At 38.2% G+C, this 72,089-nt stretch overlaps 5 protein-coding genes across 6 annotated transcripts; all 5 read right to left on the bottom strand.

Moving 5' to 3' along the window:
- Nucleotides 1-24,373: 24,373 nt before the first annotated feature.
- LOC116251401 (uncharacterized) lies at nucleotides 24,374-26,707 on the bottom strand. 2 transcript variants are annotated; one of them, XM_031625652.2, is made up of 3 exons: nucleotides 26,389-26,707; nucleotides 25,816-26,257; nucleotides 24,374-24,987 (listed from the first exon to the last, which is right to left on the bottom strand). In XM_031625652.2, exons 1-3 carry the CDS (start codon nucleotides 26,558-26,560, stop codon nucleotides 24,978-24,980), a joined length of 624 nt encoding a protein of 207 aa, XP_031481512.1. In that variant the 5' UTR covers nucleotides 26,561-26,707; the 3' UTR covers nucleotides 24,374-24,977. The 2 variants fall into 2 exon arrangements, with proteins under 2 accessions (XP_031481512.1, XP_031481511.1); XM_031625651.2 differs by lacking the exon at nucleotides 24,374-24,987 and having other exon boundaries at nucleotides 25,403-26,257; nucleotides 26,389-26,706.
- Nucleotides 26,708-44,677: 17,970 nt separating this feature from the next.
- On the bottom strand, nucleotides 44,678-47,015 carry LOC116249904 (endo-1,4-beta-xylanase 1-like). The gene is made up of 5 exons (XM_031623215.2): nucleotides 46,551-47,015; nucleotides 46,300-46,468; nucleotides 45,572-45,921; nucleotides 45,271-45,448; nucleotides 44,678-44,876 (listed from the first exon to the last, which is right to left on the bottom strand). The coding sequence occupies exons 1-5, from the start codon at nucleotides 46,946-46,948 to the stop codon at nucleotides 44,814-44,816; spliced, it is 1,158 nt and encodes a 385-aa protein (XP_031479075.1). The 5' UTR covers nucleotides 46,949-47,015; the 3' UTR covers nucleotides 44,678-44,813.
- Nucleotides 47,016-50,137: 3,122 nt separating this feature from the next.
- Nucleotides 50,138-54,826, bottom strand: LOC116249507 (thiol protease SEN102-like). Its single transcript, XM_031622622.2, has 4 exons — nucleotides 54,262-54,826; nucleotides 52,038-52,270; nucleotides 51,762-51,902; nucleotides 50,138-50,697 (listed from the first exon to the last, which is right to left on the bottom strand). Exons 1-4 carry the CDS (start codon nucleotides 54,710-54,712, stop codon nucleotides 50,452-50,454), a joined length of 1,071 nt encoding a protein of 356 aa, XP_031478482.1. The 5' UTR covers nucleotides 54,713-54,826; the 3' UTR covers nucleotides 50,138-50,451.
- Nucleotides 54,827-59,992: 5,166 nt separating this feature from the next.
- On the bottom strand, nucleotides 59,993-60,526 carry LOC116249901 (thiol protease SEN102-like). The gene has a single exon (XM_031623210.2). It carries the CDS (start codon nucleotides 60,446-60,448, stop codon nucleotides 59,993-59,995), a length of 456 nt encoding a protein of 151 aa, XP_031479070.1. The 5' UTR covers nucleotides 60,449-60,526.
- Nucleotides 60,527-70,574: 10,048 nt separating this feature from the next.
- LOC116249899 (cysteine proteinase RD21A-like) lies at nucleotides 70,575-71,876 on the bottom strand. The gene is given in 5 exon segments (XM_031623209.1): nucleotides 70,575-70,730; nucleotides 70,818-70,958; nucleotides 71,047-71,104; nucleotides 71,106-71,262; nucleotides 71,393-71,876. Coding segments are annotated over 5 exon segments (996 nt in total).
- Between the last annotated feature and the right edge of the window lie 213 nt (nucleotides 71,877-72,089).

Below are 72,089 nucleotides of genomic sequence, written 5' to 3'. Positions count from 1 at the left end.
TTGGTGGAAGGTTTTCTGCTTTTATTCGTCTGGATGTTCCTTTTACTATAATTTGTGTCTTGCTTAGAAATCCAAGCACTTCAAATTGTGATCAAAATTGCATGAAGGACGACCTGGTCTCGAGTGATTTAAATGAAGAACAATCTTCTTCTTCCCATCATTGGGATCGCATGGTTTCAAAATTTGGGCTTTTGTACTAAAAATCGAGTGGGTCTGTGATGATCTTGGACGACATTGAGTCAGCTAGCTGAAAGATGTTTGTTTTTGCTCACAAAAGGAAGAATCTAGTCTTCAAAGTTAGTGGGAGTAGCACCCACACCCACTTTGGTGTGGCCTTTGGCTACTCAGCATGAATGCTGGCGGAATGCTTAACACATGCAAATCGAATGGGAAGTGGTGTTTTGAGTGGACGGGTGAGTAACACATCAAAACCTGTCCATGGGAAGGGAACAACGGCTGCTAATATCTCGTAGGCTGAGGAGAAAAACGATTAATACGCTCGAGGAGGGGCTCGCAGCTGATTAGCTAGTTGGTGATGCAAGCGCTTCATAAACAAAAAAAATTGGGACATGAACTTACTCTAGTTTTCTAGCATATTCATAGAACATTGTGTTAGAACATTTTGTTGGCACCCTGTTTTGAACACTTCCTCCATTATTCATTAACTAAACGAGATAAATGTCTAGCTTAAAAACAGTTATCCTCAAATCCAACCATGCTTTTCTTTCATGAAATCAAAACCAGTCTGACTAGCTACAATTAGGGGGATCCTGGTACTTGACTTCATTAAGTTATTAGGCTGGTTCCATCCGATAACTTATTTTTTAATATATACTTTTTTAAATATAAATATAATTATATTGGAACCAAGCCAGTCTTCAAGTCCAAGTTGTGGGCAGTCAGGCAGTGGTCAAGAGCGAAGGCCGGTTTCGAGTTAGACAAATTATCGGGCCGGACTGGATGCCCAGCCATGGCTACAACCCCTTCAATCCTACCAGGAGTTTCCCGCTGGACTGCATGCTGGTTCTCTGTCTTCTGACTTCAACAACTCTCGCACCACCTAAGATACAAGACAATAAGTGACGATGCACGAACTCAAGAAATGCATGTTGATCGAGCCATCTAAAATATACATTTTAATTTTACACATGTATCTGGTTACGTTTCCGAAATCGAAACGCACAGTGCGACTGGTGAGAAGATCATGCAGCAATATGAGGAACGATAGTGTTCTAATGTTTTATCAGTCCACAAACTAAGATACAATTGATTTTACAGTTCCTGTTCCCGTGAAATCTGATTTGCACTTTGAGTTTACATTTGTTTCATAGGATCTGATCAGACACTGAACATCAAGGAGAAACATCAGAGATACTCTTATAATTGCCAAATTGCAAAAGACAGGTTGCAAAATTATATATATATATATATATATATATATATATATATATATATTAACAAATAATTTTTATTTGATGAAAATATTTTTGAGGAACAATCGAAAAGCCAAGTACCGAGTCTAAATCATACATCAAACGTACAACCTCTCCATTATTGTCCAAAACTCAAACACGAGGGACGTTCCTGTGTGCATGTCCTCAAGACGAAGGATTCAAACAAATTAGCTGAAGTCAATTCTGTACTTGACAGGGTGGAAACTATATAATTTATTTTGGACGCAATCGAAGCAAAATACGTTGTACATCTAGGAGGGGGTGGTCTTAGAGGGGACAGTTTCGAATCGAATGGTTAGAGCGTCAACTTTCTTGTGTTTTAAAAATAAAGAATATCAGAGTATCACGTTAAGACATCAAAAGCTAACTGGGTAATGTACTGAAACACGATCTAGATAAGGAGATCCAATTCAAATAAAAAAGAAAAAAAAATACAAATTTGCACCCAACCAATAGGCGATTTACAAAGCACTGCCCACCTATCAATGTTAATATATCTGATTTGAATTGGATATCTGAATAAACCGAACTGAAAAAAAATAGGATATGAAAAAAATTTAAGGTTAAAAAATTCGATCGAATTCAGATTTAAAAAATGACATTCTTCAGATTTATATTTGGATATACATAGATATTCCATTGGATTCAGAACGAATTCATTTTTAAAAAAATATTTTGTATCCAATGCTATTACATCTTAAAAATTAACACAGAATAATTAAAATAACGAATTAGTTCATGAATAAAAACAAATACAGTAACTTCTGAAGAACAGAACTTAAAACTACTGGAATAGTCAAAAGTGATAGAAAATACACGACCTAAGCAAAATGTCTATAATCCTAAATGGTGCTGAAATGGACTTTAGGAACTTACGCAAATGAGTCCAAATTCTTTGATTTTTGACGTGCAGATAACAGACGAAAGACACCAAAAACTCGACCTATTGTGCGAAATGCCCTTGGACTTGAACAGTGATGCCATGTAAAAAAAAAAAAAAAACCAGATTTTGGAAAATGTTTAAAATCATGAACAAAGTATGATTCTTTTGGCTGAAATCAGGTTTGTAGACAGTCAACACATGGATGAAGCAACCACAAAAATTTGGGGTTAAAATTCAATAAAACTTCACATAAATGGTGTCTGCAAATGATTAGAAATGCTGATCCATTTCAACGTTAACTTACGTCAAATATAACTTTAATGGCACCAACACCATTATCAATAAATCAATAAATACAAAATGAACACTGCATTTGTAGCCCTATGTGTCAAACTGAACAAATAACAAATAAAATTATCTAATCAAATTCACATTCAAATCAGGTTTATTTTTACACAAGTATCTTAAAGAAATATTTTATATCCAGTATCCACACATTTTGGAAGTCAAAGCTTAGATTTGACTTAAGTGGGATTTCGATATTCGAATCGGGAATCAAATTTCGATATGCCAGTTTATATTTAAAAAGGCTAGTGTGGTTAAGCGTACATCGGATTCAGATCCGCTTTGATCTAGGATTAAATTAATGTTTACGGAATAATCGTTCAAATGACAGTCTATGAAGATCTAAAAAGGCATTTGCCGGGTAAAGGAATGTACAGGACGAGTTTTCCGCGGAAAATGGCTTTGGAGGAGGCCAGTCCTGGAAAGGCATGCACTTTCCGACCTGCCCCCGGGATCTTCTCGGAAAGTGCGTTCACGGTGAGATCAAATTTTCCGATCCCGACAAAAGCAGACGCCAAACCAGGGAGCGCGACTAGATTTGACGGACGAGAACAGAAACGCCGGGGCCCCGCCTTTCCTCTCTCTCGTCAGAGCAGCAATCAGAATCACAACATCCCATCCTTTCAGAAGCAGAACCTAATATCTTATTCCCGCAGGCATAAATGGGAATGTCGGTAATGCCTTTCAAGTCTCATCCTGCCTCAGTAGAAACAGTACCCCCATTTAATGCAACGAGCAGAACGTGATCATATCATGTGATCCTGTTCCTCAACCAGTCCTTTCATTCCTTTCTCTCTTTTTCTCTCTCTCTTTTATATATATATATATATATATATATATATATATATATATATATATATATATATATATATGCCTTAAATGTGATTTCTTTTGAAAATTTAAGCATTTTTTTGTTGACTAATTGAAGCTGCTAACCACTTTACCATACTACCAAGTACCACTCCTACGTCAAGGTATCATCTCTGGATGATGAAATAGTTCAGCAAATTTAAGCAACCCTAATCCAGTGTAAAAACAGATGATTATGAGTTTTTATCTCCACGAAGCTGCCACATTCTTTTTATACATTCTAGTTGGAATCTCTACACTCGAGTTCGATTCTTGGATCAGTTTCGGGAGGCTAACCACGCCTCCCATCATCCATCCCTCACATGAAGGGTAACAACAGAGGAACCTACATTCTTATGAGAGTACTGTCCTTCTTAAAGAAGGATCCCTCTAAAGTTGGGACAGAAATCCTTCTGCATGGCACACCGGTCTTTGCATTAATGGTAAAGAAGGGGAAGAAGGTCGAGGGGAACAATCTAGCTTAAAAAAGTTCGTGTAAAAGAGAAACCAATCTCCCCTAGCCAGTACGCCACCCCACGCTGGGCCACATGTAAAGTTAACCCCCACACGGCAGCACCCAGCATTGCAGAGTAGCCAATAGCAACCCAAGTCAAGCTGCCACCGGCTCGGCACGCCCCCGGCCAAGTCAAGGGCTCTGCCCGTAGTACATTCATTCCTCTGAAATTCAAAAAAGAAGGAAAAGAACTTTGGATAGATGCATGTCAACAATTGAGATGTGTAATGGTACATCACATATGTACCATCTAAACCAAGGAAGATCTTGCGCCTAAGACAGAAGAATCGAGGGCTGTCGGTGTCCGGCCTCGACAGGATACACCATATAAATATATATTTGTATAATATAAATAGTCCTGCCTGCGTGCATTCTCTTCTCTGTCGGGCTTCTTTTTCCAAAATAATTCTTTATTCACGAGAGATCTGAGTTGTGTGGTTCTCGGGGAAGACGTCTCAGGCCGCCGTCTCTCATGGAGTGCTGAATTTCGTGGCGTGAAACGAGGACGGCAGATGTTGGCGATGGCCCATCGAGGGTTTCATGATAGAAGGAAACGTGTCGATGCGAGGAATGAATGGAGGCATGCACATGTAGATGTTACCATGAACAATGATGTTTTAAGGCGTCTAATCCATGGGGGAACTGGGTTTTAGGAAAGCTGGAATCACGCTGCCAGCACGTAGACATCGAGTCCTCGTTTTCCCTGCTGATCTTTTCATTTGTTTGCTTTGAACGCTGGCTCGACCAATCCATCAACGAGCATCGGCAGATGGAGAAACCATCGCAATCCAGTACAGGACTGTTAGCTTAAGGACTGTAGAAAGAGATCCTCGCATTATGGTCTGGCTGTAAGCTCAAGATGTGTCTATATCTGCTCGTCCACAGCAACGTCAGTATCGTATCAAGCAGAGATTATTTTTTAACATATGCATGCATGCCATCCTATCAAAGCGTTTAGGGACTTTATATATATATATATATATATATATATATAAAAGTGAAGAACGCACATACATGCGTGTGGATGGATGGAGGGGGGGGGGGAGAGGCATGGGAGACAAGAGCGACAGAAAGGTCTGCGGCAGAAAAGGCCTCAAACCGCGGGTATTACTCTTTAAAGAGGTGACCCTCAGCGCGTAGGAAGGCTCAAGGCGTCAAAAGAAAAGGTAAAGAAGGAAACAACTTCTGCGTGTTTTAGCAGATCAAGATAAAAGAGAGGCGTCGTTTATTTATGGAGCTCTTTTTGAGCTTCCCCGTGCTTTCCGACGATGGAGACCCCCTCGCAGCGACTGAGAGAGGGAGGGGGAGGACTTTTTATGATTTTTTATTGTTCTGGAATTCTGAGGGGAGCTTTGATGAGTAGTAGTCCAATCTTTGAAAGCAATCACACCCCTTTGTCATATTTGTCTCTCTGCTATCTAACAGTGTCATCAGAGCTTGCCTGCCCAATTTGTCCCCTAAATTACCTCTGCTCTAAAGGCCCTTGGCGTTTACTGCAGCAGCAAAGCAAAAAGCCTGGTCGTATTAACCACACCCAAAAACAAACAACCCAAAAACAAACAACCTCTCTCTAGCTAAGCTACTGCCCCTACTACACCTTTCCTGTACCACCAATCCTCTCTTCCACTCTTTCTTCTTGCTAAAATCTCTTCTTGCTAAAATCTGCTCAAAGTTGAAGTAGGTAACTCCTTCTCTACCGCCCATCTACCCATCTTCTATCTAATTCCTTCAAACAGAGTCGAATTTACTAAACTAATTAAATTTATTCAATATATAAAACCCCAATAGCAAACGGATTTTTCCATAGAAAACAGTATAAAAAATGAGGGATAAGGAGACACCTGATACGGCCGCCGGCTCTTGAAGCAACGTTGCACCACTTTATTATACGTTGCTGTCATGTGGATCGTCCGATGCGATACGATCGAGCTGTCTCTGTTGGCCACGTGTATCGTGTTGCAGGCATTTCCTTCTTCTCTTTTCATCTGATTTCTCTGCTTTTCGTGTCTTTATTGACTTTCCCTACTGTGAGGTGACACGCGTGGGCTGCATGGAGTCTGAGTTGTGCATGCGTGCATCAAGTGCTATTGCCTTGTTACATGTGTGTAAACGTAAAGGGGGAGTTGACTTAATGGAACTTACTTTACAGAGACAGAGAGAGATTTGTCATCATGTAGACATTCATTACTTGGAATAACGGGAAGGTTGGAGGGCCGATCTCTCTAATCATGCTCCCGCGTGCAAAAGATCATGAAAATAGTCGTCTCTCTCGCTCCTTTCCCATTTACTGCTGCTAAATGACATCTTCAGCATTTAAGATGATCTGCATGCCGGTCGGATATATATATATATATAGATAGATAGAGAGAGAGAGAGAAAGAGAGAGAGAACCAACAACTCTAAACCCGAAAACTTCAGGATAGACAGCTTGATTCAGAAGCTAGGGCTATTGGAAATCAAATCTGAGATACATTGCTTAATGCAATTAAGCGAGAGCAACCATGCTGAGCACCAGTCGTCGAGAAAGAGGGAGAAGATCATAAGCTTAACTGTTTTGTGGTTCTACCAGGTTATTGACAAACAAATTTGGATGGTGCAAAACGTCAGTTTCATGTTACGATTTAGTGTCGCATGTCTAGAGGCTTAATCTGCAAAAATAAGAGAAGTGATGAGAAACAGATTTCACTCGACGTATGTGTGTGTTTCTTATTAGTGATCATAATTGTTGTTCATTTGTGTGGGCTCTGCGAGATTCGCTTGCCTCTGTGTGTTCGAAACAATTTTCTGTCGCGATCATAGACAACTGAACAGTTTTGTGCGTAGTCTAGATTACTTAACCGTAGATAATATTTCTGGTCCAAAGTCGTTGGTGTGTGCCTTGTTTACTTTCATTCACTAACGGGTGCAACTTGTTTATTGGTACAATGAAGTTACATGTCAACCACTTTCAGTGCAATACTTTCAACTGTTAGTTTCCGAAGTAATGAATGAAATACCTAGAGACTAAATTGCCTCCGGTTAATGGATCTTTTGTTGAGATATGGTAGCGCTACACTGGACAAACACGCATTCTATAAGATCGAAATGACAAAAAGTAGTAGAAGCAATCTATCTCCATGTTGTTGTTTCAAGGTCAGCGGTGACATGCTTCTCGTTTTATTTTCCTTACTGAACTCCGATTAAAAAAATCTTTGAGAGGTTGATGCAGCAGTTTAAATGGACGCTGGTAGGCAGCGGGAAATCCTTCTGGCTGTTAAACTGTTAAAAGCAAGGCATTAATATGTGCCTTAAAGTTAGACATTAATATGTGAGTTGAAGCATATTAAAAAGTAATTAAAATGGCCAAAAGGATTAACCTCTCCCCTTTCAATTAAAAAAAGTATTTAAAAGGGCCAAAAGAGAAGACTCATCGAGAAAGGACGTCTACCACCTAACTCCTTATCCAGAACACAGATTTCACTGGAATGGCTACCATTTAGTCATATATTACCACACTTTGACAAGTAATATCTTTTCTCGTTTCTTAATCAAATCACAAGCACATTTCAACAGTAAAAAGGAAAGTAAATCTGTTCACGATAGGGCTACAAGTAGACCTATATACATGTTCGTTCCATTTGGTCGGCAGTCAAGAATAACCCCGTGGAGAAAGCCAGACTCGGGAAACTCGAGCTACGATTAGGCTTACCACCTAGTTATCGATTTATCATGAAAGAACATTTTCAGCAACGTGCTCTCAACCTCAGCCAAACATCTAGATACCAAATTCAGAGCTCGGCGGTTTCTTCCATTTTGGGCTTAGGAGTTGGTCGCTCTATGTTTGCTTCACGTTCAACGTGGCTATCGCTGTATTAGCAACAGTAATTCTTATGTGACACACAAACTTCAACTTTAGCGGCAGCAGGGAAGAATCAAATACAAATGGGTCAAAAGAAAGAAGAGAGAAAAAAGTAATCACCAGTATAGGTGGTTGACGAGGAGGTAGCGTTATAACTAAGAGTAGGTAAGGCCTCATTTCGTGCAAAAGCAATCATGGTTGGCTCGAAGAAGAAGGTTGGCACCATTGGAATGTAAAGAAGGGGTGGCCATGAACGGCAAGATGAAAAGAAGGGGTGGCCATGAACGGCAAGATGAAAACCTGGTGTTTGGTTGGCAGACTTTTAATTTCGAGAGATTATATTTTCTTTGGTTGCCGTTCGGAAGATCTCCTTCAAAGATATCAGAGGGAAAAATTTGTCATAAATGGTGGGAGGGGAGTCTTATCAAGTGTCAGCTTTCAAGGGAAAGGAGAAAAAGATGGCCATATTTGCTCGGGGGGAGCCGGGAGATCACTTGATATGTTGGGGTCATAAATAGACGGCGGGGATTCGATGGGGACTGTCGAGGAGAGAGCGAGGATGATGATGGTGAAACTGGCAAATTGCTGAAATAAAATGAATGATAACAAGGGAAAAAGTGAAGGGCAGAGGGATAAGCAGGGAAGGGCCTTGGTAGATGCGTTCATACTGCTTAGCCGAAATGGATGACTGGTTCAAAACTTCAAACAACAAGTCGCAAATAACAGCTACTTTTTCTTTAAAAAAATATCGAGTAGGTGTGATTATCAATGTATTGGACGGCTCTTTAAGAGGCTGCATGATTTTTTCATTCAAACCTATATATATATATATATATATATATTTACAAAACAATTTCGACAAAATGTTGATGTCATATCAGATGTTCATTTTGCATACTATAAAAACACTTAAACTCCAAAAAGTGACGAATTTAATATATTTTCTCCATCAATATATTCTTAAGATCATATTTGTAAAGAGGTTATATTGCAAAAAAAGCGCTATAATCATCGGATTTAAGCAATCTGGTCAGTGTCCCAGAGCTAATGGTCTACCAATTTTTTTCTTTATAATATATATATATATATATATATATATAATAATAATTTATTGTCTCTTTGTTTATATATATTGCTGGAAACCTGATTCTGTTGATGTATTTTTCTTTAATAGCTCATGAAGCTATTTTTCAAAATATTTTGTTTCTTATGTTCTTATACATATATTTCCATGTTTTATTAGAAAAAAAATATTCATTAATTTAATTACCATAAGTTTTCCTTTGGTTGGCAAGAACATGATAATCACTATTTAACTAGCTAATGTTATAAAAATATAAAGTTGAAACTAATGATGGAGCGAATTGGCTGATTCAGTTATTTAGCTACATCGTCTCCCAATTGGCAAAAAAGCTATTATATTAAATTTAAAAAATTAACTGAAATAATTTCACTAAAGTAACTCAAAAAAATTTAAATTTGTGCTTGGCGCATAGCACAGCTATATTTCTTCAGTGAATCCAATTATTTTATGGCGATTCTAATCAGATTGGCTTAAGGCCTTTCTTTATCAATAGTGGTTCAAAAACAATGGGAAGCACATATGTTAACGACGGCCGAAACTGCTAGTGAAGACATTAAATTAAAACCGTGGCTAAGGGTTTTTACCAATGGTTCTAGGCCGTTGCTAATACTTCTGTTACACGTAGCAGCGTACGCATAATACGATGGGATGAGTCAGAGGCTAGCGACGTTAAGCAGATTATCCATAATAAGGATTGTCTGTATCACAGAAATGGATATACCATGCTTATCAAACTTGCTACAAACATAATCTAGACAGATGTCAAACTTCTTCAAGAGACAATCCAGTTGCAGTTGTATTTTGCCTTTTATGTTTTTATTCTATAGATTAATATCTGACCTTGACAACGATCCAAATTTTGATAACTTTGGATGGTGGATCTGAATATTGCCAAATGCAACATGAATGTTGGACAAGACTAGTAGCAACCATGCATATGGCAGAAAATTTCGAGGCTACAGCAGCCTTTTCTTAGTAGCATCTTGGCTCTGTTGTGATTAAGCTCCAATTGACAATTGATGTTATTGTTATAGCAAAGAAAATCCAAGGAAAGTTCTATAATGTCTATAAGAATAAGGCAGAAATGCAGGCAAGAATGGCAAGTAGTGCAAAGATGATATGATCATGTTGCAGTTTCAAATACACAGAAAATATTATCCAACGGAGAAAAAGAGGAGAAACGGGGATCTAAAGCAGTGACATGATCAAAAGCAATTACATGATCCATACAGTATCTCCTACTGTAAAGAAAGAGAAAAAGAGGCTCCTAAACCAGTGCAAGTGAAAAATATATTGCAAATTAGCAGATGACTTATCGAGATATTGATACTGCTCTGGTAGTTCTAAGCAACATAAAAATCTCTGAACTCACTACTAATAAAACACACTTAATAGGAGTAGCTTAAGATCACCTTCGTATATGTGGGGCTGAGTGTAGGTAACTAATTCATGATAAGAAAACAACACATATCACACTGATTTACATATTAATGATGTATGAAGTTAAAGTAACGAATTTGCGAGGGCTAAAAAAAGGCTCTACATGCTAATCTACATGAAAATGTACACGCTAATCTACGTGTGTCTAACAATAGTAAGCAACGAAATGGCAATAGCCTTATGCTAGATGACTTTACCACACCACATAGGAGTCCTATGCGAAGCACGCTGATCAAAACAAGGCTGCGGCCATTATAAGTACTTGTTATTGTTGTAGTGATGGCTAAGGTTCCAACAATTCACCGTAGTAGATGGATCCACTTCCCTGCTCAACCAACTTCACCAGGTTTATTGCTTCAACCAAATTTCTTCCATTGTGAATTGCAAAAGCAAATGCTGACACCACAAAAGGATCCCAAGGTTCATCAAGCATTACAATTGATGAAAGACCAACGTAGCCAGCTTGTATGTACGTCACAGGTTCATAAACAAGCATACAAACTGCAGGGGCAGTCTATCAAAATGAAAATGCTTACCAATTGAACATGCAGAAAGTAGACAAATTTGTATAAAAGAAATCTCTATTGATTGGGATCTTAAACACCTCAAAGCAAATGATCATCATCAAGATCCTAATTTTGTAGCAGTTTCCATTTGTTATTGCAAATAAACAATTCAAATAGAAAAAGGTCTGAACCACAATTATACTGCAATAAACAGTTCAAAAGGACTCTCAAACTCTTTGCTGTTATGTACTCATCACACCAGACATTCAAATGTCTTCATGATCACTCACGGTCACCATGCCAAGGAATTAAAGTTGCTAGCTTGGTAAGGAGGAAGATGGTGGTTCTCATTTGGTAAAGAAAGTCAGCTCGAGTATTGCTCATGGGGCATCCAAATCTGGCAGTCTATCCAAATCTGGAGATACCAAATGTGGACATAAGGATGTGTCGAACCAGTGGCCGCCTGACATTTTGGCGAGAGGGGCAATAAGACAAAACTTTCATGGAGGGGCACTAATATATACTAGCTAGTCAAATATTTGAAGGCAGGGCTGGCGTGCCCACACCAGACCACATGCGGCTCCGCCACTGTGTCAAAGCTAGATAAAACTAATCAAAAGCAGCAAGGAAATTAACACACAAAATATGTATGCATTGTTGAAGTTTGTAAACAAAATCTAGAATGAAAATCTTGAATCGATCTCCCTGTACACATTCTTAATGAAGTACCCACACTAGTGATTATCATGCTTGAAATAGATCGACACCAGTGAGATTCCATGGACTCATGGAATCACTAACACATGGCTGATGCATCAACAAATCCAGGTTCATCGATAGCTTCAATGGAGACTGACTTAGCCATACCTGGCTGTCGACGCCAAACAATTTTCATTGCTTCCACTTGATCAAACAATTTTCATCGCTTCCACTTGATCAAGCTAGGGTTCTAAGTCGGAGGCACTTGGCTTAAAGGTCTATTAAATGGTACAACCTTCCATTTCCACACCCGACCTCTAGCATCTTTAACCTCGTCTAGAAAATATTCCCTCTAGCAACTTGGTTATCATATATGTATTATGTACCATAGTAGCTAAGTCGACCTAGCCGTTCTTTCTTTTAGGCAGAGATACACTTCTTGGATGTTGATCTCTCACTTTTTTCAACTTCAAGATACAGAGTCCAGTGCTCAACTAGGTAGGTGAGGCTCTTAAAGAAGAAACGAGACAGGTTGTGCAAAGCTTCTATCATCTCTACAAGTATGAGACACAGAGAATGTAATTTTAACGTTGGGGAGGTTAGAACTGATGCCTAAGGAAATAATTTACAAAGGACAACAAAATCAAAATTGATTCACACAATCAGGAAGAATATACAATGAGCTGTTACAATAAATTGATAGTGTTTCTTTATTGGTCTTTTAACTAACATATATAGTTTTTCCTGCTTGACATCCAGTCCAGCCTTAACATGCTCCCATGAGCTGAGCATGCTAGGCAGCATTTGCTTAGCTTGTCTCTCGTTTTATCAATCTTTATTGATCCAAAAAGCTTCATCATTATATCTGCAAGTTGTTCCGAAGACTAAATAAACCTGATTGAGGTACCTCCCATTCGTCATGATCTCTAACAAAATGGAAATCAACTTTAATATGTTCTGTCCACGCGTGAAAAACTGGATTAGCAGCAAGATATAGTGCCCCAATGTTGTCACACCATAAAGTAGGAATTCCAATCTTGTGAAAACCTAATTCAAAAAGGAGAGACTTTAACCGTAACAATTCCGCAAATCAATGTCTGCAAAAACACTTAAGTGAAGACTATTGGAGGACTAAATACATAATCCATAGCGACTAGTACCTTTCATGTATCGAAGAAATGCATGTACAAGAGCCAAATGACAATCTAAGGTATGTGCATGAATTGACATTCCATATTTACAACAAATGCCACACCTAGACGAGTGAGGGTAATGTTATTGTAATGCTCCCACCACATTCTGAAAACAGAGCGGTAGATGAAACTGATTTGCATGTGCTCATGGGCGTGTTGATAGCTTTTACTTCGGCCAAGCAGGCCTCTTGAAGAATAGAGCGAATTTATGTAGTTTGACAAAGAGTAAATTCAGGAGGTTGCTGCTCTACTTCAATAGATATAATTAGGATTTCTAAGATCCTTGACTAAGAAAGAGGCCTGAAGTTGAGGAAGTATCTGATTTATAAGAGAGGCGGAGGAGTATGTGATAATTACATCGTCAGCATGAACAAGTAAGTAAAGTCAGTCTCCTTGGTGAGTGAGAGTAAAAAGTCGGGCATCCGACTATGAGACCCGAAATCCAAAAGATGAGAGAAATTGACTTAATACCAAGGACGTGGAGCCTGCTTGAGACCATAGAGTGCCTTTTGTAGTCAACATACATAATGCATGTACTTAGAGTCATTAATGAATACTTTTGGTTGTCAAAGTCCAATTGCCGAAGTGGCCAATGATGTTGGACTGCAATAGTTAGTCTTACTCGAGTAGTGGTTGGTCTAGTGGTGGGACTGAATATTTCTGTATAATCCACTCAAACTTCTTGCAAAGACCAACGGGCCACTAATCGTGTTTTGTATTTAGCAGCAAATCCATCAACAAGCTTTTTCACTTGTACAATCATTTACTGCCAATAACGTTATATTTAGGTTTCCTCGATATTAGCCTCTATGTTTGATTGTTGTGGGGAGCATTAATCTCTTGTTGCATCACTAGATACCATTGCAGTGTTCCACATTCTTCATTATAGGATTGTGGTTGTTGGTATTTGGTTGACATGTTTAGAAAGATCGGTGAAGAATGATTTGAGTTGAAGTAAACCTGTCATTGAACGGGTTACCACAGGATGAGAGTCTGATCATAGTGGGACTTGAGGACCACTGCTTGTAAGAGTAAAAATGATGTGTAGAAGGTGACAAACTGCAGTTTGGTTGGGGTAAATTTGCTAGTATAAGGCTTGATTGGAATGAAAAATTTGGTGAGCCAAGATGGCCATGTAATGTGTCATGCATTTGGGTTGGATCGACAGATGAAGATGGGTAGCCTAGGACCTGTGGACAAGTGTGATCATAAAGCGAGAAAAACAATACAATATTGTTAGATGCCAACAAAGATGAACTAGCACCTTTACTTCCACCTTGCACATGTGGTCTTCAATATGTTGACATGTGTTCAGATGAAAGGATTTAAACTATAAATCTGGGTCAACAATTGAAGAAGACGTTGAATCTAGCCCCCTCACTGGCTCCTTAAATATTACATGGTGGGAAATAATTAATGTCTTTGTCGTGGGTTCAAAGCACAAATACCCTTCGTGCCTATTTTCATAGCCAAGAAAAATGTGCTTTGCTAATTTTGGTTGAAATATGGAAGTATTAGTAAAAGAAATGAGAGGATAACATGTAGATCCGAAAACTTGCAACATTGAGTAGTCATGATTTTTATTGAACATGAGCTGAAATGGAGACTTTTTATTAAGCTTGAGGGCATGAAGCCTATTAATAATATACATGGTTATCCAGAATGCTTCAGCCCAATACTTATGATCTAACACCCAATGCTTATTATCTAACCGAGCATCATGAAGCATACTTAAACTAGTTTCTACCACATGTCTGGTTTTACGTTCAACAATACCATTTCGTTTTGGCATGTATTGAGACGAAAATTGGTCAACATATCTTGTGATTCTTGCATTTCCAAGTCCATTTCAAATTCTTGACTACAAAACTCCCCATTGTCTGACTGAATCATTTTAATTTTGGTTGCCAACTCTCTTTCAACATGAATTTGGAACTTGGTGAAGCAGTCATACATGTCAAATCTATTTTTCAATAGGAATATCCATGAGAATCTTGAGGAATTGTCAACAATGAAAGGAAAATATTTATATTTTTTTCATTGTCAACAATGAAAGGAATTGTCAACAATGAAAGGAAAATATTTTTTTCATGAGCCGAGCCCCATACATCCATGTGAATTAACTATATAAAACTTTAGAAGAATGAAAATTAGATACAGAAAAAGACAATTTATGTGCATGCCTATTCAAACAATGTTCACACTCAGCTGTAGGTGGTGGAGAACTTATTGAAATGAGATTAAGAGAGTTCAATAACCACATAACTTTTATATTTGCATGCTCAAGTCTTCCATGGTTCATATGATCCTCAAATTCTGCCATTTTGACGTTCAGTAGACGTAACAACCCAACCCACTTTTAGGCTTAGGCCCCTAGATTGATGGATCCTAACCTGTCCCTAACAATTTCGGCTCCAACCATAAAAATGCTAAGAACTTGGACAACCATCTATTCAATAACTCTCTTTATAAGCCTCTGAAGATCATTCACAATCTTCAATACAAGACTAAATTTTTAAGTTGTTACAGTCCACCCCATTAAGATATATGCGTCCGCGTGTGTGGACCCTAAGTCCGAGTGTTGAACCCGTTTTGACACCACTGTAACAACCCGATCCACTCCTGGGCTCGGGCCCCTGGTTTGATGAACCCGCCCCATAGTAGTTTCGGCTCCAACCCAAAAAGGTTAGAAACCAAAAGAACCATATATTTAATAACCCCCTTTATATGCCTTTGAAGTTCCCTCACAGTCTTCACTACGAAACTAAAATTTTTAGGTGTTAGAGACATAGTTCATCACATGTTCTGTCCCCTCAAAACCACTTTTTCAAGTTGTCCATCAATAATAAAAAATTCAGATGCATAAAATTCAAAATGACAATTATTATCCATCGTAAATCGTCCAACTAAGATCGATTTTGCTATCTTCTTAGGCATGTGCACGTCATTTTTCAAAAGAAAATTCTTTCCTTGAACCTGAATAGGTAAATCTTCAATGTAAGCAATATATAGTGACTTACCATTATTCCGACCCAATATACTCTTTTGTTTCCAAGACGTTCATCAGTACCGACTATGTTGTTAGGTTGCTTTGGTGTCGAGGTACCAATATTCATCTTCCAATTCTTGCAAAATCATAGTAGAGAAAACACGAGGAATGTCAATCTTTGGCCACAGTATTGACAAATAATGGGATGTTGTTGATTGGTCCCTGAGTTCTCATTCTTAAACGACTGATTATTGGTTTGAGGTTACTGGCATCTTTTTCATCAAGAACAGCCTCAGTATCATCATCGTCCTCGTCCACGGGCTCTGAATACATTAAAGGCTGTCGTAACATTTGTCTTGTCTCTTGGTTGATGCAACTGGTTTTAAAATCTGTAGATGTTTTACTAGTTTAGGGGGAAATCATATAATTCTGCAAATGATAATGATGATCTTGAGGAGGTAACTACAAAAGTGGCAAATCTCTCGTAACCAGCTGAGAACCCGTTTAGGGTAATTTGTACAAGATCATCTTCAGTAGTATGTGATCCCACAGGCCACAGCTTCTATTGCATCTACAAGAAATTTTATTTTCTCCAAATATGCCATCATATCAAGATTCTCCTTCTTAATAAATATGAGTTCCTTTTTCACCATCGTTATGCATAAATGACACTAAGATCCATATGCTTTTCCATCAATGCCCCAGCTTCACGAGATAATCGACTCCAAATTATTTGTCCGAGAAGAGCCTCAGATGTCGTCCCCTTGATCCAGCTTAACGCTAGCCAGTACGATTTATGCTACGCAGTGAACTCAAAGTTGAGTTCATCCTTTTCATCCATTTTGACATATTGGTCAGGTTGCAATGAAGTTTCATCAACGAATCACATAAAGATCTTGAGAAATAATCACCGACTCAAGCTGACTTCTCTACAACAGATAGTTATCTCTAGTTAGCTTTATGGATACCAAACTCGCACTCACAATCTACTGGGCTAAAGAAGAAGACGCCATTGTAGTTGTCACGGGGTGATGGCCCATGCGGCGTGTCCTTCAAAAGCAAGCAAGCCTAAAGGGGTAAACGAGTGCACATATAACTAGCAAACAAAGAGTGCATAAAGCGACACAGGGAGGAGAAGAACTTGTGACGAGCTGTTTCATTCACTTAAAAAGGTAGTACAATACAAGAGAAACTAAACAAGGAAATTGACTCGACTTTACTTACAAGGGTGTTGGAAGACTCATACAAGGATCCTCATGTCGAACGCTCAATGCAAAGAATCCTAAACATGACACTTGGGCCAGTGGGAGGCTCCCTTACAAGTGCAAATGAGCCTTGTAAACAAAAGAAAGACTATACAAACACAGACACAAGGGAATGGTAATAGGGATAGCAAATAACTTTAATGCCATAAAGAAGAAGTGAGGCAGGATGTGCAAAACTTTTATCATCTCTACAAGTAGGAGACAGAGAATGTTATTAACATTGAGGAGGTTACAATTGATGCGTAAGGAAATGATTTACGAAGGACAGTAAAATCAAAATTTATTTACATAATCAATGAGAGTGTACACCGAGCCATTACAACAAATTTATAGCATTTTCTTATTTATCTTTTAACTGACTTATCTAGTGTTTTTTACTCGACATCCGAACCTACCTTAACAACTCTTACTGAAAAATTTCTCCTTCTTTAAGACACCTGTTTGCTAAGGAAAACTAAAACTACCAATATTAAACTTATAGGAGAAGCACATTTTCTCAAATAGATTCCTCTCATGATTTTATTTCCTCAGGACAATAAGGAGCTAAACTGCCTTAGAAATAAGAGAAGATGAATTCTGAAACCGTTTGTAGAAATAGCATCAGCAATAAAAGTACTTTTGACTAATGATTTCTTGAATGATAAAGAGTGGCAGAAGATTAAAAACAGGTTGATGACTCTGAATCGTTGAGCAGTTTATGTACATGGCTTTTGCAGTCAAAATACATCTGGTAACAACAAGGAGATCAAGAAGTGCATGTCGAAAATACATCTTGACTCATACAACCTGCAATTTTCATTTGAAAGACTTTTTTATATCATTTAGACATTCATAGTAAAAGGTCAATTCATTTGAAGATATGTTTTGGAGCTATGGTTCTCCTTGAGATAAAGGTCAAACTCATTTCTATTCTTCTAATAACCCTAGCATTGGGGGAATCAACGTAGCAATATGTGCTTTATAAACATTTATTTCATTTTATTACTTCTTGTCCTTGTCCTTTTGGGTGTATAGTATAGCAAATGTGTAAATAGATGAAATCTATTCATTTTCAATGGAAATAGAAAAAAAAAAAATCTTAGAATCAGTGGCATAGATGGTTCGCCAATGATGAAAACGGTAATGATGAAAAGGGCAATCAGTGGCACATCCTTGCTTGCAACAGGGGCAGTGGTACTTAATTTTGAAAAAATTCAAAATTACCATATAAAATTCATAATGATTTCAATTCAGCCTGCGGAAAATTTTGGAAATTATATACTAGTTTCTCCCAAGAAAATTTTCTAGCTCTGCTGCTACTACTTGTAAGGATCTCAAACAACAATGAAATGGCTAGGCATCAGGAAATTAGTAGTGGAGGCAAGTATAGGCTGAGCCATAGGCCACACACCAGCCTATAGAAGTTCTCCTATTTCTACATTGGTACTTTCTAGTTTTTATTTATTTATATACAGGAGCCTTGTAAAGTTTAGAACTTAAACAATTAGTGCTTAGGCAGCCAGACTTTTTGGCTCCACCAAAGAAGGAAATGAGGAATAAAGAAGTTTCCCAACTTGTAAAAGTTTATTTGATATTGACATTCAGTGTCAACTTTCCTGGCCTGGCCGCAATTGGCCAACTTTCACCGACCAACTTGGACCAGCACCCGGGCCCATCTGAGTCTGATTGCTATAGTCATGGCCCCTCTTTTCAGGTTGCAGAGTCAAAAGAAAAATTCAGAATGCCAAGGAACAACAGGATCATGCCGGCTAGATGGAATTTCCAATGCCATACTGAACCAGTGCAAAATCAGGCCAGTTTTCTTTTTGGAATAGATTCAGTGAGGTTATATATGCCTACTAGTTGGGTCTCCTGCTGATGCCAGCACTTGAATTGCGTGCCAAAATTTATGTTCGCTTTGCTATTGCCGTAATTGCCTAAGCAATATCTGTAGTTCCATCCATCCCCACCAGCAAAACTTATAAGCGAATATTTTCTTTCCAAAACTTTAATTGGCATTTTCTAACATCCAACTGCATGCTTGCCTAGCTGTTCAGGTTGGTGGGCCAGTGAAAGTCCGGTCATCAGTTTAATTTGTATAAATACTATTTATTCATTTGGACCATAGTCACAAATAATGTCTCAAATTTATATAAATACTATTCATTTGGACTATAGTCACAAATAATGTCTCAAAGTTTAAAACAACGAGGTTTTTTTCGGGTATAATACGGCGAACTTGAAAAAAATACAGTAAATTTTTAAAAAATTTAAAAACTAAAAATGAGAGAAAAATAAAATAAGTGAAAAACTAATAACAAAAACATCAAAAGATAAGTAGATTTGCAACAAATAAAAAATAAAAAATGAAAAAAATGGTTTGACATTAAAAAAACTTGAAAAAATGAAAAAAATGTGTTTTTAAAGTTTTAAACGGCCATGCAATTTATCATGTTTTTTTTTTTTTTGAAAAGAAAACATGTTTTCTGTGACTATGTTTTGGACTACAAATGGTAGCAAACAATACTCTCGAGTTCAAAGGAGTAACTGCAAGTCCACTTAGGTCTTAAAACAGCGTTGATCTCATGAATAGGAAAAGAGGGGGCGAGGGAGGCTCCAACACCCAACTGCATACCAAAAATTATTTACAGCTAGTGGTGGTGAAATTAGGGAAAACCCAAATTTAAGCTAGATTATGGCAACAGAGACGTGTCCCGGTGATCCTTCTCAACTTGAAGCTCTGCCAGCCAACTCCGTAGGCAAGTAACTGAAGTTCTTGTTGCCATTTTCATTTTCTATGTAAGTTTAGTTGGAAGGTAGCATATGGGATGCCATATGAATATGCCTGAAAGAATAACCGCGGTACTTTGTTATTATTCCCCTGAAGCCATAAGCCATATATGAATGCATTGAATCAAGAGCAAAATTGAAGTGCCATGTGACCGAATATTCCCAATTGGTATCCGAATCAAATTTTCAGGCTTTTTCTCTTTTAGGATAAATCTACCCGGTTGTTGCTGATGTCGAAAGTTGATATTTCTTAATCCATCCTTCTAACTTTTAGTCATGAAGAGTACCAAGAAACCTTGTGCCGTGCTTTCCAAACCCATGGGAAATTATAGCATATTAGACTTGTTGAACGTTGCTTAATTTGTTTATACTTTGCTTCAAATTGTTTATACGAAACTCTATTTGTAATCAGACCTACATATACTTAAAAAACACTGCCGATTGAATTGAGCAAGGAAAACCGATACCTATCTGCAATCCATAGCTATTAATCAAATGCGAATTTGCTACCAGTTCCAATCACTTGAACTCGCACCAGATATCTGAACCATCGACTCACCCCACTGGAAAAATGACAACAGGGACGAAGGAAATTAATACATCCATGAGGAAAGCAACTGTTACGTGTTCCCGGACGTATGATATATATTACATGGTATGGTATTAATTACATGACATTTCTTTTCCAATGATAAAGTTAAGCTGTGGGAATTGATATTATTTGCATGCCATTTTTAGTTGTCTATTTGAATCTAATTTCATGATCACAATCTTTAACATTGGAGTATAATGATGGCCACCATTAGCATATGAATTACTGACATGATCAAGATACGGATGCATGAGTAATATGACTCCTAAAACTATGGTTACGTGAAGGGCATAAGCCGCGTTTGAGTTGAAGGTCCTTGAATGCAGGTTTTAAGAGGTCTTGATGCAAGTATCGGTGAATTGAAGATGAGAAAGAACGTATCTAGTAGTAATTTGATGTCAATGTATTTGATCAATTACCAAAATCATGATTTATTGTCATGTGCAGGGCTGTGGTTTTGTCACAAAATAAAGTTGGGGAATGCTTCATATTAGCACCAATTAAGATCATGCAAAATATATATTAAGAACTATGCACGTCTCTATCTTACATAATTTGGGTGGAACGTCAATTGACAAGTCACGTCTTCAATGAATATTAGGTTTCATTGGCCCCAAGTGATTTTAAAAACTCATTTACTGATGGCAATCTTCATAAACTTGTGCAGTTGCTTTCCAATAACATCTCATATACTGTGTGATGTTGAGAGCATTCATTTATGGCCTCCTCGTCTATTATACTTCTTTGCCTAGTGATGACGCATAGGAAAAGCTACGATTTCATTGGAAAGAGCACCTAAAAAATTTATTAAATGTTTCGTCATTTTGAAAAATAATCACATCTTGCGTCGAGGGGCATAGCTCAAACAGGTGAACTTGAGGTGTATGTGCACGTCTCTAGTTGTGGGGATCTCACGCCTGGGTCCTATATGCAAGTTGAAGCACGAGAAAATCTCACCACTTGCTATGAACGCAGGTCCGGACTCTAGGGGCAAGGGGCTCGGCTCTCATTGGGACCGAAAGGACAACCAAAAGTTGTTGGTAAGGAGGGGCCCCATGGCTTTTTCATGGCAGTGAAAATGCCTCATGAACACTATAAGGCCCCTTCCACAAAGGGCAAACCATGGATTAATCACTGATGGGCTTTTATGTCAAAGTGCCTTTAAACATAGCATGTATTCAGCCAACGTTTGATATCTCTTTATCAGCTGAACCTTTCACAATAAGAAACACATATGCACAGTACTCTTCATTGCAAAGCCAGGGCAAAGGGGGCCTCTTCGAGGTAGCTCATACTTTAGGAGATGTGCCCACAACAGATCTAAGAACATCCTCTGGATTGCATGTGGAGTTGGACATAGCTTGCACCATTTAAAGTTACAAGACTAGTAAACTTTGATGACGTCGATGAAACTGCGACAAGAAGCGCAGGCTTGCATCTAATACCACAAATACAAAAACAAAAAATTCGACAAACACCAGCAACCTTGCCTATGTCCACAAGAAAGAAACAGCTATACTTGTTCAGGGATGTTCAATATATGAAGCATTCAGCAGAAGGGAGGAGACTTCGGAAGTGTTACATGAGTTTGCCTTAAAGATTGAAGCATATTCAAAGAATAATAGTTCAAGCGTTTTATAAATCTGCCCAATCTTTAGGGTAGATTCATGGGATGCTCAGAAAGTGTCTCTGCCGTCAAACGACTCCATCGTAGTGATGGGAAGTTGCATTTATCACCATGCCATCCGTTATAGATAATGATGTTTCTATGACGGTTGTCATTCCGTTCTTATCACAATGTTTATCCTCTTTCCTTAGGTTGTGTATATCTTGCATGAGAGCAATATTATCACCATCTTGAATTATTGCCATCAGGAGGACGAGGACAAGGATTGTTGGTAACCCCTATATTTAGTGTTGCCAATCTGTTCCACCAACACGGTTTGTCGAATCCGGTGCTTTGTTTGTGTAAATTTGATGAAGGTGAATTATATTTGAAAACGGGCGATAATTTTTCTCTATTCGACCATCTTATTCAGTAGAATGGGCACGCAATCGGTTCAATTCTTATGGATGCTACTCCCTTAAGACAACAAACAGTAAGATCACCGCACTCAATGAAGCAAGTTCCCAACACAGCCCAGAACTCTAAAGATAGAGGGAATGAGGGAAGAATTGGGCTTCTTTTTTGAGCAGTGGAGTGGATTGTTAACTTCTTGCTTTCATGATTCATAAATTTTGACTGATATCTTTCTTAGTTATATGTTGCCTTTTGGTGGGATTTGTATAGTACGTACATTTTTCTCTTTCTTGGCAATAATTGCCAGGTCGGCGCACCAATAGTGGCTTTCGAGTCTCGCTATTTTATGTTCTTTAAACTAAATATGAACAACTGTATATGATTTACATAGGTGACTTTATAATACTACTTTTCAATGTAAAACACATTTGACATCTCTGTGACCTTTTTTTTTTGTCCAACTTGACAAGTGGTACATATGTGCCAAATTCCAGCAATATTTCTGATGTTCATTCGTTTTTGTAGCTAAATTTGGTAACCGACTTGAAACGGTGTACACTCATTGAGGTCATCTTTCACCCAACAAGTACCAAATCCCTTCCTTCACTTGTGTTATTATAATTCAATGCCATAAATTTTAAAATTCTGCTGTTCGTTTCTCCCTCACATGATTTTTAGATAGCAGTCGCGGAACTAGAAATTTTTATGTTAATGGGTACTAACAGTGTTTTAAAATTTAATCTTAAATGGGCATTGTAAAAATTAATAAGGTATGAATGTATAAATAAGGTACTTTCTTGGTTTGACGTGGGCAATTCAGCTTACATGTGGCTCAGTCTCTGCAAGACAGTTGGTCATTTTTCACCTCGACTAGTGAAAGACATTGAGGAGTATTGACTTAGGTTCAGGGTCATCGGCCGGTGGCTAATGTGGCAGGGGGTTTTTGTGTCCTCTTTCTACGGTGGTTGGGTGATAGTGCCGTTCTGTCCTTTCACTTTCTTCTCATCCCTCTTATTTCGTTTTTTTTGTGAGTTGTATTGTATATTTTCTCTTTTGCGGTTTGTTACTGTAACTAGAAGACTTTTTGTCCACAATTTTTGTGTATCTAAGGGCTTCTTGTTTTCAAATTGTGATATATATTCCCATTTTATCAGCTCTTCCCCTCTCTCTCTTTCTTTTTTTTTCCTCGTGTCTCTCTCAAACTAGTCAGTTGAAAACTCGGTTCATTTTTCTTTAAAGACTCGGTTCTTTTTTCTTTAAGATATTTCGTTTAAGGTTGCCTCTTTTCTTGAGGAACAGGCCAGTTTTGAGTGGGTTGTCATAAGCCCCACCAAGCTGCTGGTATCCATTCAACGCCCAGAAATCCGAGATGACATTCATGACACTGATACTAATGACCTCATCTCCACCATGGATCTAATGCAACTTTCGTCCCCAAACTTCCCTTTCATCGACCACTAAACCCTTCAATGACAACTATGCTATCAAGATTCCAAAGCAGATTCCAGAGCTAAGACTTGATCCACGGCCTTAGATCCAGAGGCTTATTATTATAATTGTTGCTGTTATTGTTGTTCACCGAATTTTAGAATTACCATTTTTATTCTTAGAAGCATCACATCTCATCTCTGACCAGTTAATTGCAGTAGCCTCCCTCATCTATGCCTGCAATCACAAATAATAGAATACGTTTCTCTGTCAAAGGACCAGTATTGTTTTATTCAAAATCAAAGAAAGAAAGTAGAGCTTAAAAGGATATTCAGCAGTTGAAATGTGCCTTTCAAAATGGGAGTCATCTCTTCAAGGTTGCCAAAAGATGGGAGCTTCAATTTTTTTCTTTTTACCAAAACATTGCCAAGATATACTTATTTCAAAAGGTATTTTGTTAAATCGACATGTTTAAGAGTTGATGGTCAAGGAAGACAAGTTCACCTGTTTCCAATCTCTCATTGCATTCACCAATCAAGGGCAGTTCAGCTGAGCCTGATCGATCAACTGACCGCCGACCGGACCATGATTGTACAGAGATCACAGTGGAACCATTTTTTTCTTTTATCTTTTTAAAGCTTCGTTTTATAGCCTTTTATGTTTTTGTTTCTTTCTTCTGCCTTCAAGACCTTTCCTTTTCTTTTATTTTCATCTTCTCCAGGAAGGTAATTCTTGTTCCAGTCCATGCAGGTGGTCCGCCATATATATGTATGGCCTCAATTCTTTCCTGTTTTCTCTCTTTGTCCAGCTCAATATTTTTCTGAAATCCAAGGCCCCAATTGACCGACTCAAACTGAAAGATCCCAGATTCTTCACTTCTGCTTCCATTGCTTTTCTTCCCTTTGGCCCTCCCTCCAAGCAAAGCATAAAATCTTCTGTATAAGTGTTAATCAACATCTAGGCCCCACGCGCACATCCAGCGCGTTATGTGGACGATTTGAAAAAGCAAAAGTGTGAACTGTGAAGGATGGCACCATAGAAAGTAATCAAATCACATATTTGTAAGAAATTTTTTTGTAGATCAGAGCAGCCATGGCCCCCTCCGCCCTTCACCAAATCCTGCAATCAAAAGAACCAGAGAAAACGCATCAGCAACAGTTCAGTTTAACAAGGAGGAAATCCGAACAAATGAAAAGTAATAAACAAAAGGAAAAAAGGAAAAATAGGTGTTACTGTTAAAGAGAGATGATATAGAAAAAGCCAAGACACAGAGAATCGAAAGAAAACAAGAACAAATCACGAATGACAACGGACAATGCAAAAGAAAGGAACGAGGATGAGACTGACAATGGTAAAAAGAAAAGGAAAAACATGAGGGTGATATTGGAAATAGTTGAACGGAGAACAGGAATAATGGCGGAAAACGTGACGAAGAACGTTGCAGATGCTTTGATGAAAGGAAGGGATCGATGCCAACAACGGAAAAAGGCGATTCGGCGTCTCAAATTCAGAGGGAAACAAGGAGACGAGCAGCTTCAAGGCAAATACAGAAGGCCAGGAATTTGATTAACCAACAATAGATGCAGCACACGCCAAAAACCACAGGCTGCGATGCTTTTATAACCATTTCCATCGTCTCTTTCCATGGAGGCAGCGATACACAACAAAGAACAAAAGAAGAAGAAAAAAGAAAAGGCAAAAAGAAAAGGCATAAAAAAAAATCTAGGTTCATGGTTTCTCGCTGTACTCTTTTTTCTTTCCCCTTCTTGTTCAATTTTTTCTCTTTTTGTTCTTCCTCAGGTAACAGTTCCACCGAGAGCTCCCTTCCTCTCGGATCTGTGTAGTGCTTATATAGTTTTATATACAAAAGTATAGTTCTACTGCCATTGATTGCCGTTATGAACCAGAGGAAGATTCGTATTAGGGTTTCCCTGGATGTAATAATACCGTAGGGGTAGTTCGACCGTCTTGAACGCGGAGTCCGAGCATCCGTCGACAGGGATGATCAGGTGGCGGTGGTGGTGATGATTGGGCACGTGAGACCTCTCCGGCGCTAAGATCTGGTGGATGCAACGGCCTGTTGACGGGACTAGTATCTTTCCGGCCGGCTTGGGGAGCTTCCCGGAATCCAACAGCTTCAGAGTGGAAATAGACGGAGAAGGGGGGGAAGAGGGTTTCTTGGTGCTACGCCTACGAGGAGAGAGGAAGGCCCTTATCTTCAAAGGAGACGGCTTTCCCCGATTGAACCGATCGTACTCTTCGATCAGATTCAAGAGGTCCTCGTCGGAGGTGACGGAGACCAGAGCATCGAGATCCTCCGTCGGCAACTGGCACCTCACACACACAGAGCCAGGCTCGCCGCACAACTCCCCGAGCTTAACCGCGAGCTCTGTAACAAATAGAGGGCCAGACGCACGGCATGAGCTCTACACCGTCGGCGACGAAACACAAGAAACAAAACCCGAAAACAATCCAAACAAAAAGAAGCTAACAAGACAAAAAAGAAGAAGAAACACGAACCAGCAAAGCAGACGGATCGATCGACGGAAAGGACCCTGGTCTCGCCGCCGACGTAACGGAGCTTGCCGTCAGGATGACGGGGAAGGATCTTGCCGCCGTAGCTGCAGAGAAACTTCACCGCGCCGTTGCCGTTTGCGGCGAGATCGATGGAGCCTGATGGGCTTCCAGCCATCTGTGGTCAGGTCAAGTTGAAACAGAAAACGGTGCAGTCCGGAGAAGAAAGCGCGAGGAAGAGGGAAGAAGGGGAAGGAGAAGAAGACTAGAAGAGTCGAGAGAGGAGAAGGCAGGCTTCGCTCGCTCCCTCAAGCTTATTGACGGCCCCTGGAGGCTTTATTTATAGACTCTCGGGGCTTCGATGACGTCAGGCAGCTCGCCTCCGACTGGGTTCGAGCCAGGGTCGGCCGGCCAGGCGGCCACGGCCTCTCATTTTTATTCCCTCTTAATTGTGTTCTTTAAGCAATTTAAATAACGAGATTACTAATAAAAATTAAATAAATAAACTGTTTTCATAAGATAAAGAGAAAAATATTGGAAGAAAATTAGAAAGGAAAAGGAGTGGTCGCATGTGAAGAGAGAAAGTTGTTTGCGATTGGAAGAGTTGGGGGGATTAGGTTTTGGACTTTTGCATAGCAATAGAGAAGAAGAGACTGAAAAAGAATAACCGAATCCTTATCAACACGCATACCCTGATCGGTCCTACACCTTATGCACACGCATATCCCTTCTCTTTCTCTCTCTAGACATTCCAAAATGACCATTTTGTCCCTGCACTGGTCTTTGTTGAAATGACGAGAATGCCCTCAAACCATTTGTGATAAGGGTGTGTGTTTTTTGTGAGGAAGGGTAAAAAGGTCATTTGTAAGGAAGGGACACGCGTTGGTCTAGAGAGATGCGCGACTTGAGATGGGCGTAGGATGGGCCCCGCCTAGCCTTGTGGTCATGCTTGTAGTTTTGTTGGATTTGTGCTTCAAACTAAAATGACAACCCGGTTGTTTTCTTGTGTTTAGAGTTTGTATAGTCGGACCGTGTCAGTCCGTGACACCGGTGGCGAGGTAGCTTACCCGCAAAGAGTTTTTGGTTTAAATTTATACTTCATTATGTTATTCTATTTCAACTACCAAGTAGTGGTAAGCATGACACTTGAGTTTGAAAAATGTTACTTGAAAACATAAGTATGAAAGCTTTTAGTCGTTTCATGTAAGTAAATATTAAAAAAAAAAATTAAAGAAAGCCATGATAAAGAAATTGAAAGGCTTTTTAGTCGCTCATTTTTCTTATATCATAAGTTGAAAGGAAATCGATCTTATCTTATACCAAATACGTTAGTGTTCTTCAACGCAAGTTTATCATCAGTGTTGCACTAATACCTGCCCATTAGCGCCCAAAGGAATACAAACATATTTTGAAAAACTAAAAAAAAAGAAAAAATATGAAGCCAATCATAAAAGGAAAGTTTAGAAAACCCAAGAAAATGTAGGAGCTATCTTGGAGATTTTTTTTCTTGAAGATCCTGTTTTGGAGATTGTGGTAGCAAAGAAACGGGGGGAGTGGAGTAAGATTACATTCAAAAATACAAAGAATAAATCGAGAACATGTGAGTTTGATGCAGCTATGGGACACCGTGAACTTAATGCTGTTGCAGAGAGGGCACAAGTTGAAGTTGGTTTCCGGAAGCTTCAAGAGCCGGGACAAACTGAACCCCAAAATTATTTGAAGAAACTGTACTACAGCATCTGTCACATTCACCACAATGCCTCCTTCCAATACATTGCATCAATTACTAAATGTGTCAGATCCACCTCACCCACCCACATATATATATATATATATATATATATATATATATATATATATATATATATATATATATATATATTGGTAGGTACATTGCCTTTAATCTTTCCAAAATGATAAACAAAAAAAAAGTTGTCAATTAATTCTATTTATATATATATACACACACACTGGAGGAGGATGATGTTTTATGAGAGTGGCACATGTATAATTTTGATAATGGTTACAAAAGCCAGAGTAATTAAATTTTTTAAAAATTTTATATAGAAAATTTTATTTTTAAACTCAGGGAGCCCAATAATTTGGGTAGTGTTATCTCGAGACAGCGGCCATGGTTCTAATTGATAATGAACCATAACAAAGTTTGAAGTGATTCATGACTGGTCCTTTTAATCGCAGACCCATAATATTAATAAGCACGTTTAATTATTTTTAATTGGAATCATGTTGTTTGGTTTGGTTGCATTGACTTAAAAAGTGAAATGTCTTTATGAAATGTGAGCATAATCACTCTTTCAAGTGGTTTTTACGTTCTAAATATTGTACATTCAACAACCTCCGCTTCTTTTTGGATCTTTATGTATTCAACTTAGAAAACGAAGTAAAGTTGTGAAGAATCTAGAATTCACTGTATTTTAAGAACACTGATTAATTCATACGACTTTTCATTCACTTTTAACAATTTAGACGTGGCACTAGTAGAGATGCACAACGAGCCGAGCCAACTCGGGTTCGACTCAAACTCGCTTGAAAAAACTCCTCATGCTCGCCTCTTTTATAAACAAGCCAAGTTCAAACTTACAAAGATACTCGAAACAATAAACGAGTCGAGTTCGAGCTTAAGGAACTCGACTCAACTCACAAACTGACACTCTATATAATATTGCCAAAACCAGTTTGCTAAATCACTGGTTTTAACTTTTAGGGCAAAAACAAAATTTCACAAGTTACATTACTTAATGCTTAAACGCTTACATGAGTTAAGGCATAAACGAGTTAAATGGGTTAAACTAGTCGAGTTTGAGCTCGATTTTGTGTAGTCGAGTCAAACTCGAGCTTGCTACAAGGAGCTCGACTCGAGTTTGAGCTGAGCTCGAGTTTTTTGAGTTGATTCAAGCTCGAGCTGACCAAGCTCAGACTCAACTCTGCTCGTGTGCAGCCATGGGCACTAGCACACACACCTCGCCGTAATTGGTAGAGGAGTGATGAAGAAAGTATCTTAAAAGAGACATTAATGTATATGCCTGAAGAGGCATAGCATATTTGGTCGGAGTAGGGACCTGTCAAAAGACATGTTTCTAGTTTGATTCTCATGGATGTCATATCTTTGCATTTTTAAATGGTGGGCAAATACCTAAGCCGAAGGATACATTATTGCCATCACTAGCGCCGATGCAGGAGCATTCAGATCTCTTCTTCAATTGGTGAGTTGTTATCCTCATGCACCCTCGATCAACCAAGGTTTTAAGAGGGAATGGAGGGAGCCTTCGGATCTCTTTTCTGAATGGTGAGTTGTTATCCCATGCCCCTCAACCAATCGAAGTTTTAAACCCAATTTGCCAGATTGAGAATGTAAGGAGAGGAAAAGATATGATGAGTAGGGTGGTGGGACCGGTTCGCCGACGTGGCAGCAACTGGTGTGATGATATGATGCGGGACCCAATGGGCCCATCTTAGCACACGAGCATATCCATCATCGTCCTCCTCCATATATATCTCCTTGCATTTGTGGTTTTTCTGCTCTTTTTTATTATTATTATTATTATGTAAGTTGGGGGAAGTTGTCCAATGCCCACCTCTATCGCCTTATCCCCATCCAAAGGGGATCACCCTCCTCCCCACATGTCTCCCTTCACAAGCTGGAAGAGTTTCATTTAAAAAAAAAAAACATTTATGAATGTATATTAGAATATAAAAGGCTGTAAAAATCATATGAAAATTAATTACATGACATCTAATCAAATTTATTCACGGTTCATAACATGTTACATGTAAAATTGAATTTTTTGAAATTAAAGTATAAGTTGGCAATCATTTTTTTTTTTAAAGTAATTGTACGCAAAACACATTCGAGCATACTATGAACTGTCAAAGAATCGAGTTGATCGAGTGATAATTAGTCTGCACATTGTTTATAGCCACTGTGGCCCCAAGGATTCCGAAAAACAACCTGCAGGTGGATAGAACAAAAAATCAAGTCAGCCAATAAAAAAAAAAAAAACACAAGAAAATGAGCAATCATAGAAAGAGAGCTATTTACATCAACACAGAGACTCCTTTAGCAGCCACCTCCACGTCCAAAAGATATCAAGGACCATGAGTAGATTATTATTCCACACAGCTCTTCCCTTTAAACAGGCTTTCATTTTACCCAACCTGGAATTTGAATTAGAGCATGGCCTAATTCTGCTAACCTGGTCAAGCCTGAATCTTGTAAAACACAATTGAGCAGCCAATCTTCATTGTGGTCAATCGGCTCTAATAGGCATACGGACAAACCCGAGGGGTTAGAGTATACTGAGTGGCAAGGCGATCCACCTCAAAAGATGTCTGAAGCTTAAATCTCCTGCTTACTGTCACGATTCAGTGTGCTCGTCATTTGGATTGTAATAACAAGCTCTGTGAATCTTGGAGGTGATGGGCACAAAAGGGAGGTAGCAGCCTCTCTTCAGGGCGGTGAAATGGCCACTCACCCAGACAAAAGGAAGGGAAAGAAAAAATAAAAGAGGCGTACGGGACTCTAAATGAATTGTTCACCTCTGGCCTATAGGGTCCCATAGGTGGATATGACCTTATCAGCAACCTTGTCACATACAGTTTGTACTGTCATCTCCCTGTCATTAATCACTACCCAATCTCCCGCAGTTTCAACCACATCTTACATAGACAAAAGAAATGCTTCTTTTATTCCTCAACAAGCATTTTCTCCAAATCATCTCAGCTTCAGCAGAGATACTGTTTTGTGTTTTATCAAACATGAACCTATTCCTCGAACACCATCGGAACCAAATAACAGTGTGGAAAGTAACTCTGGCACTTGTCAACCCAGCCTTGCTTAAACTATTGGAAAACTAGACCTTTGATTCGGTAATGAAGTCTCTGAGGAATTCTTCTCTTCTTGAACCTCTTAACTACCATTGTCCGCAACTTAATACCAGAGAGCATTAAACAAAATGTTCTCGACGCCTTCCTCTTGGCACTTTACAGATGAAGCACCTGTTAGAACATGAAAAGCCTCTGTGCTTCAATCTATCTAAAGTAGGGAATCTGCCAACAGACGCAATATACCCAAACCAACATGATCGAGGGAGACACTCCCTGTGACAAACCTATTCACGCCACTTTTCAGCAGGGTATTTCATTCTAACCTTGTTCCAAAGATCGACAAACCTGTGGTAAAACCTACTGCCAAATGCACGGTTCTCTTTGGCAGTTCTCACGGATGAATCATACGGAAAGTTGATGCCAACAATGCTTTTTTTTTTTTTTATGTAATTATCCAAGAACAGGTTTTCATGATGCAGTCACTAGTGTTTGAAAATAAAATCTTTCAAATATAGCATGTTTGCAAGCTTCAAAAGACAATCTACAGGTTCAAGCGAGCCCTGTAAGCCTAATTCGAAAAGCTGAAACTTGGTATGTTGCAGGAAGGTCTCAAGGAATCAAAATCTGATACTCGTTCTTTGTTTTCAAATATGAAAAGGCAATCACAGAGTCACTTATGTTCTCATTTATGTCGTCGACGATATAATCATAACAGAGTCCTCCCCTAAGCATATATATATATATATATATATATATATGTAATGAAAATAAAAAACGAAGTAATGATAAAATAGTGCACTGCACCAATGCTACTGCAAAGGAACAAGTCTGATACACGTGATAGACTTCTTATTTAGTTTGAAAGGTTGTCTTGGGGCCCCCAACACACGAAAGATAGCAATATGAATCCGATGCCCTGCCTACAATATTTTACAAGATTTCGGTCTATGAAAAGTTACTTTTTAATTGATTGATCTTGTCACACAGAAGACGCAGTGAATTCCAAGCATCCACAAAATGCTCGGCGTCAAAAGTATTTCTCCTTGTTAAAGCGCTTTTGCTTCTTGGCACCATCTTCTTAGCGGGGGTAGATCGATCTTTTTGTCAATGTATTGTTGAATCTCTTACCACACACTAACATAGCACATGAGTGATCTGAAAAGAGCGCAATAATATTCCACTGCTGTAAAGAACGCTCCTTGTACGAGCGCATCTGCCAATTTGTCTCTTGCCCTTGTCAAAAGAGAGCACAAGTAGTGCATTTATGCCTTTTTCCTTTTACTTACTTAAACCAGAGGTTAACAACCCACCACCAAAAAAAGGAGGGAAAGCTCTTCTCGTCTCCAGGGTTTTAGGCTGGTGATGACAACGATACATCATTCAAGTAACATCCCACTACTTAAGATGTAGATGCATAACACTCAACTGATGAAGTATCCTATCCGTTTATATTCCTTCGGCCCTCTTACAAGCTTAGGTCAAACTCATGTAGACAGGGGGTAGAGCCAAAATTTTTTCATGAAGGGAGCCGAATTAAAGTTTCTAAATTTTGACTAAGGCCAAAATAATCATTTTTCAAAATTTTTATATACAACAAATAAATTAATTTTTTTTTTTTTTAGGTGCCGTCAGGACTCATGTAGGCCCTATCTTGTCTTGGCCCCTGCATGTAAGCTATGTTAATGGAAGTGGGATGAAGGATGAACATGTCACTCAAGTGAATACAAACAAGAGGATGAATTAATGAAAAACAAAAAAACACAACTAGAAAATAACTAAGATGAACATTATTGTGAGAAAATTTCTACTAATATTATGAAGATAGAGTCATGGAAAAAGCGACTTAGTGGACGGTGTAAGAAGGGCTTTCTTTCGGCAATGGTGGAGCTCGGAACTATTGGCTGAGGGGCACTAATTCAAAAACCTTTTGACCTTAAGGTGCACAATATAAGAGCAAAATTTTAAATCACCCTTACAAAAATAAAGACTTTTTTGTGAGACTGGTGTGGGCAACTACCTGCACCTACCAATATATGGCTCCGCCACTATCTTGGGAGGGTTGACAAATTAGGGAGACAATTCTTCCTCCGATTGTTAGCGCTGGGTTGAAAATTCTGCGGAGTAGTATGAAAATTCGATTCTAAAAAGAACACGAGGATTGCGATAGCAGCGGGACCAGACAATAACTTTCGGGCAGGGGTCGAGCCGAGGGGGCTAGCAGGGGCCCTGGTCTACTATTTTTCATTTTCAAAATTTTTAATCAGGCCCATGTTAAATTCCAAAAACATAGTTTGCCCCTCCAAAAAAAAAAAAATCCTGACTCCACCATACTTTTTAAGTTTAGGATAGGGTGTCCCAAAAACCCTTAAAGGCCCTCCAATAGAAAACCAAATAAAGATCTAAATCTCTGCTTTGTGCCTCATATCCAAATCTGGACTTCGAAGACAATTCTGATCCTGTACTAAAGGGGCCACATGTGCAACCGGATCAGATCGAAAAACAAAAAGGAAGTGGCACTATCCAATCCAATTTTGATTGCAGATCCGACTGTAAATCCAATCGGCAAACAAACACGATCTAAATATGGCCGACTAAATCATGTATCGTTTGAGTACAACTTATTCTATCCCTCTTGGACAACACCATGTGCCTGATCGACCATCAAGTGCAAGTTTCTTACGTTCACGTCTCTTAAACATATTACTGATGTTACGTTGCTCAATATATAAACTTTTCATTACAACACCAATGGGTGGTGTGCATATATATATATATATATATATATATATATATATAGGGGCCCATATGGCTTCTTATTCAGCCTTGCATAATGCTCATCTAGGGAAAGGTCCAGGTTCAAAATCCTACTGACGGCGAATCAAATTCCTGAAATATGACGAACAAAACAAAGGTGTTGTAATGGGACCGATATATAATTGGTACATGCCTTGGAATTCGAATCTAGTGGCTTCATACTCATGGGCCCAATATAGGATCCAGCTGCTGGAAATGCTTTAATTTAGACTAGCAAGCATCTCATTTGGAAATAATACGTTCTTTAAATAACACCAGCAGGAGCGGAGCTAGTTATTTAAAATTCTTAAGAGACACCTAGAAAAACTGCCATGAAGTTTCAATATAAAATTGAACAATTTTGTTGGGGCCTGTGTGGGCAATTGCCCACAGTATGCCTACACTTGCTTTCACCCCCAAACACCAGTTTGTTTCTAGTATGATTATTAGAGGGCAGTTGGTAACACAGTACAGTGTTAGGTTCTTTGAATGTGTACAAGCCAATGGCAAAGCCAAGGTAAGGCCCGCATGGGCCTTGGCCCTATCTCAAAAATATTTTTTTAAAAAATTTACATGTAAATTTTAGAAAATTTTACTGGTTTTATATAAAAATTTTGAAAAATGATATTTTGGCCTTGATCCAAGCTACATTCATATAAAACAACAATGTGTTCTAAAAAATGCGGCATTACTTATTACCAAATGCGTCCTAGAACTTGCATGATTTAAGCACCATCGAAATGAGGAATTATACATTTACGTTCACCTTAAGGATGCCCGCTTCGCTCAGCTGGAAAAGAGAAGCTACAAAAGGATGAGCCCTAACTCAACAATTGAAAACAAATACAAACTGCAACAATTAAGAGATATCCCGACATAACTAACTGTCAAGTATATTACTTAGAATCACATTGTCTCATAATGTTGATCTGGATTACTAAATCGTATTCAACTCGAAATCCCAAAGAACTTGCTTTGGATTCCATATCAAGTTTAGCAGCTCGAAACAACCAAACACATGTAAGAAAATGTGTGGTCAGCTGGAGCCCCTGAGGGCATATGCTTTTGTACACATCCCATGAAAATTCCGACCGACATTTAATGCCATGCAGATACTTTCTGTGTTCAAATTGCAAGAATATCTATCTAACAACTGGTTCTGAAAGGTTTGCCAATTCCTACCAATGCCGGGTCCGCTTCCGGTGAGGTCTTCCGACGGACCATTTTGAATTTCATGAGAGGAAATGTCAGCTGCTTACTATCATAATGCCGGCAAAGAAGAAATGGTCCTCATTTTCGTTGGATCCAAATAATCTAAACATAAAACGTCAAAATTGTCTTAAATAATTCATTATATAAATTTTTTAAAACCAGCCGTATGTTTCTGCGATATCGAAAATTAACAGAATTGGATCCGAACGACCTTCCGGGCACGGGTCAACGGCGTTGGATCCGGAGTTGAGAATATGCTGGAATATTGCAATTATTAGCGGCAACCAACTCCTCCGGACCACCACACCCAAAAGACTGTCCGTGTGAAACAAGAAACTGTGAAGGAATGAGACTCAACATTTGGTCACTATTCAACACAACGTGACATTGTCTGCTCAGTAATATGTGGCGCCATCTTTCTCTCTCTCTCTCTTCCACGCATATAACTTTTGATCTATAATGAAACATTTTTGTTTCATATATTTTTTCTCTTTCATTTTTTTCTTAATGGGTAATCTAAATAAGATTAAGGGTTGAAATTGTTTTTCTCTCTCTAACCTCTAAGTACTATATATATATATATATTTATAGGAAGTGAACCATGACACTTATCTTATATTTGCCGAATGGACAATTAATGAAGGGCTGTCTTATCTCAAGATCGAATGGCCCTCATCATCTATACCGGCGGTCTCACCAGCATGGGGGAAAAGCACCGGCGGCCACCTCCATTTGTTCCTCAACTCCCTTTTTCTCTCAGTCGTCGTTCATAGCATGGGTGGATTGTTACACCCATTTACTCCCTCTGATCACCTCACCGCCACCACCACAGGGATAGCCACCAGCAGCATCCGCCGATGGCATTGGCCCCCTATGGTGAGGGAAGATCGGTGAGAGAGAGTATGGAAAAAAAAGAAAAAAAAAAAGAAAACAAATGGACAACATGAGGAAACCTAGTCAGTTGTCCATTTGACAAATAAATCATATAATCATAGTTCCATTCCTCCTTCTTTCCCTCTCTCTCTCTCTTACACACACACACAGACACACACACAATATATATATATATATAATTGGAAAATGCTAGTCTTTTTGTATTCAGAAATATTACAAAAAAAATGTGGGCATCTCAAGGTGTTCATAAACAGTAATTCAATATAAATAATGTTTCAATCGAAGTTATTTTCTGTAAAAAAAATTAAACTTAATTTCTATTATCAAAATATTGATGTCATAAGAGTCATTCATTTTTTATTATTTAAAAATAACATTTAACTCAAAAAATAATTATATTAATGCATATTCCTTAATAATTATTTTTAGTAGGTCTGGATTTTGTCTCACCTAATTGGTATGGTACCATAATATATATATATATATATATATATATATATATATATATATATATATAAGAGAATTGGATGATGGTTCTAGCTTGTTAGATTCACCCATCCATTTAATTTGTATTGTTTGACCTAACATGATGAACAATTAAAAAAAAAACAAAAAGAAAAATGATATAGAATTTTTTGTCATCTAATAGTGGTTACGGCCTTGATTACATGGCTGGGCGACTCTACATACAAGAGGAACATCTACATATAATAAAATATGTGGAATATGAACACTAATAAATATGGTTTCTTATGTGCTGCTTCTACCCACTAATGTAGTATATGCATCAATCTAAGGGCGTTTCGTAACCGGAATACCACATTAGTGTTCAATGATTTTGTCCCAATGAGAGACAAAATGGTGGAACATTGTAACTGTGTTTCATGAATCTATCCCAAATTCCAGTGTACATGAATCTGCCCAAAAACTAGAAAATTTCAAATTTAAGACCCTAAATCAAGTCTTGGCTACATAATTCGTTTGTCTGATCTGTCTTACAACATTGATCTTATAAGATTTGGTGGACGTCTGGATGAATGAATGTCCGGAGGATTTCAATAACCTATATATAAATATAAATATATATATATATATATATATATAATATAATGCAGATTTTTTTTCTTAAAAATTTGAACATGGTTTCATATCTGTCTCGACAGGCAAAATGGGGGTTGGCAGGCCCCAGAGTTTATAGTAAGAGATGTGCCATGAGCAACGAATCCTTGTTGATATTTCAGTACTTAATTAATTAAGGAAAAATTCTTTTTGGCAAGTGCTTCGACATGCCAATATCAGCAAGTTTCTTTCATGCTTTTGTATTTCTCCGTTTCATGTTCTTATGCTGCAGATATTTCAGGTTCTTATGCCGTAGATATTTCACCGTTTCATATGTTCTTAATTCGAAGATATTTTTATATCGCTATCTTTTTCGAGAAAATTGATTAATCAGCGTTTTGTTCGGGACTGATAAATCCATCTGTGGCGCTTTCCCTTGTCATAACTCATAACCTTTTCACTAGTTAACAATGACAAGTATACCTGGTCAGATGCAGGGTGGACACAGGAATTTTTTTTATGAGAGGGGGAATTATAGTTTTCAAATTTCGACAAAGGCCTAAATATGAATTTTTTAAAAATTTTAATGGAAATTCTTATTTATGTTTTTTTTGAAGGGGGGGCAAGTGTCTCCAGTTTGACTTTGTGACAGTAACATATATATATATATATATATATATATCATTTGGAATATCTTCTTATCTCAAATTGCTCTTAAGATCTTGATGTCATATACAACTCAAGTATCAAACCTAAATCTGGCTCATGTAGAAACAATTCTGACAACGTCTCTCTTTTATTTGAAATGTTTTAAGGAGCATAGTACAGTTGGTGCAAGAAATACCAATCTGAATATCCATTACATTCAGAAGAGGTCAAAAGCTTAATGGGCAATGACATTAGACTTCAAAGTGCTAGCTGCATCATTGAGTTTGTGGGTGTCATCTTCCGAGCCACTTTATTCCATGAACACCGGACTTGACGGTGCATGATGACCACATGCGTGTCACATCATGCACATCCATTGTTCATTTCTGATCCATCGACCAAGATCCGATCACTAATGTGGAGATCCATTTAAATGGTGAATCAATGGGAATATATATATATATATATATATATGCCATTTAGTGCTGCACATAGAGCAAAAGGGAAAGGAAAATCTAACATCTGGTTCAGAGGCCGAGGTACAGAGAAGCTGGTGTAGGCCATTGCCCACATAAACTTAGTGCCCATCAACAAGAAAATTTCTGACTGCGTCGTTGCATCTGCGAGTACTGTTCTTTAATGTTTATCTTGTAGAAAATACTTTAGCGGATAGTGATAACGATATCAAAGGGGACAAAGAATCTGCTTATTTTATTGGCAGGACGAGATGATGGTATTAGGGATATGCACCGCATATTCACAGAAAAAGCAGTGATGTCCTTTCTCGACTGCACTACACGTGATTGTGGGTTCCACAGCACATTCCAAGTTGAGATTGTAGGGCCAACGGACTACACTGGATACGTTTCATGAAGCAAAGTAGCAACCACAAATTGCATGCATGAAGGCTATACAATATGCATATGCATGTACAATATGCACATATATATACATGCACGAAAACACCTCACTGCATGCACACTCAAACATTCAATATCAGTTCACCTCTCTAAGGCCACAATCGTTTAATATGTTGGGCAAAAGGTAGTTTGAAAATAGGATCGGCTACAAAAGGGAGTTTCACAAGTGTGGTGTTTGAAGCATTCATGTCCAGTGAAATAAGCTTGTCTCTTCCATTGCTTGTCAGATCTTATGGAAGCCTGATCGGATGAAGTTTTCAAGTTTGTTTTCCGCTTCATGGTGTTCTTTAATAGTCTCTTGGCAATTGTTTCATCAATCAACTAAAACAATGAAGACAGATTCATGGAATACTGTGTCAAAAAGTACTATAAATCTATCTCAATTTTTGAGGCCGATACACGAAACAATATGTTACTATTTTCATTGCTAAACAATCCCTTATGGGTCCTATGAACATGTCCGAATTGTGTCTGATGTAAGCTGATTCACTGAGCCAAATGGTTGGAGCTTGTTCGGATAACGTTTTCCTTAGACTTGGTGTGAGGCTAAGAACAGATCAGTCGGTCTGCTTCAAAAAAAATCCCACTTTATATTTTGGCGATAGATGGCTCCATACTGGTGTTGTCTGATGTACATTCCCTAGGCTGCACTTGTAAGTGTAGATTCTGAAATAGAAGCTCGATTCAATATCTGCCAGATTATGAAAGAAGTAACCTGAGGCATATGATATCTATTTCTGAATCAAACCCTGCTGGAGGATAGGCCTTCCACCATTTTACTAATCAAACCAAAATATTGCTATACAGTAAGCAGGTGAGCACAATTAATACAAACCATAGTTACAAATAATGTTTTGGAGTTTTAAATGACGAGGTTTTTCTCGGATATAATACAACGAGCTTGAAAAAAAGGGAAAAAGCTGAAAAAATATGGTAAATGTTTAAAAATTGAAAAAACTAAATATAGAAGAAAAAAATGAAATAAGTAACTAATAACACAAACATCAAAAGATAAGTAGATTTGCAACAAATAAAAAATAAAAAATAAAAATAACTATTTGGCATTAAAAAATGAAAAAATGGAAAAACACGTTTAAAAACATGTTTTTTTCGTTTTTTCAAAAAAAATGTTATTAAACGTTTTAAACGGTAATTTAATTTATTATTTTTTAAAAGAAAGAACACGTTTTTTGTGATTATATGAACTAACCGATGTGTACAATGCTGCAGAGCATAGCAATAGTCTCAAAATTAGGACTGATTTCGGAGAATGGAAAGTCTACTGCTAGCAGATTTAACGTTAGTCAAGTAAAGATGATGATCAGTCCTGTCTTTTAGAAATCTTCTCAACCATCCAAGCCATTTCTTATTGCTGGAGACCAAAACGACATGCCTTAAACACATCTGCTGGAGGATAGCCCTCCATCCCTGTTTCTGAAGATTGACAGACAAAAAAAAAAAAACCCTTAGTGGAAATTCAAAAGTTAGGAAGCACAAGCGCCTATTCTTCTGCTTGTGAAAACAGATTTTCCAACATCTTGGTTTCTACTTTTGATTAAATTTAGAACTGATCAACCACTTCTTGAAGTTGTTCTCCACATTTCCCAACAAGAATACGGGTTTCTCAAAACTGCAGTAGATCATCTTCCATACTCGATCTCCAAATCTTCCTGCTGTCAAACAAGGTCTGGTAGTTGATTCCTCTTCCTCTTGGCATATAAAGTAGCGATTTGCTACAGCCATACCTTTCTTCCATTTATCTATTGTCAGCGACCTACCACAAGTACCAACATATATAAACCATCTGGCATGTGGATGCACATCGTCATTCCAAATCCATTATTGCCAGCCAGCTCTGGAGGAGATATTTTTATGTTGTCTCCACAGCTTTGTGACCGATAGATCTTTAATGGCTTTGTTACACATTCATTGTTGATCTTCTTCTTTTCTTGACACGGGCTTTTCAACTCCCACCTATTGTATAAAGTCATATAGCTCTGGAAATAGTGTGAAGTCTAATTCCATAAATTCTTTGACAGTCATTTTGAGGCTGCTGTCAAAGACAGTAATGACTTCCCCGGAGCAGCTTGACAGATGTACACTGAACCCCAAACATCACGCTAGAATTTTACATTGCCTTTACCGATATTCCATCTTGCAACTTCTTTTACGATATAACATGCCCACATGAAACCTTTGAGAAACCATGAGTTACCTCCCACAGAATATAAAGTCCAAATGTTGTGATTCTGACAGTTTTTTTTTTTTTCTGAGAAAAGAAGTAATCGCCGTTGGTTTGGCCATATATTTCGAATCACATTTTGGCGATCAATGTTTTGTTCCTATCCTCAACATTGAGAATACCAACTCCAACCTTGTTGATAGCTCGGCAGACATGTCCAAGACGATGCAGAGGGATTCCTGGGAGGATCTAGAGAGAAAGACTGCGCCGTTTCGTGACCAATAATGACATTGCGAACCAAGGATCTGTTCATGGAAAGCAACTTGGTTCTCATCAATTACTCTCTGAAGAATAGTCTTCATGAATCAAGCAGAAATTTAGATATTATCTTATAAATCAAATTCAAGAGGGCAATGGGCCGGAGGTCACCAACCTCCCTAACATCCTCCTTTTTAATGTGGAGTTTTCTTTTTTTTTATTGTCACTTGTAATATTTTTTTTCTTTTTAATTTTTGTGAAGCTTTCACAAGTAAAGCAGGTGATGCGCCGGTATCAGAGGGACAGTCATCGATCGCCTCATATATATTACTGGATCTTTATAAACAGTCGAGTGCAGAACATCCTAAAGAGTAGACATATACCACAGAGATCCTCACCTGCTGCCATTAAAAGAGTTCAGTTCCTGATTGGTTTTCCAATGGAATTCACTGGAAGGAACCATTCAATTCGTTCTAGACAATTTGAGTGGCCATTAGTTTGTGAAAAAGGAAAACAAATTGTTAGTCTCTCTCACAGGCATTAATTTGCATCAGACAAAGAAAAAGATGAACAAATAAGTAATTAAAGCAATTACCAACAAACACGTGGAAGTTGGTACTGATGGTGGATAGCATCTAGCTAGTAGTTGTACCAGGGAATTGTGGATCTCTGTCCCAGTTTGGACGGGAAAACTTCTGCACATCGGCATCCGATACGTTCACCCATGGCCATCGCATTGTATTGAGTGGCCGTGATTGCATTGTATTGGGTGGTCGTGATACGACGGAGCTCAAAATGGTGCGAGGATTTTACAATTCGTGATTTGTCATTAGTTAGTTGCCGGGGAACGGGTGAAGGTAGGTTATGATACATACAAAAGCCACCATAACACTTGCAACCAATTTCCATTGCGACTATAATGGCGCCGATGAAGATCGATATTGGATCAAGATTCAGACCCCACTATAATTTGATATGGAATACCAGATCTAATCAGTACCTTAATTTGGATTTCTCACCAACGTCAGTGGATACCCAATCCATATATATCAGATACAAATACAGTTGCATGTAAAAAAGTAAATCTCATGTTGGTTTTAGTCTGCCCCAAATTGAAATGTTTCTGCACATTTGATGAAAGGAAAAATTTGACTAGTTTCGTGTATGAACACGAAACCATTAACCTTTGATTGGTGCAAATTAAAGCATACGCAAACAAACAAGTTACAAATTGTTTAATGCTATTGCTTCCCATATAGAGACTTTGGCGATTGGATTGTTATATTATAAGAAACACACTTGCTATAATATATATGACAATTGAAAATATCGTCAAAATATCAGAATTATAATATAATATGAAGTTGGCATGTCATACCATGCCATTTGTCACGACGCGGCGTGTCGGTGTCATTTCCTCGGGATATGGGCCCTTATACCACGAATCCATGCCACAGTAGCACCTCCAATGGGGCATCCCACATGGTGAAGGAGAGGTTGGTGACTGAGAAATGTGGGATGCCAACCAATTGGCATTCATAGAGGCACATAACGACCATTGCAGGACTTAAATGCATGGGTCGTCGATATGCAGAGGGTGGAATCAAACCTTCACATCCTGCATTTGTCCCTTCCGCTGGAAAGATAGATCACAAATGTTTGGGCGCCGGTGGCTCTCAGCCTAGAGCGCGACTCCGATATTATCAGGGTTGTGGCTCTTTCTCTTCCTCCCAAAAGGAAAGGGAAAAGAAAAGTTCAGTTGTTATATTCAATGCTGTAGCTTTCGGTTGTAGGGTTACAACATGGATCAAGTGAGCCAGCTTCTAACATGATGTGATTTGTGGTTGCAGCCAATCATTCATGTGCAATTCTTTTGTAGGACCCACTTTTTTTTCGGGCAGCCAATAGGACACTGCCATGTCACCGCCACCGAATGGCGTCCACCTCTTAGCTTTTCTCCTACGTGGTCGAACGGCCTCCAGCATGGATTAGTTGCAGGAACCTTTAAACTAAAAATTGGGTTCAAGAACCAATTGGCTGAGAGATGTTGTCGCTCGGCGTGTTTGAATTGGTGGCCTAGGATTGCCGGTGCTGGGTATCAACTACGACCTAATTTTACAAGTATATGGTTAATTGTGGTCATGCTAAGCTAAAGCGGTTTGTGTGTTTGAAAGATCATAACATAACTGGTCAAGCTGGCAGGTTTGTAAACTACAGGTTGTCAGTTCAACACTATTCTCCTAGAGGGTGAGGTTTAGCACCATGGGTGTAAAGCTCCTCTAGACTCGACTTAGTAAGACTCGAGCCTCAGTTCAAGTCAACTCAACTTTCTCAACAAACGAGTCAAGCTCTAGTTTATGCAATGATTAGTTTATTTCGTTTATGTAACCGAGTCAAACTCGAGGTTACTCAACTCAACTCGTAAAACTCAAGTCAATTTGTAAAACTCTTCTTACGGCCTTAACCTGATTTAACTTTTATTTTCGTGCTTCCCGAATCACCTATTGTAGGCCTGCGGTCTCTTTTCAGCCGCCTCTACCTCTCTGTCATTCTCTTGGCATACAACGATCAGCCAAAGTTTTTAGGAAAAGTTTTTCACCTTTCATAGGAAAAGTTTTTCACCTTTCATGTACAAGTCACATGTATATCCATTTAAGCAATCTACTCTTTTTGATAATTTTTGGGGATGTATTTTATATATTTTCTTTCTCGAGCTTAACCGAACCGAGCCCACTTAACTGGAGTTTGACTCATTTAAGTTGTCGAGTCCATTTTTTAACTTGAACTCGACTCATTTGATAAACGAGCCGAGTTCAAGTCAAGTTTACCGAGCAAGTTCGAGTTAGCTCGACTCTTTGAACAGCCCTAATTGGACCCCATCATATCATCTTTTGATGGGTTACTCTAAGCAACATTTATTAATGAGCAAGTTCCTATAAATAAAGACTTGTACCTGGGATGGCATTATTTGGGTTTAGAGGCGTGTTAGCGAGTCTTAAGAGCCGAGTTGTTCTCCTTGAGCACAATTTATTGAGCTCGACTCAAGCTTGGCTCAAGCTTGAGTTGAGTATTTTAGGTCTCGAGCAGAGCTCAAGCTGGCTCAGCTCGACTCGACTCGTGTTTAGGCCTAGCATGGTGAATACTTAATGGGAGTTCTCCCTTGCAAAAGATCAAGTGGTTCTTCCTAGATTACCCATGGGAAAGAATGTTTTGCTGGGGGAGCAAGTGCGGCTGGAGCGAGTTGTTTATGGTAGTCCTCATTTTGAAGCGCATTTGAGAGCATCAATAAAAACATAATTGGACAATAATGTTTACTTTATTAGCAGAATTCTGTAAGAGAATATGAAGTCACAGCAAATATTTTGCTTATTGTTTACTGCCGAATAAGACCACTTCACCTTACATGTGCTTAAAGAAGAACAAGCTGATGATTCTGGCCTGTCTGCATTACATTCAAAAGTTCTATAGAAGATGCATTGGGCACACAAACTAAAGTATGTTCTTTTGCTTTGTTAGGTCACACGAAAGTTTTGGAAGAAATTGATCCTACCAAGAAGCAAATGCTGCAAATCAACCAAAAGGTAATGGCTCCAGCGGTACTCCTTACCAGTCACATAACATCAAAAGCAGCCAGGTTGTCCTCCAGAAATCAGATTGCATCTAAAACAGGCCTCGCCCTGTATCTGCTTATATGATGAAATAGCCCCTCATCACACATGACTAACTCATAGAACATATTACAATGTGATGACAAAATAAAAGATTCAAGAAAGTAAAAATAACAAATGCATGCAGAAACCAACAGAACAACCTACAGTACAATCAAAGCAATATGGATATCCTATGATCATGAAAGAGTAAGACTTAGTGCTCATTTCAGTGGCCGATGTCATTTAAGGTAGACTTACCAAACAGCTAAACCATAAATTGGTAAGTATGTAGCCAAAGATAATTCTCAATTTGCAATCAAATGATAAACATGAACAATTGAACATCCATATATGTGCAAGGTAATGTTATCCTAGACAACCTTGAGAGAGAGAGAGAGAGAGAGAGAGAGCCTCATAATTGACTAACCTCAATTACAGGTGGAAGTGAAGGTGATGGCTTCATTGCACGCTTCACAACTAAACTGTTCACAAGTATATCAGTGCCTTCTGATGGTCCCTCCAAATATACAATTACTCTAGAAGCAGCTTCATTCAAAAGAAACTTTCCTCGCAACTGAGTCCAGTCCTTATCTGTTGCTTGTACACTGTATAAGCAGCACTCTTCTCCATAAGTTCAATGTATCATTCTACCAAATTCAAATGAAATATGAGGTCAATCTATAAACTCATTAGAAATTAAGTTCAGAGGAAACCAGTTGAAACTATACTTGGCAATGCCAATGTATTGCTCTTGCTGGTTTGTGTTTTGAACCCATAATGTTGCCCGTACGTCTGCACTGGGAGAATTTCCGAATATTCGAACAATTGCAGTGACCTCATAGGCAAGCTTGCTCTGCACCCGACCAGTTATGTCCTGTTGAATCCCGTTCCAGTTTTGTTTGCGGTCAGTTGCCGAAGCAAAAACCTTTCCAGTCATTGGGAGAACTTTACCATCTCCCATGGAACGATGTAAAACAATCTTGCAACCTTTTCCACTCCAAGTATTAAGACCATCTTCAAACCGAGGATTTAGTATGATGTTCTCAGCCTCATCATCTGTGACAGCTTTAACCTCTTCCTTTAAGACAAGAAAAGAAGAGGCATAAGGCTACAGTTTTAGCAGTACATCCGTTCAAATAATGACAAAGCATGTGAGCTACAACTTCTAATGAATCTTTTTCAGTAGTGGAGGAACCAATCCTGAGGTAGTGGTACTGGGTGCACTGGTTTAGCCTCAGAAATCTTCAACCAGGGAAGCATGGCAAGTTTATACCGATTATCGATTGAAACGACGTCCATAGATGTTGTTTGCGGGCATCACAAATTATTGTTATTGACAAGAGATAATGCATTTTCTCCGTTTTATGAATAACTTTTCTAACAAAATGGGATGAAATTTATGCGTATCATAATAAAAGACAAAGCTGCAGATATATAAGCAATTTCAGAAGAGAACCTCAAATTCGCCGCGGGTAGGGCCAGAAGAATGACAAACGTAAACCTGATCGACAAGCAAATCAACGCCGGGATCAGGACCTTCCAGATAAACAATCACACGCGTTGGAACACTCGTCAAAGAAAACTTCCCTTCCAGATTAACCCACCTCTTGTTTGACGCTATGGTGCTGCAACAAGGGATTAAAGTAAACTCACCGCGATCTTTCATGAAAACGCAAAACAAAAAACAATTAAGATATTCAGGGTTACCTTCCAATGTAAGCAAAAGTGGGCGAGGAGCCCACCTGCTCCAACCTGAGCGTAGCTTGGACGCGAGACTCATGGCACCCACGTACTCGAACTGAAGCAAAGAAGGTGTAGCTAGAATGCGGGGAAATCCTCGAAGTGATGTCCTGCTCTAGACCTTGCCAAGGCTGGGTTCTATTCGAGGCAACGGCATAGCTTGTCCCTGATTCAGAAACCACTCCTTCAGCGCAACCAGGTGCTTTTGATATCACATACCCATGGCAGCAATTTGGGCGCCAGAATTGCAAGCCTCCGGAGAAGTCATGGTTGAGGATGATATTGTTATTTGTCATTCGATACAAATAAAATCCTAAGGATACAGGAGCTCCTCTCTGTGTTTTAGTCGAGTGAATCAAACCCATGTTTGAATTGAAACTGAGATAGATCGGTGGCAGATTTGCTTTGGACGAAGAAACGATACTTGGTACAAGAGGATTGTTGTTAGTTGAACCTGCCACTTCTCTGTTCACGGTGGTATTTATAGAGCCAACTAGCAGAACATCGAATTGGAGTAGCAGAAAGGAAACCAGCATTCTGAGAGGAGTTGCTTGCTTTTTTTTTTTCTTCTCCGCATCGTTGGCGTGCAATCTCTCTTTCTCTCTTAAAAACTCGTGTTTTAAGAAGGATAATTAACTTTTACAAATGATAATATTTTAAAGAGGATGCTATTCTCCTGCCACTCGAGCCAACTGTACCTTTCTTTATTGTAAAAGCACGACTTTTTAAAATATGTCTTTTCTCCACTCATTCTGTAATGAACTTTTACCAAAAAAATATTCGAAAGAGATGGTTATTCTCTTACCACTAGTACAAATCGCATTCGATCCTATCATCATGTGATGGATTACTTTGACCAGCATTTAGTGACGAGCATGGAAGTTTTTATAAAAAAAAAGGTTGTTACTTAGGAGAGCATTGAAATTTTGGTTTTAATGGCCATGTGAGCGAGTTTTATGTGAGCAGAGTCGGGCTGCTCGATATATTATCGTGCTGAGCTTGAGCTAAGGTCGATTCGAATCATGTTCAGGCCTATTTAGCATTAAGCTCATGGTGTTCAACCAGCCTCAGACTAAATCGGAGTTTTCTCTAAGTCTCAAAAGAAGATGGAGAAGCCCAATATGTATATATCCGTCCAGCACTCCGTCGAATGTGATTAAACGTACACCCAATGCATTGCATGGAACGGTCTGTTGAGGGAGGTTAGAGGATTTTTCCATCCAAACCTGAACAGATAAATCCAAGGATACTATCAGGATACTATATGTACATAATACTTTTACCACGAGTTTACAACTGAGCTGTTCTGTGTTTTCATAAAAATTAGCGCATCGTTCAAATTTATTGTTATATAATCAGGCGGAAAGTTGATTTCATACTCTCAAACGAAGGCTACTTAAATGTACTACTCAATTTAGCCAATATACATCAAACTTTTCATGAAATTGAGCATACGTTTGGAAGGCGTCGACTGGGGTTTGGAATGTAGTCTCCAAGTTTTGTCGAGACATATTTGCTCCTTCATGGGGTTCGACCCATAGAGCATTATATAGTTCATGGTACGGAATCCGTGACTCTAAACAACCACCACCAATAGTAAAAGGAAATAGCCATGAGAGTCATTTTGGTTGCCGTTAGGCCATTTATTTTATGGAATGCATTGAGCGGCTATCATGTAAAATTACTTTAGTAAGTCATTTTGGGTCCCAAGATTAGTATGTCATGCTTCCAACTGTTCTGTGTGGTGCTTAATGTTTTGCCACTACTGCTCTCGGACAAAGGATGGTTTCATCTGGTTTGTTCTGCCTGATAAGTGATGGGAGTGAGAGCTACACGTTCCTTCTCGTTTTCCTTAGGGTCCAGAACTACGTTGATAGCAGGTGGAGAAGTCTCTACCTGTTTTAACTTTCACGTATGACCCACCTCCTTTGAGCATAGCCTCCCATGCACAACTTTTGACTGAAGACATGCCTTCAACGCACCCCAAGTCCACCGGTTTGAGTTATGGCCCTCATGGCTCTTTTATTTTGTTTCTGAAAACTTTTGTGCCGTTGAATCTTGATATCGAAATAGAAACCAATGGGGAGAAGTAGCTAGGATTAAATTTTCTTGAAAAACTATACGTAACAAAATAGACATAATTATTCTTGAATGTCATAGTTTTTCATCGACTCATTCTTGCTCTATTAAACTAAAAAAATAAAGGAAAAGAAGTGAGTGGAGAAAGGATTAATTGTCAAGATATTCCGATGGAAGTGCAGTCTTCATGTTTGGGAGAGGACAAAAGCGGTACAATTCCCAAAACTAAGCCAACGCAAGTCCACGGTAAAGAATCAAATTCGCTTAACCATCGATCCTTGATAAAATCAATAGCTACCACAATTTGAAAATTGGTAAAGCTAGTAGTAAGTGAATGGTGGCTGCAAATGTTTCCAAAGCTGACGAGATTTGGATTGGAAAAGCAAACAAAAGCGAAAAGGAGAATCCTAAACAAAGAAGTCAAGCTTTTAGTAAGTCTCAGAGCACTAGTTCCATACAATCAGATTAATTGTCTGCCTTCTAGGGTAGTTTGGTTGTTGAAATATTATGTAAGTGTTTCATGAATGTACCTTAAAGATTGAAGCAAATTTATAATGCACTAGAACTAGTTGCCCATGAATCTACCACAATCTTTAAGACAGATTTATATAACATTTATATGAGTGTTCCATTTGTCAAACCCCATAGTCCTATAGATTACTTCATGAAACATTTTGTTCCTCAAAAACTAAATTCTCCAATTAATTAACCACATAAAAATTTTGAATCCAACAAGTTTTCAGCCACTCAATCTTGCATATCTTGCTCCATCACTGTTTGATCTCCCCTTTAAATGAAGAACAAGGTGCTCATAGATTCACGTGTGAGAAATTTCCTGATGGAAACTGAAGAAAATGAACCAAACAGCTCTAGAGATCAGAACCATAAGTATCGGATGTGTGAAAAATGGGATCAACTCCTCCCCAAGGAACTGTAACACTGCCAATGCTTTCAAACAAGCGAAAGCCTGAATCAATATAACTACATGAAAGAACCTCCTCCACAGTAGCATACATAATTGGATTTGATGCTCGTGGGGATTGCATTTGGCTTTTATTTAGGCAAGATCCTTTCGTAGCAGCACGAAACATAAATTTGTTGCTGTGGTGAATATTTCAATATTTTGTTGCAGTACAAAAATAGCATTGCATAGAGTAGACAAGGAAATATTGGAACAACACCAAAAAAGATACAAAAAAGAAGCAAAATGAGAGAGAGAGAGAGAGAGAGAGAGATAACGGACATGCATGGTAGGCTGAGAAGTGAGAAACCTTCAACAGAGCAGATAGTCCTTCTTCCCTTGCTACAATATGGAAATAGTCAATCATGTCTTACTGAATTTTACTGAATTGATGAAGTTCCAGTCATCCGGCAACTATTTGGCATCCGGCAACATTGACTTGCATGTGGACACGTAAGGGAATAATTTATGCATACGAGGCTGTGCCATACGACTTAATTAACAAGAATAGAAGAAACACTTTCGTAGCTCAAAACATTATTATCGATCAAATTTAAAGCATCACACTTTCACAAGCAAGCATAGGAAAAAAAAAAGCAAAGAAAAATAGGACATTTTTTCCTGAAACGCTATACATCTAGATCCCCTACATGCACAAAGTCTGACTACGATCCAATCCCCACTCTGATTATTTTTGGACCAACACTCATAACAAGTCCATGGACGTAAAGGATGGATGGCGGAAGGATTCCAATCTCCTAATTAACCTAATATTCCATGATCAAAAGAGTTGCAGTTTGGCGTTTCATGGTTGCAGTGCATCCTCTTCTACAGTTCATCATCAACCCATTGAGTTGCAGAAGATTTAGTGGGGTATACTGCATACGTAGCGATGCCACAGAGCCCATCAGGTTCTGATATCTCACGGGCCATCTTGATGTATCCGTTCTCACCCCACCCGGATCCCCACGAGTTCTTCACTATCCAATACTTGGTTCCATCGGCTTCAGTTCCGTATCCAACAATGGCGACTCCATGGTCGAGCTCTGTTCCACATGGTCCAGTGAACACTCCCTGCCAGTGTCCCATTTACAATTTCTCAGAATGGTTTCCAAAGTGGGAGCAAAGATCAGCGAAAAAGAGAGATGCAAATGCACTAATCAAGGAGCAGCTACTCCATAACTTCCATCATCCTGTCCAAACTCAAAAACAAGTAGGATGGGACGAACATAAAATGTTTACGAGGTGATGCTATTCGACCATGTGAATTAGACTAATAGTGATCATTCGTAAATTTCTAGAAAATACGAATATCAAAATATGGTGTAGGAAATTAAATGTAAAATTACATGAGGTGGAGATTCCCATGATTGAAATCCAGACGACGTATTATTGACGGGTCAGCTTCTTGATTACTATCTTTTTCTTGGTGGATGACAGGCAAAGTTTAGGCTATTAGAGCAGGCAAACCCTTAACAGCCATTTGATAATAGTAATAATAACAAACTGCCTTGTGAATTTGCTTTACAATTGGGACACATGAATCTGTTTAAGGATTGGGGCAGATTTGTCAACACCATGTTGTAATGTTCCATGTATTTGATCTAGTCCTGGGTTAAGACTTATGAACAGTTTGTTACTATTCTCTTCGATCGCGTGGCAGCAGAGACATTCTGTAACCCATGAATCAATCCTAGAAATTGGGCAGATTCATGAAGTGTTTCATGAATATACCTAATTTTTGAGGCAGATTCATTCACAAACGCTCACAAAGTGTCAGCCCCGAATTGACATGAAGAGATGTTTTCTTGGGTATTAAGTTCCTGGACTTAATTTCTTCCATTTAATTGGCCGCACCTAGATCCAGGGGCGGAGCCAGGATTTTTTGTAGGGGCGGAGATTCCAGGGTCGGGCCAAGACGATTCGCGGGCCGGGCCAGGGTCGGGCCAAACTAAAAAAAATTGATTTTTTCAATGTAAAAAAAAAAAATTTCATGCTCTCACTCGAGCCATAGCCCGGGCGGGCCCCCCCTCCCTCCGCCCCTGCCTGGATCAAACAAGTGTTAAATTGACGTATCCTAAGTATGCAATTGAAAGAATTTTAAGGAGAGAAAGCAGTTCAGGCTGTCGTTCACCAACCTCACTGTAGAATTGGAAAGCAGTACCGCTGGCTTCAATAGCAACAGAAACAGGTTGCTTGGCGACCGCTTGCATTAGAGCACTCTCATTTTTCTCAGGGACGGAGACATGGCCGTCGATGGTTACGTCATTGATTTTCAGCTACAATTAAGGACAAACATAAACACATTAAAAATCACATCTAGAAACCAAGGACTGCCAAATCTTTATCATGAACATAAACTACAAATTTTGAGTGGGAAAGACCAGAGCTTTAATTAGGAGATAGGTCTGTACCTTGGAGACATTGCATTTGCCTTGTTTCTCTGTGTAGGGGTACTTCTTTTCGAGAGCCAATCCTCCATTCTTTTCCACAAACTCGAAAGCCTTTTCCATCAAACCACCGTTGCAGCCACCATTGCCGGTGTCACAATCAACCAACTCCTGCTCTGATACGGAAACCAATTTTTTGGTCTTGATCTGTGTTATGCCTTCGATTGCAACGACTGTAGAAAATGCCCAACAGCTACCTGAATCCATGAAATAGATTCCTTGTTATTAGATGAAGCTTCCAGCTTAGATGCCATGATGTTAGAGGGATCGTTCTGGTGTTTAGGCATTTTATCACCTTATTGTCAAATATTTTTAATTGGTAAGCATTAGATCCCAGGCTGCGTTAAAATATTTGTTTTGGGAGATTATCAGATCTTAGTAACTTAGATCTTAAATCCATGTTACATGTAAAAAATCACGGAGGGGTTCAAACTTTCAATCCATGGATTTGAGATATTATATTGAACTTAGATCATCGTGCATCTCAAATCTATGGTGAAATAAACAACCAAAGTCTTCTAATTGTAACCTTTTTTTTTATCTTGATAAAATCTTAATAACACAATATTTGTGTTTTTTTGAGATCCTCAGTTTATGAACAAAACCTCATATTTGATGCCCAATGGGAGGGGAGATTTGACCTTAATTAAATCCACAGAACTGAGATTCAATGCACCTCGATCTGGTCTGGGGCTATTAAATGCTCCTTCAATAACAATAAAATACCTCTCATCATGAATGATGAATCTAAAGAGCACCTACTTTTATGGGTGAAACCTCACCAATAATGAAGCATATTATTTGAGGCGGTGGCAACTGGCAAGCAAACACAACGCAAATAACCAGTCGCATGTTCGCATCTTCAAATGGCGACAATCAACAGCATGAAACATGAGCACAGTACGTTACGACTACACGAGTAAACAAACGAAAGAAGGTCTCGTGTCTTTGACGTGCACTGTTCAAGAAACGCTTGTGCGCTACGTTTATATGACATAACTTTTTTATGTTGTTCTTAAATGCACAATGCAAGTTTTGCGGCTTTATATTAATACTATATTAATACTGTCAATACGGCAACGGGCCGGGCCGGGCCGGCCCGTCTCGGTAAAACCAGGCCTGTCGGGCCCGATAGCACGGGTTTCAGCCCAAGGCTCGGGGCTCGTTTGGTAATAAAAAAAATATTTTTTAATTATAAAATAATTTAGTAATATAAAATATATTTTTAATAATAAAATACATATTATTAAATTTTAAAAAATTTAAAAATTTATTTTTTAAATTATAAACGGATTGGGCGGAGACAAGCCATTTTCTCGGCTCAAAAACGGATCAGACCGGGTCGGGTACTGGGTACCCAGCCCGTTGCCCAAGTCCAGTGAATACTTTTTAACAAAAGCCATTTTCATACGTATGTTTCTTCTGGGAAAGGTCACATATATATTCTGTTGCATAACATCGGCCCGGTCGAGTCAGGGTTCGGGCCGAGAAACGGCTCGGTGGGCCAGGCCCGGGCTTGATGTGTGGCTCGGCCCAGTTCAATTCGGCCTGTTTATATTTTAAAAAATAAATTTTTAATTTTTTAAAATTTAATAATATATATTTTATTATTAAAAATATATTTTATATTACTAAAAAATTTATAGTTAATTTTTTTTTGTTGCCAAAGGAGCGGGGCCGGGTCGGGCCCCAAACCAAGACCCGGGCTATCGGGCCGGGCCGAGGCCGGGTTTCGGGCCCGACGGGTGGGGTCGGGCGGGCTGGGTTTTACTGGGCCTACTTTATATGTTACTTTATATGTAATGCTTCTTTCAAGTAAATTCATAAAAGTTTAAAAAAAAAATCATGTTGTAACACAAGGATTTTCTTGTAATGATTTATTTAATAAATTAAGTTCATTTTTCTTAAACTTGTCTTTATCATTTCAATTAGAACCGCTCATTTTTCTGCTTGTTTAAGGATGAAAATTGTTACCTTTAAAGCAATTATATTTTCAATAGTAAAAAGCATGACAAATCAAATAGAAAAGTTCATGTCGTGTCCAATTTCAGGCAGATTTGAGTTAACATTTCATGCATGTTGGGGAGAAAGAAAACATACCACAAGCAGGAAATTAAACATCGGAAAAGGTATGTACAAAGAAGCATGGAAATGAAAACAACTATTAATGAATTGTAATTGAACTCACCGCATTTCCCCTGGTTCTTGACTTCCGTAACAGCGCCGAGGGCCCTCCAGTCGATGGCCGGAGGAGGATCATCCCCCGCGTCGCGCTGCAAGGCCGCAGCCGAGGGACGCTGACTTCCCTGCAGCAGCCTGTGGTGATTGATCTTGGAGTTGGCGTAGAGCGACCGGAACTCCTGGTTCGTCAGGTCGCCGAAGTCGTTGAGCTTCAGTTTGTAGGAGCTGCCCTTCTTGTTGAACTCATGAATGAACTTAACGTTGTGCTTGAAGACATTGAATCTCGTCAGCAGCTCGTCGACGTCCCTGGAAACGCTGTGGTGGCTCCTCCACCTCTCGTACAGACCCCACAAGCTCTCTTCGCTTTCCAGATCCTTCTGATCGAACGTGATGCTGTCTGCCGCACCGGCGAGAACCAAGCTTATCAGCAGAGCCAAAGAGAAGGATTTAATCCGCATTTTACTTGGATCTTCTAGGAACTGAATTCTTTTGGTTATTATAGAAGAACAAGGAATGGAAGACGATGGGGAATTGGAGAAGCAGAAGAAGGAATGGAAGACGATGGGGAATTGGAGAAGTGGGAAGTGCTTATATATAGTTAACAGAGGAGGAATAAATGAAGGTATTCTGTATTTTTTTTAAATCAAATTCGTCCTTGACTTATTGGATTATTGACAAACTGATGATTATCTTATTTTTATTGACCAACTCAACCATGTCATTCGCATCATGTGTCTTGATCATAACTCGCTTACTTCCTTTTTCTTTTAAATAATTGCAATGAATTTTCGCATTCGTCGACAAACTTTAACATCGATGACTACACTAAAGAATTAAGTAGAAGGTGGGCATGAAGCTGAGCGAATTTATGAATTGTTTACAAGTCAGGAATGAAGTTGAAATAGCAATAATTGATCAATATTAATAGAAGTAACCGACAGGGTTAAGTTGAAACTATGGGCTTCCTGGGACGTCCGTTGAAATTGGGATGTTACGACTCAGAAGATGACTTTTTCGAGGGAGAGAACGTTTTTCGCGCTGCCATGAGTTCTCTGCGTTAGACAAGGAACTTAGTTTGTTTTGGGCTTTAGAAAGGGATTATTTGGGTTCTGGAAACTAGCTAAATATGTAAGAAGTGAGACGCCAAACCAGAAAAGAAAGGAAAGCCTCAAATCCATAACTGCCTGCACAATTAAATAAGTGTAAATTGATCCCATCTTTTGGTTTAAATTGTCGAAATAATAAAATAAAATATGGATAAACAAAAAATATTTAGGTGATCAGGAAGAAGAGTATTTCATATTATCATATCATCTATATATCATCTATTAAGAGCAAAAGCTCACACCCCAAGGGTTGCAGGCTGCTTTCAGATTTTTCATTGAGGTCCTCACTATCATGGTTTACTTGCATATCCTGCCCTTTTTGAAGTTGAGGCTAAGAAAGTTTGAAACAAAGGATCCACCTATTAGCACCTGTTGCTTTGTTCATTGTGCCAACCCAATTGGCGATCCGCTAAGCCTGGCGTCCCGATTGGGCCCGTGCGGCCGGGAAAAACCAAGTCTGGGCCCGATATGCCGGCCCGGGTCAGCTCGGCCCGGCCCATTTAAATTAAAAAAATATTTTTGAAATATAAAGTAACATTTTTTTAATATAAAATGTATTTATTAAGAATAAAAAATATTGTTAAAACAAAAAAAAATTTAAAAATATATTTTTTTTACTTGCCGGGCCGGGCCGACCCAGGCCTGGCTGTCGGGCCCGGGCCCGGCCCAAACACGGCCGGGCCGGCCCGACCGCCAGCCTTAAGTCAGATTCCCTATCGTTGTTCTATATCACCTTTGATGTTTTCAGATACGACATGGTCCACAAATCGTTGTTCCCAAAATCGGAAGGCTTATGGAATTTCCTACCTTGGATGAAGTGCCAAGGCCTGTTGAATGAGAGAAAGCAAAATATTATTATCATTAATATCAGGTAAGGAATCAGTACTTTTTTTGCAATTCATAGTGATAAATCTCATTCTCTCTTTCGAAGCCTCAATAATTTTGTCAAACTTTCATAGTGCTTTTCGTTTCTTTCACACTATTAAAATGACAAAACCGAGTTACTTGTTTTGTCTTCGATTGAGAACATTTCCCATATTCTATTTGCTGATGTAGCAGGAGAAAACGAAAGAACGCTGCATAATTTTTGGATCACAATAAAAAAAAAAATTGGGTTGGTGCACGCAGCACCGGAAGAAAAAGAAATTGTGGTATTTTGGAGATTTTTTTTTTTAAACGTCTTTTGACTTTTTCATTACTCCTTGTTTTTTGACATTACAATAAACTCCCCTTACTGACCAAGAGTATTCACACTTTTCAGTACACAATTTTTTGTACACGACACAGTACATATAACCAGCTTCGCCGAGTTGTGGTGCTTCTTGTAGCACATTCCCAGCATAGATCTGAACCTTGTTCCAGAAATAGAGATCATTTAATCTATGGCCAAACAACAATCCTGGGGATATAATTATTTGCTTCCCATTGTATTATTTAATTAACGAGAAAAACAATTAGTAAATCGTTCATAGTTTTCCTTAGATAATGAAATTGAGACCAAAGTGTGTCTTTCATCTTTTGTAATACGCCCTATCCTATTAGTTACTTTCGAGTTTATCCTTCAAGCCTCAAGTTCTCCAAATTCTTGGTCCACTTTTCCTTGAACGGCACAAATTCATGCATAGAGTTGTAAACTGTTCAAGCAATCGGTAAAATTGTCGTGCACACTAGTCCTACCATTAATTTAAGGTTGATTTTCAAGCATAGTTAAAAAAAAAGAGATAACTGATGTTGGAAACTGATAATAAAAGAAAATATATGAATAATTATTCCATAACACCAGCTAGACGGACGGATATCTCCATGTCGAAAAAATTAAGTCATTAGTTTCATCATGAAATGAGCATGTTTTTAGGAGCATTGGTATGAAAATAAAGAGATTTTGTAGTGTTGGTGTCACCTACCTATATGTGGCTCGGCCACTGGTTTCACGTAAAAAGAAATGTGTACAAATACCAAAGCTAACAATTTGTACGTTGAGGTATATGAAAGGGTAAAAGGGTGTTTTTCACTACAACAGAAGTCGGCTGAAAAGTTACACAGTGGAAGGACTGTTTTGGAAATAACAGTAAAGGGATCGTTTGGCAAAAGTAACAATATGTTACTATTTCATATATCGGCGAGATTGATATGATACTATAACACATTATTTCATGAATCTATCACAATATTTCGGATAGATAAATAAAACAATTACATACCATCATTCTTATCAAACAACCCCTAAAGAGAGGTGCCGGGGGTGTTATGGGTGGGAAAACTAAACAAAAACAGAAGTAAGGAAAGGTAACCTAACTTAGCTGATATTTTATTTGAAACTTCTTCTACCAACCCTTCAACCTGATGGTGAACATGAAGTGGCCAAACATATTTAATCTTAAGCAATTAATTTTATATCATGGTGTATTGACAATTGAGATTCCTTTTATGGTGGGTTGTTGGCAGGGGGAGGAAGTAAGCATTTGGGTCACCGATTTGAGATTCCTCTATCAATTTCTGGATCCACCAATTACCATCGAAATCTGATCTTTTGTCCATTTAGCAAACCCAAGGGAAAAATATCAAGTTAAACTTAATTCAGATTCGCGATGCAACTAACCATTGCCCAATTCCAGTAATTATTTAACTCCATGTAAATGGATTTGATCAAGTTCAGACCCTATTTTGAAAACCTTCGACGTTTTATGTGTAATCATGTTATAGGGAACTGCTTATTGAACCTGATTATCATCATGGATTCGATGTAGGTTTATTTAATTACCTGATCTAACGAAAGTCAGTCAACTGGCCGGCAGTTGGAATTGAAACTAGGTTTATTTTGCCAGATCCAACTAAATTAAAGGATTTAAATCCCGATAAAGAAGAATTCAAAATCACCGAGACCGGGTCAATTGTCTAGCTTGTTTAAAAAGTTAATCGTAACGATTTAATGGTACAAGTAACAATATATAAATTTGGAGTGACAGTTACCCAATTTCATCAGCTGGTATGTTTCTAAACAAGTATTAATTTGTAGTAGACGCAAGGAGCAACATCTGCTAATAACTTGTTGCTTGCAAGTTTGGTTCGTGATTTTTTGGACGTAAAAGAAAGGTCATACTATATTGTTTTGAGTCGAAGTCGGCGGAAGCTGGCATAGCAACCGCTGATTTTAATCAATCTATCTGGTATCTAGCTAGTTCTCTTGATTTGTGCAAGCTTCTTCTGCACCAAGTTCTTAATATATTGAGATTCCTATCAATGTCCATACGTTATGCAACTTAGTTCTTAATATATTGTGGTGCAGTTCTTATTGGATACAAATGTAAACTTCTCTTCATTCATATTAGAATCTGAGTACATGAACGTCCGAAAAAGCATATATAATTAACATATATATATATATATATATATATATATATATATATATATATATATAAACAAAAGAGAAGAGCTTTGGTGCTGTCAGTCACTACTTCCTTCTATATATGGTGAAAGCGGAGCCAAAAAGTTTTAGCCGATGGGCACTGATCCATCTTATTATTGTAATGGATTAGCGGCATGTAAAGCTACAAGGGTGTGGGTGCATGTGGTTAGGCCTGAGTTCTGCATCATTATAATAAAACTTTATACAAAGGTTTACACAGGCAACTCCGCTACTGACTTGTGCATTGCGCTAGTGAAAGAGTAGAACTGACACTATAAATTTTAGTGGAAGGACTTGATTTATATGGTTTGCATGAAAGTAGATGCATGCTTAACTGATCACTTCAATTGGCTCTCTGCATAAGTGTTCATAAGTTCTACCTTTTCAAAATTCATGTTGGATTTTGGTTGATTGTTGACATAATATCTTTTTAACGTTTAAACAATGCAGCTGTATGTCTTTTTTTTTTATAATAAGAGAAAGACAAAAGTGCGTAAGTATTTATTTAATTGTGTCTTAAGGTTGTCCTTGACCTTGAAGCCACCCGTCCAAATTCCAGTGTCCTCTCATCACGCTGCATTTATTATGGCCTTCAACCCTTCAAAGTTCGACTCCAAACTTCTTCAACTCTTTCTACTTGAGCATAGGAGTCAACAGAAAAAAAGCAGAGTTATATTAGCAGAAAAGGGAACATTAATAAAAGTCTGCACTTCGCATGGGATGCGAAGTTATAGTCAAAATAGGGTCCAATTGGCCCGAATCCGTCGATTTTAATCCAGTTGGTCGCAAGTTTTATCGATTCTGGGCTATAGTTGCACTGTCCTCAATTTATATATATACGAATATAAATCCAACATTTTCTTAACAAAACATAAAAAGGACATGGTGATTTGGATGTCAGCGCTTTCAGAAAATTAGTTTGGCAGACACTTTGATTAAATTAATATGACGAGATAATGACTACATCTAAACTTCTGATTAATTGTTTAAACGTTAAAAGATATTATGTCGAAGTAATTACTTTGAACGTTTCATGGGCCATATTAGAAATCGTACTGTTAGAAAAGTTATAAGGTAACTATGTAAGGGGATTTCTCATAAAAGTTATGATGAAAATTAGAATCCAAAAACTATGCAGAGAAAACTCTCGATGTATATATATATATATCATAGAGAGAGAGGAATTGAAGTATCCCAGATCACTTTGGAAAAGTGGGCTGCAGTATTTATGAAAAGTGGGTTATGAAAATGCGCAGGTGGTGGCGTCTCTGTTTTCCTTTAACGTTGGCCGGAGGAGGATCATCCCCCGCGTCGCGCTGCAAGGCCGCAGCCGAGGGACGCTGACTTCCCTGCAGCAACCTGTGGTGGTTGATCTTGGAGTTGGCGTAGAGCGACCGGAACTCCTGGTTCGTCAGGTCGCCGAAGCCGTTGAGCTTCAGTTTGTAGGAGCTGCCCTTCTTGTTGAACTCATGAATGAACTTAACGTTGTGCTTGAAGACATTGAATCTCGTCAGCAGCTCGTCGACGTCCCTGGAAACGCTGTGGTGGCTCCTCCACCTCTCGTACAGACCCCACAAGCTCTCTCCGCTTTCCAGATCCTTCTGATCGAACGTGATGCTCTCTGCCGCACCGGCGAGAACCAGGCTTATCAGCAGAGCCAAAGAGAAGGATTTAATCCGCATTTTACTTGGATCTTCTAGGAATTGATTTCTTTTGGTTATTATAGAAGAACAAGGATTGGAAGACGATGGGGAATTGGAGAAGCAGAAGAAGGAATGGAAGACGATGAGGAATTGGAGAAGTGGGAAATGCTTATATATAGTTAACAGAGGAGGAATATTATCTGTAATCACATGAGATCACATTCTTGCCAGTCTTTGTAATGGGTAGAGGAGTTGGAGAAAGGCACTTTTCATTTATTAGAACCCGTCATGGAATCAAAACTGAAAAAACCAGATATGGGTGTAATCATCCACTTTAAATCTCATTATTATTATCAACATTGAAACTAGACCCTTGGATTTATCTAACTGGCTCCCGTTATTCCCATAAAGCGAAAAAAGAAAAAAGAAAACTCCCATTGCAGCCTTTACTATTTTTTATATCTTTGTTATCCACACCACTATGGCCAGTACTTTTCTGGTTGATATGTTATTCAGTAAATTGTCAACAAGGCATGCAGCAAGCCGGCGAATCACTTCCTTCACCTATGTCGCATATGTCGTTATAGTGCTGTTCTCGAGCCATCTTGAACTTGGGGTCAAGCCCTAACAGGCTCACATCGAGCTCAGCCCGACTCAGACCTAAAATACTAAATGGCTCTTCATTTATAGTTTATCGACTTTTCATCACATATGCACACCCCTCGAACCTGCTAGAACTTAAACAAGCCGTGCCTACCTAGCTTGAGCTCGGCTCGTTTAACCAGACAAGTTCACTTTTGGACTCGAACTCTACATATTTTAGCTCGTATAACAACTTAATAATAATGAGATTTAAAGTGGATGATTACACCCATATCTGGTTTTTTCAGTTTTGATTCCATGACGGGTTCTAATAAATGAAAAGTGCCTTTCTCCAACTCCTCTACCCATTGCAAAGACTGGCAAGAATGTGATCTCATGTGATTACAAATAATATTCCTCCTCTGTTAACTATATATAAGCACTTCCCACTTCTCCATTTCCCCATCGTCTTCCATTCCTTCTTCTGCTTCTCCAATTCCCCATCGTCTTCCAATCCTTGTTCTTCTATAATAACCAAAATAATTCAATTCCTAGAAGATCCAAGTAAAATGTGGATTAAATCCTTCTCTTTGGCTTTGCTGATAAGCCTGGTTCTCGCCGGTGCGGCAGAGAGCATCACGTTCGATCAGAAGGATCTGGAAAGCGAAGAGAGTTTGTGGGTCTGTACGAGAGGTGGAGGAGCCATCAAATGTGAATCTTCTATTTTATTGATGACATAACGGACTTATATATATATATATATATATATATATATATATATATATATATATATATATATATATATATATATATATATTCTCCATAATGCAATATTCCATGAATCTTTTTGAAAGATTGAGACAGATTCCTTTGAAGATTCATGACATACTGCAACATTGCATTCTTGTCACCAAATTCCCCCATTAGAGAGAAGCAAAAAGCATGCCCATTTATAGAAAGGAAGGACCGCATGAGGGCCAACATTCTGTTTAGGGCTCTCTCTCTCTCTCTCTCTCTCTCTCTCTCTCTCTCTGTTTTTGTTTTTCCACTTTGTTTGTCTTATGGAACTTTGACAACATCTTCTAATCTTAGTTTTAATTGATTTTTCATTCTGTCGACCTGCTTTTTCACTAAAACCCTTCTTATGCCAACCAAACGACAAGCATCAAACAGAGATCTTGTAAGCTAGCCTCTTAGCAACCAGTTTGATTTCTTCCGGGCATTGAAATAAGGATTAAGACTGTTGACAGGTTCACCAATTTTAGTAGTTTTAATGGTAGAACTTGGAATTGGAATAGTGTCATCAATAAACCCACGAACATCCTTGCTTTCTATGAGGCCAAGGATCTGAGCTTGATCAAAACAAAATTAGCAACATTCACATTTGAAGGGAAGGAGAACTTTGCTGATGACATTGCTAAAGACGACGCCCTTGAAGTAGCAGGAAAGAAATCAGCAAGAGAAGGTCATGAAAGAGCTTTAACCTCGCAGTGATACCATGAAAAATACTCAAGAAGAGAACTTTTAATGTGATTCAGATATTGTCCTACATCCACAGTACTCAGTCATCGAAATGATGATGAGTCTTCTTTCATTGCCCTAGATTTTATACAAGAGGTGGGTTGATTACAATAGGTTTTTTGGGTTTCCTTCAACCTTATTTAGAGGATTTTGTTTCCATAATAATTTCTGCAAGCATTCATTGCCACAACCACGTACCTGATTTGTAGTTGTTCGTGGTGTCAATCCTTTTTTCCATAATTCATACATGGGAATTGTGAACATTTGTTGTCTTCTTTTCCAAGTTTATCATGCAATAGTTTCTTTCTAACCTAAGTTGCTATCATTGTGGGCAGGTGTTATTTCTTTCCACAATCATAGCAACTCACAATGCTTAAAGGTTGGAAAGAAAATATTGCATGATAAGTATGGATAGAAGACAATGCATAATCACAACTCTCCATGTATGAATTATGGAAAGCAGGATCTGACACCACACATAACTATAAATCAAGTACAAGAGTGTGACAATAAATACATGCAGAAATACAGAAATTATTATTATGGAAACAAAATCTTTTAAATAAGACTGACATTAAGCATGGGCATCGGGCCCGAACCTAAAAAAAACTAGCCCTGACCGACCCGACCCAATATGAAGAAGTGCGTGTGTATAATGTCTTTCTATTAAAAAAAATTCAGAGGTGTCAAATATGAAGGGCGAAGCCACCTTATACCATGTGATTGCATGATGCGCAGGGTAGGGTAGTTGAGGGTTGCTCGGCTATCCAATTATTATTACATCCAATTATACATTCTTATTTGATCATGCATAGAGCACGATAATATGAATTTATATTAATTGGCCAAAGTTTATCTACTTGGCTTCTTCTCCATTATATGCCAGTAAAGTCTATGAGGGTCTCATCAATTATTGTAAGGGCTAATGTACTCAACGTGTATTATTAGTTATGTCACTCAAATCATGGGATATTTTCAAAATGTTGAAGAAGTATTCAAATAATTTAAAAGACGAAGACTATTTTTCACCTTGGTGCATTGGTGGGAGGGTAGTAATCCAATGGAGATATGGATTCCCCAATTTGTCTATTTTCAATGTCATTATTTTCAATGTCATTAGATGCTTTCTCTTTTTGTTTTGGGTGAGCAAGAGTTTATGAAGTCTGCCATCCGGTCGTATACCCTCTGTTTATAGTCCTTCGATATTATTGCTTCATGACTGATATGATGCATAAGAGTAGTATCATGAACAAAGCTGTGGGAATGCAGTTAGACTTAAAGCTGTAATAGAAGTATTATTTGACCAACGTAGGCATTCTAATATTTTTTAGTCTTTCTTCTTCCTTGGTATCGATGTGACAGATTGGAGATTCACCAATTAACCAACTAATTGGAAGGGTTGGTTTGAATAGAATGGAACCTGACAAATTAATTGGAAATCGAGCGAATCGTTCTTGTCTGTTGACTATTTAACTATATGTGGAATTCAACAATTAATAACATGTAGGGGTGTTTGGTTGACACTTCAAAACTAATCAGGTTTTTGGACAAACTCAGTTTTGACGAAACCTGATTTTGAAAAATAAATAAAAAATTTGGTTCCCTTTAGGTTATTCAAAAACATGTGTCGCCCAAAAAAAAGTTTTAAAAGTCATAAAAGAACTTAGTGTTCGCATCCCCAAAATTTTTGATATTTAGAGTGCTCCAGAAAAATGAGATTTTTATTTGAAAATAAAAGAGAAAGAGACTCGCCCGTCGGTACGAGGATCAACCGTTCCCGGTGCCTTTACCGGAGGCAATCAATACAAGGGCTATGTTCATCATTGACATATTTCATTTTAACTTAAGCATCTTTTTGATTCTATATGTGGTATAGAAAATATTGAAAGTTTGATGTTTCAAACTTTTGAAAAGACTCTTGAACAGTTGCTTGAAAATGTGAAATGTTATGAGGAAAAAATTGGATTAGTAAATATCATTTGAAAAACTTGTGAAACCATTTTGAAATCACTTTAGTGTTCTCTTAAGACTTTAAGTAGGTTTGAGATTTTGCTCTAATTCGATTACCACCTAGTTAGAGCTTTATCTCATCTTGCTTAAGTTCTTTTGGAGAGGTGCTTGTGATCATAAGTGAAATAAAGTGGATGAGAATGCATGGATGCATTTATCCTATATGATTGGAAGAATGTAACACAATATCCATCTAAAGTCATTCCTACCACAACATACATCTAAGATTTTGTTGTTATAATTATTATATATAAGAAGGAAAAGTTTTTGAAAATGAATATAGATTATAGACTATCAAGCATGATTCCAATATTGAGTCATTACTTAGTTTGTACTCTTAATGAAGTTGGTAAATAGAAAGCTCGTGAGAGGAGAATGTTAAAAGAATACAAGAGATAAAACACTCTTATGAAAAGAAAGAGAGAGAGGTAGAGAAAGACATGCATATATGTGTACATACTATCACATATACACATATATGAAAGCGTAAGAGAAAAAATGTATTAATTTGAAGAGAAAAAGAGAGGTTTTAAAGGAAAAGAAAAATATACATACGTATATATGGGTATGTATAAGAAATTTCGTAAGTGGAGATATTTGTCTTGAAAAGATGAATGAAATATTCAAAAGAGATGAAATAGAGCACATATGCATACGCATTCATGCATATATGAAAATTTGTAAAATAGAAAGTGAAAGCAGAGAGAGAGAAAGATGAGGGGATTATCATGTGTGCATGGATGTATATAATATGTATATACATACGTGCCTTCACAAGATTAGAAATCAATGGATAACTTAAGATTACCAACTTCAAGTTTAATGTTGGCCGGAGGGGAGCATGGACTCATGCAAGAGTCTAAACTGAGTCCTAAGGCCATATTAGGAGGTTAGTTTTGAAAATGTTTTGAAAACTATGATTTATAAAATGTTATTACTTAGTTATTACAAGGGATATATTTCTTCCACCGTTAGGTATGGAAGAAAACAAACAATATAACGAGACACTCATTATGATTTCTAATGGGGTGATTAGGAAGGAAACTTATATGCAATGACATGAGAATGCATTTTTAACATGTACATATTCGTGAAGGTTTCTCAGGTTTGGATAAGTCTCAACCTCAAAAATTACTCATAAGATAAAAATGAGAACCCCAAGCCATACTCTCATTCTCATCATACATTCACATATAATTGGAAAACTAAACAACTATGCATGGGTGATACATGGACAATATTCAAGGAAGGAAAGAGAGAGAGAGAGCGAGGATGATAGGAAGAGAAAGATTCAACTAGGAGGGCATAATATAACTATGAAATGATAGATTATTTCATATTTCCATTCTTTCGATGCACTTGAGCATAGCCTCTTATCTCTAATAAGAGATTGAGTGCTATCTTCTTTGGCCATGGGGAGATGAAGATGAGAAAAAAATAAAGACAATATCATATTTAATAGAAATTATGATTTAAACATGAAATGAAAGATCATCTCATTTTTCCATGCTCCCGGTGCACTCGAGCATAGCCTCTTGTCTCTAAAGTAGAGATTGAGTGTTATCTCCTTTGACCATGAGGAGATGAAGATGAGAAGAACAAGAAAAATGAAAGATAATATCATATTTAATAAAATAGAAAGCATGATTTAAGCTTGAAATGAAAGACCATCTCATCTTTTCATGCTCCCGGTGCACTCGAGCATGGCCTCTTGTCTCTAAAATAGAGATTGAGTGTTATCTCCTTTGGTCATGAGGAGATGAAGATAAGAAGAACATGAAAAATGAAAGACAAAATCATATTTAATAAAATGGAAAACATGATTTAAGCTTGAAATGAAAGATCATCTCATCTTTCTATGCTCCCAGTGCATTCGAGCATAGCCTCTTGTCTCTAAAATAGATATTGAGTGTTATCTCATTTGGCCAAGGGGAGATGAAGATGATAACAAAATAAAAAGAATAACAACCAAACTATATTCAAGAAAGAGAAATAACAATAATAACAAGTACATGTTAATGAAGAGAAAAAAAAAAAACAACAACAACACTATAATCAAGAAAAAAAAAACATGATTTAATCATGAAATGGAAGATCTTCTCATCTTCTTATGCTCCCGGTGCACTCAAGCATACCCTCTTGACTCTAAAATAAAGAGAGAGAACTATCTCCTTTGGGCATGGGAAGATGAAAATGAGAGGGAAGAAAATAAAGAATGGAGTGAGGTTTGGATTACATACCTCTAAATGAGAAAGACTTAGAGAAAATGAACACCTTAGCTTGAAAATCTCCTTAAGTGAAGCTCCAAGATAATGCCTCCAAGTGGGTTGTAGCTTGCTCCAAGTTATAAAGGAAAATGAAGAGAGGAAGAGGGAGAGAGAGAGAGCTCAAGAGAAACTCTAAGTCTTCAAGTGACAATACACTAGAGTTTCTCCCAAGGGTCAATCTTACCCAAGAGGGAGGAAGTGGGGGTATTTATAGACGATTTTGGAGTCAAAACCCAAAATTTAAATTTTTTTTTTAAAAAGACTAAAATTGCCTTCTAAAAAGAGGCTTTTTTTGTCAAAAGGAGGAGCAAATGGGTCTTGTTTACCAAAAAAAGACCAAAATCGCCCTCTAAAAAGAGGTTCTTTGTCAAAAAGGAAGGACAAATGAGTCTTGAATGCTTGATTTGGATTTGAACTTGGGTTTTTGGATGTAATTTGGATTTGGACTATGGCTTTGGACCAATTTAAATCCAAAAATTGGGTTTTGTGTTTTTAATAAAAGAGGCCATTCTTTTTGAAAAAATTTGGGGTGATTACACTTAGTTTCCATAAAATCCAGTTTTAATACAACCGGTTTGGAAGATGATGATCTGAACACCCATGCCCCCTTAGTTTCCAATGCATACAGAAAAATAATGAAACCTCTGACCTCTTGTTTTTGTATTGTTAATTAAGCGGTATTTACGTTTTACTTGTATAGTGCAGCACGACAATCTTTTCTCCTAAGTCACACTCCATTAACAAACAATAGGCAAGAGATTGAGAGTCTATTGACTACTGTTTATGGACTGGCTAGAGTGTAGATCAATATCTTTGACCATTGGAACCCTTTAAGGGGCATTTGATAGCTTTGGATATGAGATTTGAGGTGATGTGAGATTATTAGAAGCCTCACATCCATGATTTAAAGTCAGACTCTTGTCTCATTGAACTTCAAATATAAGGTACTTTCCCCAAAAATGAGGATCCGAAGTCTCCATTTTCACATAGTGCTAAAATCTAGTGTTTGTTTATATTATGGCAGCATTTGGAAGCCCCGGGGATAATTTAAGATCCGATGATTTGAGATCCCTGAATCTTAAAAGCTGAAGTTTTGCAAAAATGTGTTTGCTCCATTGTCAAAACGTCCTCTCTCTCTCTCTCTCTTTATGATCTCAATGGAGCTAAGTTTTGCCTCCAGAATAGTGTTTTTAAAGTATTTCGGTGATATCAAAACTAGGCATTAGAAAAACCTTGTTTTACAATCTAGCTTTCCAAAAAGTGGCAGACTTTTCCCAGGTTATTTACAAAAAAATGGGTTTTGGGTGTGTCAATAAAATACACAAACTAGATTTCCGAAACTCATTAAATAAAAACTGATTTTTAGAAAATCAACTTTTTACAAAACTGAGTTAAAATAAGAGTGTCGTGCAAGTGCCCCCAGAAAGGATTTCGAAGCCAATTGACCATCTATATATAGCTATATGCAGGCAGAGAGTGATGGTTCTATTTTTATGTTAGTCAAGCACAATGTGATTAAGAAGAATTAATGTGTTAAAAAATTTGGGTTTGGGGCATGTCAATCAAACACAAAAATCAGGCTTCCTAAAATTAGTAATGGAACAAAATTTTCTCAAAACCAAGTTTTTACAAAACAGATTTTCTCAAAACCAAATTTGCAATCAAGATCAGAATTCAAAAACATAGATTTTACAGGCCTGGCGCATCTGCCATTAGGCAATAGATTATAACTCGCCTGCTTCAAATCAGTTCTCCACCTCATTGGTCCACCAATTACTCTCACTATTCCATGGCTCTGAGAGAAATTTCTCAAGTATCGCCTCCAAAAGCTCTGGTGCTTCCCATTTGAATCCCCCCTGAGCATGGTACACTCCTGCAAACATACAGTCTTCAGGCCTTATTTCGAACAGCAGCTACCAAATTTTGCCTATCTCTTCTCACTAGACAGGCTGTAGCAATGCACTAGCCATATAGAGAAATTCATCCATGCCTTCAGCTCTTTCTGCTATTTACCAGACCAAAGGAGTAAATACTTCAATTCATTCCATAGACCAAACCAATCGAAGAAAGTCTTCTCCCTTTCAAAGTTGAGTATGAAGAACAAGATCTTTAATCCAAAAGGACTTCAGATTCGTTGACATAGTGTGCCATGTTGAATTGCTGCGTCCACCACCATGCACCTGATTGTCCTCCTAACTAAATGTGAATCTTTTTGGATCGGCCAAGAATTTTACAATCCCTTTACCTTGCAGATTCATCCACCTCCCAGTGCAGCAGGTGTGCCACATCTTTCAAGCCCATAAACTACTAATGGTACTTCACCCATTCACAAAGGAACACACTATCTCCAAGCCGCCCAAGCAAAATAAAGACAATCATGTTGAATTTTTTCAAATGTTCAAACAAATCAAGTATTGGCATTGGAAAATGATGTCTTTTGATAAACCAAAATTTGAAAATGCTGACATAGAAGGGCAGAAAATTATGTAGGGTACTTTAGGAGGCCTTTGTTTACCTCGGATATGAGAGCCGTGATGATTTGAGATCACTAGAGATCTCAAGTCCAAGGATTTGAGGTCAGTCTCTCATCCTATCTCAAATATGACGTTTTGGCAATATACTGGTATGTTAAATCTTTTTTTCTTAACATAATGGTGGAATCCAGTGTTTGTTTACTTTGTGGGTTTCATATAAAAGGAATTTCAGATCACCTTCATATCTCGAATATGAGTCGATCAAACACTCCTTAAGATAAACAAAACAAGGCATCACATGTAAAGTTGTTAACACAATAAAAATTGGGCATCTCCATTTCATATGTGGTTTTGGCAATATACTGGTATCTTAAACATTTTTTTTTACATAATGGTGAAATCCAGTGTTTGTTTACTTTCTGGGCCCCACATAAAAGTAATTTCAGATCAGTGTCAGACCTCAAATATGAGGCTATTAAACACTCTTAGAGAAACAAAACCAGACATCTTGTGTGAAGGTTGTTGACCCAATGTATTGAGAATCTCCATTCCAGCACATGAAATATATTTAGCAAACAATTTCAAATCTCCATATGTCCAAGCAAAGTACATCTAATAAGAAACACAGCAAACCATCCCTTCCATGAAAAGGAAATGCGCTATTTTCAGACAATTTGAAATCACCATATGTCCATTCAAAGGACATCCAAGAAAAAACAAAGCAAAGCACCCTTTCCTTGAGGATGAATGGTGTTATTTTTCATCCCATTATTCATTAATGAATAGTATGTCATGGGTCACTTTCCCATGACAAAGCAAAATCATCATCAAGCATTGGCGATGTTGCTGCTGTGTCGAGGTGCATGAAAGACCTTTACTTGCTTGGCTGGTGTCCAGTTCAGTGCCTTTACTCCAAATGGAGTGCTCGTGCTCTGTGGAAAATGCATTGTAAAAATGATAAGATTGAACTCAGAATCATGAACATAACAAACAATTAATGTAAGTTAAAGAATACGGAGAATTAGAAATGGCACCATCAGTTTGTTACCTTTTGAGAGATGCCCACATCAACATTGCAAATGGGATAGTCGTAAGGGCAGGAAGTGCGATAATCCTCGCAACATGTGGCGGACTGTGAGGAGCAGCAAGCTCATTGATAGCAATTGTCTTCTTCTTCATAGACGCAACAGTAGGTAGAGCTCATAGAACATGAATTATATTCATCACAAAAAATTGTTGGCATAGGCTTCGGGGGGTTGGGTCCAATTTTGATGGGGTATGAAGGCCAAATGGTAATACCACTCATTCCAGCTAAAGTTCTAGCGATATTCTTATGCATCCACCCTCACCCCATTTAACTCTCCATGAGTTTTTTACAATCCAATAATTCATATCATTCTCGATTCCATACCCAACAATTGCAACTGCCTGATCAAGATCGGTTCTACATTTTCTGGTGAAAATGCCCTACCAAAGAAAAAATATTGAAACCAATGGCCATATGACCTTCGACGAAATGTCTAGAAAATTGAATAATGATGGAAACAAACTCAAATATTGATAGAGATAGAAATCCCAGCCTGATCCTTTAATCGAAACACTCAAAGGCTAGTGGGCAACAACCTTCTTTATCACTTTCTCATCATATCATGGTGCATATTCATAACCGTCAATTGTAACGACCTGAGTGTTTTTCTACATTAAAATAAGTTGTCCTCTTGTAAGTCTTAATCATGCATAAAAGATGAAGAATAATGAAGGTATGACAAACAGAAATTGTTACCTTTGTAACGTTGCTGACACCATCAACAGCCATGTAAGGGTAATCGTGTTCAGTATTCGATAATGAATTGAAAGTCATAATCCTTGTAGCCGCCATTGCAGCCCTGACTGTAGGTGGTATCACAATCTTCCGATTCTTGCTCTGACAATGAGATAAGTTCATCAATCACGATCATGTTTATGTTTTCGATTGCTGCAATTGCTGAGAATGCCCAACAATTTTTTAAAGTGTCAAACACCAAAAGCAATGAAGATCAAATTCTATTTCAACCATTGTACCATGCATTATAGTAGCTAGTTCATCAAAAAATATTGAAAAAAAGAATGAAGGAAAAACAAAAATTTACCACATTGCCTTTGGTCTTTAATTGGCACAACTCCACCGAGGGCCCTCCAGTCTATCCAGTTAGGAAGTTGTTCTCCTTCTTGGACTTCATAGTGTCGGCTTGATGAAGGCACCAGCTCCTTGTTCTCGTCCATTATGGTGCGTAAGTGAGTTGAGCGATACTCTTCGTTTGTGAGATCAAAAAACCGATTGAGATCAAAGTACCGATTGAGCCCCAACTTGTAGGAGTGGCTTCCAGCATTATGTTGGTCGATGTAAAGCAGGTTGTCTTTAAATATCCCGAATCTCTTCTCCCTCTCCATTAAACCATTGTAGGATTTGTCATGCATTGCTATCCACTTTTCGAATAGTTCTTTCACCTTTTGATCATTCCAACCACCGAAGTTCTGCCCATTGTGACCATTTGTTGGCACGTGGAGAGAAGCAATGTCTGTCGCAGCAAAAAGCAGGCATACCAGCAGCAAAGCCATTGCACTGGACGCCATAGTTGAAATGATCTCAACACCCTACAAGGAAAATCCAAAAAAAATATCTGGGAACATATAAGAATAAGATATAGCCCTACAAAAAGAAGAACTACCGTATGAAAGAATAAGAAGAAGACCTGCCTAAAACTCTCTCTGCTTGTCACCACGTGAAATCTAAAACTTGGCCAAGAGTTGTTTGAGAGCTAGAGAGAGATGGAGAACTGAATACGT

This window comes from Nymphaea colorata, chromosome 3 (genome assembly GCF_008831285.2).
Source record: "Nymphaea colorata isolate Beijing-Zhang1983 chromosome 3, ASM883128v2, whole genome shotgun sequence".
Lineage (NCBI taxonomy): Eukaryota > Viridiplantae > Streptophyta > Magnoliopsida > Nymphaeales > Nymphaeaceae > Nymphaea > Nymphaea colorata.
The sequence above is the reverse complement of the archived record's forward strand: the minus strand, read 5'-3'. Positions and strand labels throughout refer to the sequence as shown.

Bases quoted from the DNA above. Each gene is read 5' to 3' on its own strand.
- LOC116249901 (XM_031623210.2), bottom strand. From the start codon at position 60,448: ATGCGGATTAAATCCTTCTCTTTGGCTCTGCTGATAAGCCTGGTTCTC.
- LOC116249507 (XM_031622622.2), bottom strand. From the start codon at position 54,712: ATGCGGATTAAATCCTTCTCTTTGGCTCTGCTGATAAGCTTGGTTCTC. The intron at 51,903-52,037 runs GTACAGACCTAT...CCTTAATTGTAG, and splicing joins GCAAATGCAATGTCTCCAAG to CTGAAAATCAATGACGTAAC. The intron at 50,698-51,761 runs GTTGGTGAACGA...GGACACTGGCAG, and splicing joins CTTTCCAATTCTACAGTGAG to GGAGTGTTCACTGGACCATG.
- LOC116249904 (XM_031623215.2), bottom strand. From the start codon at position 46,948: ATGGGTTTGATTCACTCGACTAAAACACAGAGAGGAGCTCCTGTATCC. The intron at 45,922-46,299 runs GTTCTCTTCTGA...CTTGTCTTAAAG, and splicing joins CTACCCGCGGCGAATTTGAG to GAAGAGGTTAAAGCTGTCAC. The intron at 45,449-45,571 runs GTATAGTTTCAA...CTGCTTATACAG, and splicing joins CAATACATTGGCATTGCCAA to TGTACAAGCAACAGATAAGG.
- LOC116251401 (XM_031625651.2), bottom strand. From the start codon at position 26,560: ATGGCTGGAAGCCCATCAGGCTCCATCGATCTCGCCGCAAACGGCAAC. The intron at 26,258-26,388 runs GTTCGTGTTTCT...TATTTGTTACAG, and splicing joins TCGATCCGTCTGCTTTGCTG to AGCTCGCGGTTAAGCTCGGG.